Source organism: Lygodium microphyllum, chromosome 22 (assembly GCF_053477565.2).
Source record: "Lygodium microphyllum isolate KBCC chromosome 22, Lygodium_microphyllum_v1.1.10, whole genome shotgun sequence".
Classification (NCBI taxonomy): Eukaryota; Viridiplantae; Streptophyta; class Polypodiopsida; order Schizaeales; family Lygodiaceae; genus Lygodium; species Lygodium microphyllum.
Window position 1 is genome coordinate 27,429,553 of NC_141156.1, and position 72,089 is coordinate 27,501,641.

General features: G+C 42.3%; 1 protein-coding gene across 4 annotated transcripts; it reads right to left on the minus strand.

The window, feature by feature from the left end:
- Positions 1-24,181: 24,181 nt before the first annotated feature.
- LOC148016973 (splicing factor U2af large subunit A-like) lies at positions 24,182-36,354 on the minus strand. 4 transcript variants are annotated; one of them, XM_087663304.1, is made up of 18 exons: positions 35,938-36,354; positions 35,586-35,758; positions 34,495-34,635; positions 34,320-34,390; positions 33,738-33,805; positions 33,347-33,391; positions 33,178-33,237; positions 32,993-33,053; positions 32,798-32,910; positions 32,590-32,705; positions 32,391-32,492; positions 25,939-26,014; positions 25,713-25,801; positions 25,567-25,630; positions 25,311-25,475; positions 24,898-24,979; positions 24,715-24,782; positions 24,182-24,626 (listed from the first exon to the last, which is right to left on the minus strand). In XM_087663304.1, the coding sequence occupies exons 1-18, from the start codon at positions 35,977-35,979 to the stop codon at positions 24,489-24,491; spliced, it is 1,674 nt and encodes a 557-aa protein (XP_087519430.1). In that variant the 5' UTR covers positions 35,980-36,354; the 3' UTR covers positions 24,182-24,488. The 4 variants fall into 4 exon arrangements, with proteins under 4 accessions (XP_087519430.1, XP_087519432.1, XP_087519431.1 ...); XM_087663306.1 differs by having other exon boundaries at positions 34,495-34,632; positions 35,938-36,353; XM_087663305.1 differs by having other exon boundaries at positions 32,391-32,489; positions 35,938-36,353.
- Positions 36,355-72,089: the final 35,735 nt, after the last annotated feature.

Genomic DNA, 72,089 nt, shown 5'->3' on the forward strand with positions numbered 1-72,089 from the left:
TCATAGGACCTATTTGACTTAAACATATAGCTAAATGCTAGGATTTATACCTCTTTCAAATCCAAAAAATAAGCACAAATGTCACAATGAAGCTTGAATTCTCAAGCTCACAAAAAATCTTGACTCCGCATGCTTCCCTCTCCAACCACAAGCTCCCACACATGTAGCTCTAATACCACTTCGGATGTAGAAATGGTAGGATGCAAACTCGGTACAATGAGAGTGCAAGAGGAGCTCTGTTCGTGTGCGTATGTGAGAGAGAAAGCAAAGTACACAAGAACTTTTTGTTAGGTACTAGGATACCATATTTCTTCATTATCTTTTTTTATATATGATTGTGTAATATATACTTATACAAGGGGTGCCCACTCAGCCTTTTCCTGTTGGCCTTTACCTAATAGGAATAGCAAAATGTAGCAATGTTTGCTAAAGCTTACAAGTATAAAATAGACAAGATAGCCAACACCAATATGAAGCCCAAGGAGGCATAGAAGACACAACTAGAATGGTGCTATACTATCCTAGAGATAGACAAGCACATTTGGTTTGCTTTTTGTTACACTTCTCCATTAGAAAGAGCATATGTAACTTATTACCCCCATTCTAGGTAGTAACACCTTGATTATAATCCGAAGGAGCATCGAACATACAACTTTCCCAAGACCCCAAATGTGTAAGCTAAAGATCCTAAAAATGTATCGCTATTCCAAAATGGGGATTTAAAGAGTCCTTCTCTAGCTTCATCAAAAAGATTGGTAACTAACTTGATCTAGCTTTCATGACTACTCCTAAGGCTTTTAATCAAATTGCTAAACAAAAGCTAACCATGTAGGAAGACAAGCTACCACTATGGAAATAAAATAAAAATTGAGTAGCAATGGCATGGGTCCATCTCCAAGCATTGCTATTCCCATCATACTAGTGACCTGTCACTTTTTGAAGATATGGTCAACCATGTGTTTGCCAATAGTACACATCTTCTCATCTATTCCACTATGATAATTTCTCAAAAGTACATGTTAAGTGCAAGTTGCTTATCACAAACTTTGTAGAGCCACTCCTTGAGAAGTATCTTTCATTTTCTTTATATCAAAGAGTTGGGGGGAGAGAGAGAAAAATTAAAAACACAAATAGAAATTAAAAAAACAAAAAAAGAGAGAAAAAGCTCCAATATAGATAGATGCACCCACAAACATTATGCCCATGTGCCCTCAAGTGAGATGCCTAGCAGCTTGAGCTATTGCCTCCATCTCTAACCCTCTAGCTTGTTTTCCCCCATCGCACAAACTCTACACAAATCAAGAGCAGGACATCTTGGGCTTGCTCAAAAAACCTATCACCCTACATTGTATTGCAAGTCCCACTCTCTCACCCATTGGATCATCAAGAGTGGGACATACCCAAGGAACTTTGGTGTCTTAGTGTTAGACACGTCTTCCAATTGCAGTTGTATCCACTACTCCCACTATACAATTAGGTAGGCATACCCCCACACAGAGACACATTTTTATACAAGAAAGTGTGAAAAAGGAATATGATAGCCATCAACTTCAACAACCCATGTTCCTCATGAGTAGTTCCTCCACACCTTACCCACCATCCATCGAGTCCATTCACATCCAGGATCTAAATCTATAGAAGACTGCATAGCATAGTAATGGAGCAATAGTTCCTCTACACCTTACCCTTCCATCCATCAACTTCCACGCATATATAGGATCTGGATCTACAAAAGACCACCATACCACACTAGTGAAGCATGCCACAGGAATGGTGCTCGACTAGCAAGGGAGTTAAATGTTAACCCTTAGAGGAGATATGCTACCAAAGGCAAACTAGAAGTTGGGTTTGAAGTACGAAAAAGGATAATCAAAAATTTTTTAAGAATATCTTAAATATGTAAAGTTTGAATAGCTTAATGTATTATTTGAGGTGCCACTCATCTATGAGGTGTAGTTATAATATATCCTAATCCATCACTTACAAGTGAAAGGATATCTTATTTTTCTAAAAGCTTAAGTGAGGTCCACAACCATACCATACAAATTGCGATATTACTCGAGGTTACTTTAGAAGATCCATAGCAAAGATAAGGGTTGGGAATCACACAAGTGAAAAAGGGTAGAGGGTGCCCAAGAAATGGGAAACCATAAACCTAATGTATATAATGGGTAAAAGTGAATAGAGAGCTCAATATTAATTGGGAAACTATTGATTTTACACTTTTCCATCCCCTTGTTTACCTACTTGTTTCCTCCATTGCTTGAGGGTGAGGGAGAAAGTGAATGAGGAATAAGTGAGGGTGAAGCTTAATTTTCACTCCTCATTACACTGTTTCTTCCATAACTTAAAGGTTACAAGGCTGAGTAGGCGTGAGTGTGAGTGAGTGAGGAACTGATTGGGAGAAGCTCTTCACCATCCTCTTCTTCCCCTTCTTCTTCTCTTAATAATGTAGCAGTGGTGGTGTGGATTCGAAGAACGTGAGATGGTGATTCAAGGAGCTACACTTGAAGCATGAGACAATTCACAAGCCTCTCATGCAAAGAAAGTAAGTAGGTGAGTATACTACACCCTCCTAATCTCTCTACTTTCTTGTGTTCATGGGAAATGAGAGAGGAAGCTTAAAATTTTAGGAGCTACAATGCAAGCAAACTAGGCAATAGCTATAGGTAAGTCAATCTCTTAAAAGAATGAGTGTTTTTGTCCATGTCCCATTTTTTATCTCTTGTTGATCGTAACACTCACTTTTGGTAATAAATTGCTTCATTGCAAAGCTCATAAAGTGCACCATTGATAGTTGCACTCTACTTTCTTCTTCTTTTTTGCAAAGCTTCCATGTTATTTCGTTTATTTTCCCAAAAAAAAATCACACTTTGTATTACACTTGTTTGACTCTATGCATAAATCTAGCTTGCATTCCTAACAAAAATCAAATATGTGTGTGTGTGTGTGTGTGTGTGTGTGTGTGTGTGTGTGTGTGTGTGTGTGTGTGTGTGTGTGTGTGTGTGTGTGTGTGTGTGTGTGTGTGTGTGTGTGTGTGTGTGTGTGTGTGTGTGTGTGTGTGTGTGTGTGTGTGTGTGTGTGTGTGCGTGTGTGCGTGTGTGCGTGTGTGCGTGTGTGCGTGTGTGCGTGTGTGCGTGCGTGCGTACGTGCGTATCTTATAACTCTAGGTTCTGAATTCGCATGAATTCAAGCAATGAATTGGAAACACTTACACTAGCCATTCGACCAATACAGGGGTAAACAAAATGTGTTCCTTCTTCTTATCCATACCACCTTCTATCTTCTCTTTTATTTGGTTTTTGTGGAGATGGTTACACATTAGTGCATGTACGTATGCATGTGTGCACACACGCTCACACACACTCACACACACACACACACACACACACACACTCTCTCTCTCTCTCTCTCTCTCTCTCTCTCTCTCTCTCTCTCTCTCTCTCTCTCTCTCTCTCTCTCTCTCTCTCTCTCTCTCTCTCTCTCTCTCTCTCTCTCTCTCTCTCTCTCTCTCTCTCTCTCTCTCTCTCTCTCTCTCTCTCTCTCTCTCTCTCTCTCTCTCTCTCTCTCTCTCTCTCTCTCTCTCTCTCTCTGTGTGTGTAAGGCATCTTGGGCTTGTTCTTAGCATGTAAAAAGCTCTGGCCTTCAATGGAGGGGGGTGTGTGTGTGCCTAAAAGGACAATGTGGTGTATGAGACTAGACCAACACATTCAATGAAGTTCATATCTCATCTAAAAAAAAGACATGCCTATGAGACATGAAGTTAGGAAACATTCTATGTAAAATTATATCTATGGTAGAAATGTAAATGATACTACTAAAACCAAAAGGAAAAATGTAGAAATGCTCTTTTCCTCAATGAAGTATCTCACTCAATTGGTAATGTATCCTATGTGAACGAGGTGCATTGATATTTGTCTCTTATGGTGCTCGATGATAGCTTTAATCCATCTATGATAAGGGTGTTTGGGTCTTTCCCCATGTGGATGTGGGCATCTTGCTTGACTAAATGATAGCGCTCTATATCCAGAGAGATACCCCCTAAAGAGTAAAGCTTATATATGATGTAGCCCTATTCATTGTTTGTGAGCAGTGGTGGAAAATGTCATGCTTAATTGTGTGGTAAGTTAGTAAGAATCATTTGTCTGGGTGTACCTAGCTATAGGGGGCTCCTATCTAAAAGAATAGTAGCTCTACGCCTCTAAAGCTCCAAAAGAAAGAATGCCAAACACCTCTAATTTTCATATTAAATAAACTAGTAAAGAGAGCCAAAGCCCTCTTGAGACAAATAGTGGTATACAACTCAAATATCCCTTTGTCTCCATACCCTCCTATCTAACTATTTCAACCCTTAGATGATACGCTGAGGTACAGATCTACCCAATAGCTATATGTAATATATGTAGCATGTGAGTATTTTTATGACTTGATGAGGTGATGAAAACATCCTCAAGGAGATGTAGGAAATGGCAACAATCTATCTGGAGGGAGCTCGAACGATCTATATAAAAAAGTTACTACCTCAACTAGCACCTCAACCACCATAGGTGTGTAAGAGAGGGGGATTTAATAATGGGGAAATACTAGCTACACTGGTTGGTATATAAGGTGTTAGGGACTTGATTTTTGGCATCAGACTATAATACAAGTCTCTTTTCATCTTCATCTCTCTCTCTCTCTCCCAGCTTTCATGGCTTCTTTCTCTCTCATTTTGTCTTTCTCTCTCCTTTTCTCATCTTTCTCTCTCCTCCTCACAATCTTTCTCTCCCTTCTTACAGTCTTCCTCTCTCTTCTACACTCTCTCTCTCTCTTCTCTTCTTCTCCCTCTCATGTCCTCTTCATGACAAGTGGTATCAGAGCTCTAGTTCTGATCCATTTAGTTACCTTACATGCTCAATTACCATCCTTTTCAGTTTAAATATCCAAGAAGCTTCAAGTACACAGGGACAGGCACTAAAATGGAAGAGCACTGAAGGACCTAGGGGTCAAGGACTAGGAGGACAATAGTCAGGAGCATTAATGGAGTCCTTGGACCAAGTTTGGAGGTTGGAAGACTGTATTTGGCAACTCATGGGTCATTTTGGGCCAAATTTGAAGGTAAATTTTTAGAAACAGTGGTCACAAGAAGTAGGGAAGAGTTGATCTTGGTTACTTTTCACATGGAGTCTTTTCTCTCTTCATTCTCAAGCTCCTGCCAAGCTTCCATGGAGGAGAAACAACATAGATCTTCTTCCTTCCATCTCCAATGGTTAGATGCCTTCTACCATAGCTCATGCTTCATGTCAAGTACCCAATTGGGTGATTGAGCTGCCTTCTTCCCTCCTGTGTACAGCCTACAATTTGCGGCGCAAATTTCAGGCAAGAATCTGGGCACAAACAGCAGCACATCAAGCTTCTCCTTCATCTTGGCCTTCTTTCCCACCATCTAACAGTTGGTTCTTGCAAGTCTGAAGCCTCCTTCTCATCTTCTTGGACATCCTTTAACCTCTGAAACCCTAACAGGTGCAGGCCATGGACAACCATGGATTCTTCTTCAAAACTCACTGATTCTTGAGGGCTTTTGCCTTCCTTGGTCCCAAGAACTTGTGCCTACAGGAATCTTTGAAGAAGCAAGCATCAAGAAGCTCGTATTTGAAGATGGAGGCAAGAATGCAAGCTTGACATTTGGGGCAGCCATAGCCATAGACCACGACCTTCAATTTCTTCAAGTTCTCTTCAAGATTGGGTCACGGGCTTCAAGATTGGACTCATTGCCATCAATGGATCTTGTCTACCCATTTGGAAGAGCTTGGGAGCATGGGAAGGCATTATGGGGTGAGATTTTGGGGCATTCTTCTTCTATGACCTTCAAGGCATGTTGAGAACTACTGAAGTTCAACCCCTCATTATCCCATTGAAGAATCAAGCTTGAAGACTCAATTCTTGGCTGAAGTTGTTATCATGGAGCTAATGGGAGCATTGGAGAGCAATCATGGGACATTGGCCATTGATTCTTAGCCCGTCTTCACCAATCAAAGAGGTAATTGACTCTTGAACTCTCTTTTAATTCCATCCTCTTGCTGAGTCTAAAAGCCTATTGTTGGAAGAGATTCAAGTAGTCAATCATGTATTTTCTTCAAGATTTCAATGCTTACATGCTACCAATTTAATTTCAATCCTCTCATAGGCTTCCTTGCATTCAGAATGATCCATTCTATGCTAAAAATTCACACTATTGTTTACTGATTGCCTCACCCTAACCTCTTGACTTGTGATGATTGTTTGAGCACAAATTAATATCTGAAATCCATTGTAAATGAGGTGAGTTAGTAGTGAGTCACTGCTCGGTAAGCCCTCTCCTTATTCCCAACTCAATTCCATGAACTTCATGAAAAGAATTACTTCCAAGCCCCATGCATAGCATGTTGATTGCTTAATTAATGAATGTCTGCCATGTATACTCTGGGTGAGAAAAAAGCCGGACATCAAGCGAGGTGGCAAGTCAAAAGAGGGGTGATCCCCCCATCAAAGACCCTGAAGGGGTGCACAATAGCTATCCATGCATGTTCTTAGTGGTCCACTGAGAGACGAATCTAAGCGATGCATCTCAGGTTAGTCTTATCTCTATTTGCTTGCTCTTTCTCAGGGCAGTGCGAAGAAATATGTCCTAGGTGACCACAACTCCAACACATGATTGGTTCTTGGGTTTGCCCTCCTAGGCCTCTGCCTCTCCCTCTACCCAATGCCATCACCGTTAATGGTTGATAGTCCATGAGGATAGTGTTTCCTTCTTCATCGTATGACACGTATGGGTTTATATAAGGCTCATCGTTGCTAGGCTCGTCCACATAGTGGAATGGAGTATCAATCAGTGGATGGGTCACATAGGGTCCAAGCAAAGTCCAAAGATACCTGCAGGATTTTTTTCCATCCTAGGGATGGTCGGTTTAGCATCATTTGGAGTCAAAAGAGCCAATGGGCTCCCTTCCAAAGAAGTTCAAATGGCTTGTTCGCAAGGTGGGGTTGACCATAAGGCTGCAGGTATGGGAGTCTCAAAGGTAATCAACAATGCATGGTGTCATGGCTGAACCTACCACAATTAGCATAAGGTCGTGACACTCAGCTAGCAAGTGGTTTCCACCGCAATGCACACATTGGACATGTGGGCGTGTGCGTTGTCTCATCATCTCCTACATTTTGGCTATGTCCATCCTAATCTCTGCTAGCTCTTGTCCCGACTTACTGCCCTTCCCTTTGTCCTGAGTGCTTGGGTCTACTCTCTCACTCGGTGTTGAGGCTCTCTCGGAACTCCTAGAACTAGACTCTTCCTAATTCAAGCCTCTAAAGCCTCTTTCCTTAAGTTGGTCATCCACTCTTATAGCTTCTTCAAAGACCCTTGCTAGTGCATCTCGATGTGTTAAGTAGGATCAGTGAAGATGTTGGCCTCGCACACCTTCTCAAACTAGTCCATGAAGCTGTATGGGTCGTCTGTAGCTTGGTATTTTTCCAGTTGCTTCTCTACCACATGGATTTTTTATTGACTCTTAAAGCCTTGGTTGACTCCCAACCCTAATAGTAGCCATGTTGCCAATGCTGCAACGCTTTGTTCTGTGGCCATGTTATCTAGCAGTTGCTTTGTCAAGAGCTCGATCAACGTGAGATCTCCTTCTAGTGCTCTCTGATCATCGATTCATGCCCGCTAAGGCTAACACTCTCTCTAGATCTCTTGCATTTCTAAGCTCTGGCATAAGTTCCTGGTTTGTTAATCCTAGTTGTACGCAGCTAGGCCTTGCAGAGCCCTACAGGCTAGTTTTCTCACCTCCTCTAGGTCCGCTATGATGTCCTTGTCTACCGTGGTGTTCTAGCTAAGTTTGAGCATCGTATTTTTTCACTAAATTTTGGACAACCTCAAGAAAGTTTTGTAGGTTAAGCTTCTCATTGCTTCTATGGCTAGTCCGAGCTACCCTCTTCCATGTCTAGGACTTCATATTCTTCCAAGTTGTCAATCAAGTCGATAAGGCTGGGTAGATCCACTTCTGCGATATTGTCTATCCTTGTTGCATTTAGATATCTGGTCATGTTCTCTGCTTGGTCCTAATTTCAGGGATTTGATCTCCCTTCTATTTATTTGGGTCATCTCTTACTGGTGGGTTCCTTCAAGTTCTTAAGTCTGGGTGTGTTCCTTGTTAGTTACAAGCAGTCCTCAACTTACCCTTACACTATGCGTTGTGCATCTGTGTGCTCTTTTCTGTGCACTGTGCGAAATCAGGCTTTTAGCTTTTCTCAATTGTGCTTTAAGGGCTAGAATTCAAAGTGAGTGAAAAGACAAGTGCTTAGACGACTCTATCACTTTCATCGTGGGTTTAGCCTGATAGGCTTAGATGCCCGGTTTTGGCCATCCCCGCTAGTTTATAGGGTTCTCTGCTATTCCTTCCACTCTATCATGATTCGTTAGCACTCTAAGAATTTACTCGATGTTGCTGTCAAGCTGAATTGCTAGATGGTTGACTAGAGTCACCTCTATGCCGCCCGAGTCTCACTGATCCCCTTGTTCCTTATGCAAGATAAGCTTCTCAAGTGTTTGTATGGTCTTCGGATGTTTGAACAACCAGTGTCTAGGTGGTCTGGTCTAATTTTCAAAAAATTTGGGAAAATCAGACTCGGCCCAACAGGTCTGAATTGTAGGGGCCAAATGTCCAATTCGGCCTATCCAAATGGCCGAGGGATGAACGAGAAAGGGCAAAGTGCAACTGACCCAAATGTCAACTTCGGTTAGTCCTAATGTAGTTGTATGAGGGCCGAATGACCAAATGGTAGTGGGCAGAATTGACTGGGCCGAGGGCCAAATTTTTAAGTGTCCGAGTAAGATGGGTCAGATGCCAAGTTGATTCAAATGGTTGATTCGGACGGGCCAAGTGGTGGGCGTCCAAGTCAAGTGGGCTAATTTGCCGAATACAGGAGTGGGCCAAGGGCGGTCCAAGGTCCGATTATGGGACTTGGCTCAAAATCGTCGTCACTCAGATAGCAACGCGATGCATTTTTTTCGAGCTGACACAAAAGTCACCGCACCAAGTGATTGAGGCCTTCCCACTGGTCGAGCACCTCCAGATCCTAACTACATATGCAAGAGAAGCTGTGGAAATACCTGTAGTGGGCAATGAACTCGTCAATGATGGGATTGAAGCAAGTCTACGCAATGAAGCTCCCTCTCACTCTCTCTCTCTCTCTCCCAAGCAACCAAGGTTTCAAAAGAGCTCCCCCCAGTCTCTTGGCTATTAAACCCCTCCTTCACAATGTTCTTGCCACTCTTGACCCCCTCACTTGTCGGTCTCAACACCCTTTAGCTCTCCATCCTCCCGTTTTGCACAGATCTATGCCTTGTTTGGCCTGTTTTACAACAGTAAACCCTACACTTTTCCAACTAATTTTCTAACCTTAACCTACTCTAAATGCAACAAGAATCAAAAGCAAGGTACTAAATTAATTTCTCCTACTAAACTAACCATCAAAGATCAAAAATACTTACTTGTTGCATGTATTAAAGACCCAAAATCTCTTATCTACCTCAAGCTCCGATTTGGGGATGAAACCCTTACTTTAATGCCCGATTTGAAGCGCACAAGTGCTCAAGCTTGAATTCGTTGGTCCCGGTAATGGAACCAAAATGTAGAGGCAACAAGCTCAAGCTCACCGCCAAGACCCACGGACCTCTTATTATTTCAAGTGTTTCAAGCGAGCACTAATGGCTACCTCTCACATAGCCAATGTGCTATCCCTCCCTTCAAGTTTAGTGAGCTTACGTTGATGCGCGATTGAGTTGCTTCCTCTCTCAAGCACTCCGATAGCTCCATGATTTGTAATACAAGCTCAAGCATCCTCAAGCCTCTTCCTCCAAGCTCCATCCTCCATAGCCACGCCTGAGACGAGAGAAGAGAAGAGAAGAAGAAGAGAGAAGATGGAGGAGGGCTTCACCTCTAAGATCCCTCACCCTCACATACTCACTCACTCACACTCCCTCCCTCAAGCACTCACAAGCAAGCAAGAGAAGAGAAGAGAAGAAGAAAAGAAGAAGAGTCCACTTTGCCACACACAAAAGAATGAGCTCTCATTTATCTTTTGAACTTTATATACAAAGCCCTAAATCCCCTTTGGACGATCATCCCCTTTTTACATGGGTGACGGCCCGGGGGGGACTTTGCCCACCTCCCGGTGATCCGGAGCCCGAACTTGTTTGCAGGTGCAAGGATATTCTGGAGACAATGAGAATTTGCATGTCATGATGATGCCATTGATGTCTATGACATATCAATGTACTTGGGATTCTGCCACTGATGTATATGGCATATGGATGTACCACTAATATACTTGCAATGATGTATGACTGAGAATCAATGCCACATACAATCATGTATGCAGTTATGACAATGAATGCAACAAAAGTGCATGTATGATGCTCATATGTGAGTGACACAATCATGGGAATGCTCATTTTCATGCTCAACATTGATGTTATGGTGCAGACCATGTATATGTATGTTGAAGCAATGTATGGTGCCATGGGAGAAGCGGTTCCAGACATACAATAGACAAGGGGACCATATTTTAGCTCTCTTGAATTCCTACAAGGTGCTGTAGGCATTTTTCAGTCAGTTCAGAGATAAAGAGTGAGTATCAGCACTGAAGAGTAGGCCCCAAAGAGTGTTTGCAGACCTCAAAAACCCCCCCTATTGGTTTGACACTTTAGTTGGGCACTACCCATCCCTTACAGGCCAAAGCAATCCCCTACTGCTCTCTCTCAAATAGGGTGCCTGACTGCATAAAACAGCCACAGATTTTCTATTACAAAAATTTATGTATTAAACCCTACAGCAGTGTGCTTATGCTCAGTTTGAAGAAGGCATCCTTGGCTCCGACTTTAACAAAAAAGTAGGTCAATCAGAGCTTCTTAGCTCAAGTTACGGGCAAAACAGTGATAGGTGGTCTAACGGGACTACATCTAACCATGGTAGGGAATAAGGGGAAAACTAAGGCAAATGATGACCTCCAACAACAAATAAGGGATGCACGCACCTTGAGCGCTGAAAATAAACCTGAGGCGGAAGATGAAGATTGCTCTCATGACGTGGGGGTCCTCAGCGCCCTCACTAACACCCTCAATTCGCATGAGACAAGGCATGTTGAGAGGCATAGAGAATTGATGGAAGGCATTGGTCAAATGAAGACCACTATGGACACCCTTGCTTCCTAGCTCACTAAGTGGATGGAATTTCAAATGAAAGGGAAGGAACATGAGGATAGATCTGGTATGCATGTTGAACGAGTGACAGGCCAATCAATGAATGCAGCAGATATGAACTCCCAAGGCATTTTGGGGAGAGTGGGCATCCCTAACAGCACTTTTGAACAAGGAGAGCCTTCACATAGACAAGAGGAGCTATGAAAATTGCAATGAGGACAAATTTTCAGTCATCACAAGGGCCCATTCCATTCATGCGATTTCAGCCATCTTTTGGCAGAAATTTCTCTAACAATGGTTCATTTTTGGGCAGCCACATGGATCAGCCTCAATTTGGACATATGGGACAGCCACCTAATCATGAAAGAGAGCTAAGAGACAATATTATTTTCTCAAAATTCAATGGTCAGTTGTCATCTCCAACTGAACTCGAAGAGTGGCTCTCCAAGCTCGAGGATTATTTTGACATCTTGCCCCGTAATGATGACCAAAAGATCCATTTTGCAACAATCCACTTGGAAGGATTTGCACATACATGGTGGAGGTACATTAAAAGAGAAAATCAGCAAGTGAACTTGTGGAAAGCATTCAAAGCACTCATGGTGCAAGTATTTGTCTCGCCGGTGGAGAAAGAAAAGCTCGCCCGCCAATGGTATGGCCTTGAACAGTGTGGTCTTGTTGTTAGAGAATACACAAATCAGTTCCTCAACCTTACCATGTATGTTGAGTCGATTAGTGATGATGCCAAGCTACACATGTGTACGAGATGGATCCCCAACTCTCGGCTAATGTTTCAGCTCAAAACCCATCGGATTTGTTCAAAGCTATTGAATTGGCTGAGAGTTACTCTCGCAAGTATCGCTAAGATGCTTCATTTCAGCATGGACAGCAAAGGGGGGCATCTCAGCCAGTGTTTGGGCAGCAAAGAGGACATATGCAGTCATATTTTGGATAGCAAAGAGGTGATGTAAGGCCGGGGAATTTTGGGGAAAGTTATGGTGGTGGTAACATGCCATTTAGCACTCCAAACATCCCCACATACCCAATTTTAATGCCTCAAGACCACAAGGTAATTTAAGGACAGCAAACAGTCCAAGAATGGATAATAGGCAAGGGGACAACAAAAATAAAAATGCTTCAACCTTTGGCAGTCCAAAGTCCATTCCCATGGATTTGTATAAAGAAAGAAAGGAAATAGGGCTTTGTTTCAAGTGTGGCAATAAGTATACAGCTGATCATGCCTCAAAATGTGCTTTTAGAAATGCGAAGGCATGGGTTCACAGCATGTTGGTATTTGAGGACTCAGAGGAGGACCCTGAGGATACACATGCTTTTATGATGACTACCGAAATGGATGATGTTGATGAAGAGTTTGGTCAAGAAGAGTTCTTTGACCCTGCTGGCTCTTTTCCTTTTGACCCCAGTGGCCATGTATCACGAGGTATGGGTAGAAGGAATGAACCACATGCCGAAATACATGCTGCCACTGTTTATACCATATTTATGGATGCTTGAACAAGATCCAAAAGCCCTAATGCATTGTATATTAAGGGCCAAATTCATGGAAAGGATGTGTTTATACTCGTAGACAGTGGTAGCACTCATAGTTTCATTAACAAAGTAGTCATGGACAGGCTAAAGTGTTTTCCCACTGATTTACAGCAACCATTGAAGGTGCAAGTTTCCAATGGGGATGAAGAAATTAGCACACAAGTATGCCTTGCTGTTCATATTCAGCTTGCTAAAAATTTTGGACAGCAACTGGATTTAATTGCATTGGAAATGGGGCCTATAGATGTTGTCTTGGGTTGTGATTGGCTGAAAACTTTGAGCACTATAACTATGGAATTTTCCTTGTTGTTTATGGAGTTTGTCGGTGCTGGACAGCTCATTCACTTGCAAGGAATTCAAAATAACAGTGAATTTCAGCTCATTACCAGCAAACAACTCAAGAAAGAGTTCAAGAAACATTCCCAAATCTTTGTATTGCAATTACATAAAGAAAATTCAGATCAGTCCACTAAAACGGTAAAAAATTCAGCATTGAGAACTCTTTTAGAAGAGTACAAGGACCTCTTCCAAGAACCTACAACACTACCCCCTACTAGGGCGGTGGATCATCCCATAGATCTGGAGCCTCAGTCAAAGCCCATAAACAAGCCACCTTATAGATTGTCTAGGTGTGAAGGAGAAGAAGTTGCCAAACAAGTCAAAGAATTACTGGACATGGGATTTCTTTAGCCCAGTTCTTCACCATATATTTCCCCTGTGTTATTGGTCAAAAAGAAGGATGGATCTTTCAGGATGTGCATAGACTACAAGGATCTTAATAAGATCACCGTGAAGAACAAGTACCCCATTCCACGCATAGATGACTTGCTGGATGAACTCAAGGGGGCTAAGTACTTTACAAAGATAAATTTTAGGTCAAGCTATCACCAGATCCGCATGAGGGCAGGGGATGAGGTCAAAATAGCATTTTGGACTGATCAGGGGCTTTATCATTTCTTGGTTAGGCCTTTCGGGTTAACTAATGCACCGGCCACCTTTCAAAGCTTAATGAATAAAATACTTCAGCCCTTTCTTTTCAGATTTGTGTTAGTTTTCTTTGATGACATCCTCGTCTATAGCAAATCACTGAAGGATCACCTTTGGCACATGAGGCAGGTGTTTGATGTATTGAGGTAGCATAGACTCTTTGCCAAGGAGACAAAATGTTCCTTCATGTAGACGGAGGTGGAATACTTGGGGCACATTGTTAGTGAAGATGGAATAAGGGCTGATCCTAAGAAAGTGTAATGTATAAAAGACTGGCCCACGCCTACAAATACCACTTCACTTAGAGGATTTCTTGGTCTCTCATCATTCTATCACAGATTCATTAGGCATTATGCCTCTATTGCAGCTCCCTTGACGGATAGGCTTAAGAAAGAGGCATTTTTCTGGGATGCCATAGCTGATAAGAGCTTTAATCAGCTCAAAGAATTGCTTACCTCGGCGCCCATCTTGGTTTGCCCAGATTTTTTGAAAGAATACACCATTCAGTGTGATGCCAATGGCAGAGGCATAGGGGTTGTATTGTTACAGGAGCATGGGGCTATAGCATTTGAGAGCCACAAACTTGCTGAAAATGAGATGACCATGAATGTATATGACCAAGAAATGTTGGCCATCCTTTGTGCCATTAAGAAATGGCACCACTACTTGTATAGCAGCAGATTTAGGGTCAAGAATGACCATAGGGTCCTCAAATACTTCCTCTCTCAATCTAATCTTACCCTCAAACAACACATATGGGTAGCTACATTGTAGAACTATGACTTTGACATTACACAAACACGGGGAAAAGACAATGTAGTTGCTGATTCATTATCTAGAATGTGGGCTTGTAAAGTTTCAGCCATCATGGAACTTCATAATGATTGGATAGAAGAGCTTCAGGAGGCCTATTTGTTAGATGTTGATTTCAGCCACATTTTCCAAAAATTACAGCAAGGGCATGTAGAAGAAAACTCTCCATATTAGCTTAAGAGCGGTCTCTTATGGTTTCAAGGCAGGATTGCCATCCCATACATTTCTCCATTTAAGCAAAAGATCATGCAAGAGATGCATTCCTCACCTATACAGCTGATCACTTGGGCAAATTTAAAACTTATGACAAGATTGCTAAAAGCTTTCATTGGAAGGGCCTATGGAAGGATGTAAAAGATTTTGTCTTGAGCTACGTGCCATGTCAACAAAACAAGGAAAGCACCTTAAAACTAGCCAGTTTACTACAGCCATTGCCTATGCCCGAAGGCAAATGGACACACATTACTATGGACTTCATAACCGGCCTACCAGTGACCAAGAAAGGGTGGAATAGCATCTATATAGTTGTGGATAGACTCACCAAGGCATCCCATTTCATTCCTACAAAGACTCAATATAATGCTTCTCAAGTAGCCAGCCAATTCATGGAACATGTTTTCAGATTACATGGCTTACCACAGGTCATTGTGCATGACCGGGATGCTAAGTTCATGAGCAACTTTTGGCAAGCAGTTTTCAACTCTATGGGCATTCAGTTAGCCCCTTACATTGCTTACCATCCATAGACCGATGGCTAGACAAAGAGGGTTAACAAGTGGCTGGAAACTTACTTGAGGCATTTTTGTTATGATGTGTAGAATGCTTGGGACTCATGGTTGCATTTGGCTGAGTTTGCCTATAATAACTCTACACACTCTAGCATTGGAGTTTCACCCTTTGAGGCATTGTACGGCTATAAGGTGCCCCTTCCCACGGTTACCTTCAATGATAAAATAAACCCACAAAGCAAGGAGGAATTGGATAGAATGCAGGCCTTGCTTCAGCAGTGCAAAGTCAACTTGAAGAAAGCTCAGGATCAAATGAAGCTTTATGCTGATGACAAGAAGGAATGTTGAATTCCAAGAAGGGGATTTGGTGCTTTTGAAGGTGCCCAAGTCCAGATATGCCACCCTTAAGGATGGGTCCCGACAATAAGTTGGCTCACAGGTTCTATGGGCCATACCGAATTGTCAAAAGAGTGGGAGACTTGGCATATTGATTAGCATTACCCCATCCATGAAGATTCATAATGTCTTCCATGTGAGTCAATTGAAGCCCTTCATTGGATCATCAGCGGTTTATGTTGAGGAGTTACCACCACTGATAGATGAAGAAGGCATCATTCAATACATACTCGAGCAAATCATAGGACAAAGGGAAAAGAAGCTTCGCTCTCACTCCATCATGGAATACTTGATTAAGTGGCAAGGTTTACCACTTGAGGAAGCTTCTTGGAGGCCAGCTTCAGTTTTGGCAGAGTTTCCATACCTATTAGAAGCAGATTTGGCTGAAATCTAGCTAACTATGGCCATGTTTTCTCTCAATTTGACTGCAGACAGCTCTCTGTTTCAAAGCAGATTTTATTCTATACTATGGATAGCAATGGACATCATACATGGGCTGAAAGTACTCCTCGAGAACTCCGTTTTGATATATGGCACACCCCAATTGGAGTCTCCTACAGAAAGTTAAGACAGATTTACTACAGCAGGGCCCTGTAGTCCACTATATGCAGCTCACATTCACTTAGGATACCTAGGACAAAATTCATTTTTATAATTCCCCAATAAGGCCCATGTCTCGTGCATACCCCAATGACCTATCATACGCAATAATACCGCTTCATTCATTTGTATACCCCTGTAATAATGCAGCAACGTAGTACTCTGATCTGCTCCTGCCCTTTGCTCCTGCCCAGATCATAAGTGCCCAAATTGTTTTTGAGGGCAAAAACCTTCGGGTGGGGATGGAATGTAAGAGAGGGGGATTTAATAATGGGGAAAGACTAACTACACTGGCTGGTATATAAGGTGTTACGGACTTGATTTTTGGCATCAGATTATAATACAAGTCTCCTTTCATCTTCATCTCTCTCTCCCCCATCTTTCATGGCTTCTTTCTCTCTCTTTCTGTCTTTCTCTCTCCTTTTCTAGTCTTTCTCTCTTCTCGTCACAGTCTTTCTCTCCCTCCTTACAATCTTCCTCTCTCTTCTGCACTCTCTCTCTCTTCTTTTCTTATCCCTCTCCTGTCCTCTTCATGACAAGGTGTTGCCCCCATCTCTACTTTGATGATCTCATGTGGTGTTGAGTTATTTTCTCATCTCATATGTGATATCATCAAGAGCAAAGGTCACTCGATATGCTCTCATCCATCATAAAACTCCCTCTCTAGTCCATCATAATTGATTTTATTGGTTGTCTCCTCATAAGATAGAGGCTAGGTCCCCAAATGGCTTACCCATAGAAAAGTGTGGGTGTAACCAGTGTTACCAAAGAGCCACAATCTCATGTGTAGTTGATGGAACTATATCTATCCACGATGTATTTCCAATGCACCCATTGTTTTATATGCTCTTGCTACTCAAGCCTCTGATGTCTTTCTCTAGGGAAATTGTAGCCCCTTTGAAAGTAACTCCCAAGTATACATAAACTCAGGTCTAGTCAACCAAGTGGCTAAGGTGCTACTACAATCTTGGTTTTCTCAAGGTTTACCCTTAGGTATCTATCTCTATAAAAATTTGGTAGTGCATCCAAATGTCTTTATCCCCTCCGGTAAGTCATATATAAGCAAAATCTCATCTACATAAAGAAATATTGGCACCAATACCCCAACTAAACTAGCTTCAATCATTCCTCTCTATCAATATAATTTGAGACCTCATCTATATAGAGCCCAAATGAAGTGAATGAAAGTGCAATAGTGCTATCGATTGAATCCAAGTTACCCTTTGGGCCCATATGTTGCCTATGATTGTCTTATATAGAGCATAAATACTTCACTGTATCTTCTTGAGGACGCCAATGTCCTATAGCCTTCTCATGATTTTGGCACATCCCCACTATATGAAATGCCTTATGGAAATCCACAAAACAGTAATATATAGTTTTCATGTGAGCTCAACCTTCCTCAATAATAGCCCTCAGTGTGAAAACATGGTCAGCTATAGTGTATCCTTGTCTCTGACCCACCTTAACCAGTGGTCCCATCATGCCATGCATCTAAGCCCAATTTCTCAAGGCTTGTTCCACAATGGATCCATATATCTTAGCCAACATGTGGCCAATCATAATGGTCCTGTAATTATTAGGTACCATATGGTATGCACCCTTGAAGAGCAATACAATCATTTGGTCTAATGAGCTAGATGGGAATCCCTCATAAACTTCTCTATTGAAAATATAAGGCAACATTGGTGCTAGGATATGGCAAGCACGCACAAAGTTATCTACCACATAAAGCCATCATGATCATGATTTCTCCCATTTTTTAACCTCCATATGGCATATTTTGCTTTGTTTTATGTGAAAATGCTACAATATACTGGTGTGTAGACTAAGGAGAGGGGCACAAGATCCTAACTTGGAACATCAGAATGCATGTATGCATATCCATGCCAATCATCGGGACTAGTACACTATAATGGCGACTACTCTCATGGAGCCTCCTCCATGCTCTTTTTCTCTCTTATCCTAAGAATAGAGAATACATCTTTGCCTCCAATCTCGCTAATTATTCCTATTTCTTTTTCTATACTAGGCATCTAAAGAGTGTCAAGCATGCTAATGCATGCATATACCAAGTGCCACCTCGTTGGAGATGTGCATGTGTGTTTGTGCAAACATCATCATGCCAATCATTCTATGGGGTTGAGCATCATGGTGGCATAATGTGTGGGTAGGCATGGATTGTTGAAGTACGTAGTACTTCAACTAAATGTCTCATGAACTCATCCAATGGAATCTACAAATCTAGCTCCATCAATTATTTTTTAGACTATAAATCTAGCTCCATCAAGTAGTTTTTAGATTGTTGTATTATATACAGGTGAGGTTGCCTCCACAAATTCATGATGTTGGAACCTGGGTACATATGATTGTGCCTCATATACATGATCGCATGCCACTATGAATGTCAAAATAGTGTGGTCTACTACGAAATCAATCATTCTCCCTAAGATCTCAAAACTCCCTAGCATCTTGTATGAAGCTTGGTGAGCCAATCAAGTAATCCATAGTACTCACTCCCTTCTTACTATTCCAACATGTGAAACCACTTGGTCCTAGCCATTGTGATAGTCCCTTAATGATAGCTAGGTTATGTGAACTCCCTAATGCTACTAGGTGTGTTCCATATTCTATCAACTCTCTATCTCAAGTTGATCTAAGTAAGACTTGTCTCATAAGAAAATAGATTAACCATTCCTTGTGTGGGCATTGAAGCCTCTCCAGCTAATAAGACATCCCCAATGCTCACGAATCTCATGATGTACTCATAAAATGATACATATGGGAACCTCTCTCTAGTCATGAACCTAGACAAGGGAAATAAACATACTACAATGTAGATATCCTTAGGTCTATATGTGTGCACTCTAACCCACATCTATGTCACTTCCACATCTCTATACAACACATGGACCACATCTCAAAGCTCTTCTCTAAATAGAATAGCTACACCACATGTTCCCTTTGTCCCTCTAGGCCTCCTAGGCTGAGGTCCATATGTACATCTCCACTTATATCCATGTACCTCAGGTACATTGCTCACCAAACAATGGTGTCTCCTTGTGTACATAGCAATGTCCCAGTTCTTAAATGTATCTTCAAAGTACCTTACATTAAGTCTCAAAGCTCCGTTATAGTTCCAAATTGTCACACGTAATGTCTCGTTGGTTGTGCATCATCGTGCAAATGGACACTTCACAATGATCACTCATCCATCAAGAAATATAGCATAGTTTCTATGTTTCCTCACCCCAAGGATGTGTGGCATATGCTTTGTTCTCTGTGTGACTTGGGTAAAAATAAGATCCCCATCCAAGCATAATTAGTTTTCCTTTGAAGGCTTTCTTGTGTGTCAAGAAAGCTTTCTTTTTATCTATGTCTATAAATTTCAAGACTAGAATATTCCCTCAATCTCCCCATCTTTATCAACATGCCACGCATTCAGAATGGGCACATTTGTATGCCCCCATTTTATTTCTTAGTGACTTTGCATTCTCGTGTGGGGTACCTTTTTTAGCCTACCCCACAATCCACTCTCATAGTGCATGTATCTTCCTTTTTAGCACTTCCTCACGTGTATCATTTATCATTTTCCCTTTATTATGTGGCATTCCTTTGTGCTTGTTGACCACTTCTATCCATTTGGCATTTTTCTTGATATAATTTTCATCTTTTTCTTTTCCCCCTCTACCACATTTGCCCATGTATGCATGTCTTTTTTGTATCCATTTATCTCTATTTTTAGCTTTGACATGGCTAGCAATTCCCATTGTACCTTCACTTCTTGATCTTATGTGCATTTAGCTCTTCTTTTAATTACAAGATTTTTGTTCTATAAGCATCAATTGTATTTTTTACATTATAGCCCTCATCGTGTCCAATTCTGATTATGCATGTATTCGTATTCTCTTTTCCATAGGTGTGTTCATTTTTGCATGCATTGTTTTCATCCTTCTAGCAATTCAGTCCAAATCTTTTCACTTGTTTCTTTCTCCTATTATTGACTCATGATTTGCAACTCCGCGAGAATGAATATTTGCATCTCCATGCACATGGTTTTGTTTACACTATGAGATGTTTTTCTAAGCCTATTCAATCCCTGAGAAGATTGCGCATTTTCGGGCTTTCGGTCGTAGGTTTTATACCTTGTGCCTTTGGGTGAGGTATAGAATATTGCTTCCATTGTTGGACATCTTATCTCATCCTTGGAAGCGTATCCAACGTACACATTGGCCATAATTGGAGTGGTTGCATTCTCAAGGTCGTTTTGTGTTCTGATGCTTTTTAATCATTATTGACAAATTTTTGCAATAGAGAGAGAGGAGACAAGGGAGGAGAGAGGAGAGCAGAGAGTTTCTAGGCATCCTCCCCCCCCCCCACCGCGCCCCCTTTTTCCCTTCAATTCACCCTTCCCCACATTGGGCACCCCCTCAGCCCCAATACTCCCATACTCATAAATAACACCCTTATAGTCCATGTTTTCATATGATACACTCCCTTCCCCTCTATGTAACTTGGCAAATATCCCCCATGGCTTCTTCCATTGTCTTTATTCCTACCCTGTTATTATCTACATCATCAAAGACTCCACCCCCTTGTATCTAGCCATATTATGAAAATACCCCCCTCTTCTCATTTATTACATCATTAAATAGCCCCTTTCATCATGAAAAAGAGAGATGGACTTAGAGAGAGAGAGAGAGAGAGAGAGAGAGAGAGAGAGAGAGAGAGAGAAAGAAATAAGGAAAACGCACAAGAAGATACAAGGAGGTGAAAGCACCACAATGATAGCAAAAAGGCATTAATGGACAAGGACCATCCTCCAACATGGCTCTAACCGCCCAAATTCAACGAACCTAGTAGGTTTCCTCATCAATCATGAAGCTTAAGTTTATTGTTGTTAAGAAAAACGAAAATGATATACAACAATCCATTATGTTTAAAATTGAATTCAATAAGTAGAAAGGATTTTACTTTCTATTAACTATTTGATTGTTTCAGTATTGCTTGTTTCTCTTATTTGATTATGAACAACACAATTGGGAGATAATAATGAATAAGGGCTTGGTGGCTAACTAGATGAAGATCCTAAACTGTGACCAAAAATATATTGTGGATGATGGGATACTAAATCCTAGATCTTAAATCAAAAAAAAAAAATCTATTTAGGGTCAAATATTTGTATAAGGGATTGTTGCAAACAACCCATGTTAAGGACCTAACAAATTAAAGGATTTGTATGCTAAATAGTGTATTAGCATCAACTATTTGGAAAACTAAAAATAGATGGTTGCATCTGTGGAAAGTAGTGAGTGCAACTCCAATTATCACATTGCATGGATGGGTGGATTAGATAATGTAGGTAGCCTTCCAAGGGATACAATTCAAATATATGACCAAACTATGGATCTCCAACTTATAGTCGATCAATGATGTTTTAGGGGATGGATACATTTATGCATGTGTACGTCTATGCATCTCTACATATGCGTGTATAGCTATGTATAACTTCTACATATACTTATATGTGCATGTTTGTAAGTAGATATACAATCACGTGTGCATGTGCGCGCGCGCGTGTGCGTGTGCGTGCGCACGCGCACACATGCACACGTGTGTAGGGCAAGGCGTGTGCGTGCGTGTGCGCATGCGCACGCACGCACACATGCACACGTGTAGGGTCTTGCAAGATCTTGCCTTGCCTATTGGTGGTCTTGAAGATGGTTAAAGCACATAAACAAATTATGGTTTAAGTTGAAGCCTAGGTGTCCAAAGAAGATTACGCTGAATTAACGAAGAAAATGGTTAAAGCACATAATAAATTATTGGTTGAGTTGAAGCCCAACTTTTCAAAGAAGTATATGTGCTAGATTAGCAATGCTAAGGTGTGCTCAACAAAGTTTGATAGGTTCCTAGATATGAGGAGCATTAAAAAGGTGCACATATTCTATGTAAGGCAACTTCCTTTAGCAAGCTAAATCTATTACTCTAGAAAGTTATTTTTCTATAACAATAGGCTAATCTATTGGATACAAGTGTCCCCAATTTGCCTCCCCCCCTCTCTCTCTCTCTCAAAACCCCACTCCCTACACTTTCATGGTCCCTAGCCATCTTAGTCCTTGGCTAAATTGACAAATTGAGGTAGATTGAGCCTTATCTCATTGAGTTGATGTACAAGCTTCCTCACATTTCAAAGGTAGATGTTCAAACACATCTTGCATGTTGCATGAACATAGATTTGCATCATCATGCAAAAAGCCTAAATTATAACCACTTTAGATGCTCTCTCTTCTAAATCATAAAGCACATGCATATACCCTTCAGCATTGTTGGCTCTCAAGTAGATAATATGATTAGCAAATACTACAAACCGAGTCTAGTTGTGACTCTTTCCGTCCCAATGAGAATATAATAGCACCATGATATGTTCCTTTTTCAAGGGCTGCCACTTCGGTAGTTATGTGCCACTAGATAATGTCATTGAGTGGAGATTACACTCGTGAGTTTTAGATCCAACATGGGTTTAGGGTCACTTGTTCAATACTAGGGCCAAACAAAAGCTCAAGTCATTTGTTTGAATTGAATCCCACTTTCCAAACATATCCGGTAGAAGAGAGAGAATCACATGAACTTCAATCCACTCAACCATAGGAGTGAAATCGCAAATGTATGGTTTGTATTTATTACTCCATTAGTGCATCTTACTCTAAATATGATCAATTTCCCCCACAGATAGTTTCAAAAGCAAAAACTGCCTCTATACATTTTTGCTCCATCATTTTTAGACATAGTCACAGCAATCCTTTAGGTAGGACAGTAGATGCACTAGTACCAAGATACCCCCATAAAGATGATCACTCATGTTCTGAAGAGAAGACTTTTGTTGCGCAAGATTCTCATTCAATTTTCACAGCCATTGGCCAATCATAACACTGCTGGTTGCTGATTGGCCTATTCAAGTGCTCTTCCCCCACTCAAGTGATCTTCACCCAAATCACTCTCTTCCTTTGGTGCACATTGAATAATTGAATCAATGGCTTTCAAGAAATTTAAGTACGCAATTTCACAAGTACAAGAACAAAATTGTCCCTTGAATACTTCTGTATTCTTAAAACATTCTTGCTCCATTTCTGGACGTTGTCACACCAATCCTTTAGGTAGCATAATAAATGTACTAGTAACAGGGTTACCCCCAAAGATGATCACTGCTGCTCCCAAGAGAATACTGTTGTTGCACAAGTTCATTCAACTTTCATAACTATTGGCCAATCATAACACTGCTGAACGCTGATAGGTCTATTCAAGGTGATCCTCCCCCCAAATGACTCTCTTCCTCTAGTGCAAATTGAGTAATTCTACAAAAGGGATGTCAATTTTTGTTCTTAGGTACCCCATGGCAATTGCATTTTCTAAATAACCTTTTGGATGACTTTAGGCATCTAAGAGTTCATGACCTCAATCCCCAACCCAGCTTCCAATATGTCTATAGCCCCAGAGTGTAGCCATGTTTAAGTCATTTTTTATAGCAAATTCAAAAACTTTTCGCTTGAAATTATAGAGATGTTTGATTCAAATTACATGCATTGCTATTTTTATGACTAAAAATCAGCTGTATACTCTATTATCTTCACCAGCTCAAACTGTCGCGTCCAAACTTTGGAAATCCTTCCCAACTTGCCACCAAACAAATCCACACTTAGCATCCTAGTGTCGATGCAACCCTTACATACATGGGTTTGGACGGTGTTCTACCCCCCATTAAAGCACAACTAGACTGATAAGAAATACCATGGCCAGCCTACCTTTGTAATCAAGTACAAAAAACACCAAGCTGCCATGTCACACGTGTGCACGAATGCACGAGAGAAAGAGTGATACTTGATCAGTGATCTACTCATAAGAAAAGAACAGCGGTTGGAAGTAAGCAGGATTTTACATCGTACATTAGTAGAAATATGAGCAGCCTTCAGTCACAAGGCCTCATGTTAACAGATCACAAATAGACATTGTATCTCATGCAGAAGACACCATTGGGCACTGCCGATCCTGACTATACTGTCACACTCCCCAGAACTGTGGGAAAAAAGGGGAAAGGGGAAGGCAGCTCATAAGTTTTGACATCTACAGATCCTCCCAATTGATTTTTGATGTGCGCTAAAAATCCTTGTGCAGTTTTTTTATACAAAAAACAGCACGATTCAACTGTCGTAGTCTCCTCTAGAAAACCTATCTTCTGAATAAAATACAGCTGTAACAGTGTTCCCTCCAAATTTTCTGCCATTCAAAGTAGATTGTGCCTTTGCTGCTTCTTTTGGATCATTGTACTCCAGGAAGACCTGAAATTTAATCGCATTAACACACTCTTGATATAATCCTGCAGGGAATGCAACATGTCAGGTCAAGGAAAGATTCACTTCTGTTTACCTTCCCAACTCCAGGAACATTTCCTCCACCCACTTTAGGACGAGGAATCACGAGGCTCGTGAGCGTGCCTGTGTCAAAAGCTTCCATTTAGACTAAAGACAGACTAAAGCATCTCTAGGAAAGCTCTATTAAGACAGCTCTGCTATAAATATACCACCTCAAAGTTTGGATAGGTCTACTCACCATATTTTCCACACTCATCTTTCATGTCATCATAAATCTCCTCAAATTCATTATCATCCTTCAGCTCATCTGGCCTCACAACCTGAAGTTCAAAAACACTATCAAAACCTTACTGCTACTGCAGCACATTTACTTGAGATTTAATGCAAATTTCATATCCGTCTTCTTAAATCTGCATGCAGTGCAGCATATTAATATACTTCCAATACAGCATTCATATCCATCCTCTCTAAAAATCCGACTGCCTTTGCAACACTTGACTAATAGGCGCTTTAATTCTTCTAAAAAATCTTATCCTAAAAGCTACTGATACCAGTACTTTGAACACTCAGCATTGCCTAAAATGGTCATCATTACCTGAGACAAACCAACAGACAACTTTAGTTGGTACTACCTAAGATGATGATCATCACCTGAGATAAACAGACGACTTTAGTTGGCACTTCTGCAGCTGCAAATGATCCGCCTTGCATGCCAGGCATCATCCCTGGCATGAAGCCTGTCGATAAACCCGGCATCAAACCTGGGAACCCACCAAGACCTAAAGCTGCACTACCATTCACTTGAAGGGCTAGTCTCTGAAACCAGATGTTGCAAGGCAATTTTTAAAAGTTAGACAATGGCAAAAGTTTTGATACATGCTTTATAATCAACATGAGTGGTGTTCACCTGCATATTTATTTGCTGCTGCACTTGTGCTAGAACATTTGTCTGCTCTGGTTTAGGCTGCCCACTGCTTGATAAAGGACACGATGAATACTTAATGGGGGGAAATAATGTGCGACCGGACCAGAATCAAGTAAATGCATAACTACCTTGCTGTAGCTCTACGTACTGTCAGTGTTTTGTCTCCCATTTTCAGTCCATTTAGTGCTGCACAGGCGACATCAGTGACAGCAGGATCCTATCATAAGACCAGAGAGTCACATACATACACTAACACACTACTTTCTGACTCCGTGTTTTGGATCTTTCAAGAGAGAGATTTTAGTGCTAAATCTCAAGGCACAAAACATCAAGTTCCACAAGTCCTTCACTCACCTGATAAACACAAAATCCATAACCTTTGGAGTTCCCTGTTTCTGGATCTTTAACAAGGTCAAACCCTCGAAGTGACCTGCACAGCAGAGTTTACCCTAAATTTATGCCCTAATTATTGGCTAATTTCTTCAGCTTTCACACAGGCCTGAAACACATTTGAAAATTTAATTCAATAAGACCAGATCTAGAACTTTGGCAGCACAATGGACAAATGGTTCAAAAAGTCCTATAAACAGGGCACTGAGGGCATGGCCAATCAAACCCTGATCCTCGTGACCCAGATGCCCTTATTCTCCAGCCTCCAGCATCACCATTCCTCAGACTACAGCCTGCCACAGCGACCATTTATGATGCTGTCCAGACCTGACCTGCATCCACAGCAGTCTTTGCTAATCCATGACACCTCACTGCAGAGTTTCGGCTGTAAGAGACATCAAACTCACCCCATGCTCTAAAATATTTTTTGTTTTCTAGACAGGTGTCACTCTTCTTCATCGTGGGTCCATTGTTGAAGCCAAACATCATTCCATGAAGCCCATTACTACTCCTCCACATCTAGACACCCCATAGACATCCAACATAGAAACAAGGCATGGTACAAGCCATAGAAGCATAGAAAGAAGCATACAAAATAATTCTAAAGCATCACATTAAAGCAAAGGTATAACTAGGCAAAAAAACACAAAGCCAACAGGATGAAAAGGAAAGTCTAATATGGAGAAACTCGACATCGGGCAGCACATGACATCCAAAGATCAACCAGGGGCAGCATAAAGACAGGGCACAACATAGGTGAAAAAGCAAGGTGTGGAGCAGAGAAAACCAGTCGACAAGGTCAGGTAGGGGTCCCCCAGCCCAGCAGCATGAAAACAGAGGGTCAGGGCTATAAAAGGCAGTATACCAGGTCAAAAAAACAGGTTGCTCAGCAAGAAAATGAGATGCCCATCACTTGGATCAGTTTGCAGCAGTCAGCAAGAATGGGCAGCACCAGAAAGGGGAAAATACAGACCTGAAGCAGTAAAGAACAGCAATATACAGAACCAAGAACACCAACACAGACATCTGATATGATGTCAGACTAGTGAGCAGCAATGGAAGCAAAGAAATACTATTGCAATAGACTGCAAGAGCACAAAAGACAGAAAAGAACGTTGTAAATAACAAAAGACCTCAAAGCAAATATGCTTGGGAAATGGAATCCATATACCAAGGCACAAGAATAGCACAAGGGTTTGGGCATTGAGTCACCAAAAGTGGGGACAATCTCCCTCTCTCCACAAGGATGCAGTCGTGCTAAAGGATGAGTATCTAGATGATTGACTAAGAAGGAGCAAACCCACCTATAACTAGGCAAAAGTATGCCAAACAATGCTGACCAATCGGCCAGCTGAATGCTAGTGCCCAATCAGGGTGGCCAGACACAACACACTCTGGCATAAAATAAGAAATGCCCACACATACAATGACACCAGCCCATGAGATGTACAATCTACGAACAAGACTCATACGTAGCAATCCTAGCACAACAATCCATGGATGAGCTAGTCCATTGCTAATTGAGGATTTGTAATAGATGAAAGGCTCCACTTGCTTGTTGTTCAGCTTGTTAAGGTGACATTATAGGTACTCCGAACATAGCCATACAAAAAGGATTCATTAGACGGCCAAAGAAAAGTGCCAACTGTCCCAAGGCCAAAGTCTAGCAATGTATGGACATGACTTACATTTTGGAACTCTCATTGGCAGATCTAGGACATGCGTAAGCTAGGTAGTCAAGTATGATCCATCCAGTTTGTGGGCTTCATATGGTATAAAATGTGCACAAGAAAATGTTGGATAAAATCCGGTGTTTTGCACAAACATTAAAAAAATACATAGGAAATTAAGGGTTAGGCTAGTAAATATTATTTGTTTTAACACAAGTGGCTATCCATAAGATAGAGTGTCACAAGGCATTATCCATCCAATACTATTATAGTTTACAAACCACAAATGGCTTTGCTTCAATTTTCAACAATGAGTCATGAACATGACAAGAGGTTGAGACGATATATAAATCCAAGACTCTAGTCACAAGGAACTACCAAGATCCAATTTCATTTATAAGACTAAAAACATGTATAATGGATAGAAAAAAGGAGCTCGTTGCAATGATGGATCATGGTATGGCAAGCACAAAAGTAGTAGATACAAAGAGAACCTAAAGGCTAAGACTCAAGGTGAGTTGTGTGTAATGTGAAGGCTTCATAAAGAGGCTTAGGCATTGCGATAGGAATAAAGAATATAGACATATAGATAGAGGTAGGCAAAGGGGAGGTACACATAGGGAATGAGACATAGGAGGAAGAGGCGGATGTGGATAGAGAGAGGTGGATGGACTCATGGAGGAGAGAAGTCGAGAAGCTCGTAAGAGAAGAGAAAAGAGGAGGTAGTGAGGTATAGGTAGAGGTCAATGATGATAAAGAGGAAAGGTGCAAAAAACCACTTTTCTTTTAACACCCACACTAAAAAACAAAGAGCAAATTGAGTGAGCGTAAAATGCAGCTGTACAAAGTGAGAAACCCTAAACATTGACTGCAGCACAAAAATGCAGATGGCTGAAGCCTGGAAACAGGTAAAATATACTCAAAACCTGGTCACTCAAGCTGCAATAGACAGAGGAAGACATCTCTGCAGTAAAAAACTGTGAAGGCAGACAGTCCACAACAGAAAACAGCTACCCAGAGCAGAGACACAAACGATTGATACCATCTTAGAAGTGGCTGCAGCGATGGAAATGTGAGAATCTGCTGCAATAGGCTGCACAGCACAAGAAAGAAGAAAGACTACAAAAGATAGAAGAATAGAAGAACACTACAAAGGGAGAACTCGAGGATATGCTCAGGAAATTGAATCCATATACTAAGACATCAAACAGTCATATATAGATAGCACTGAATCACAGGCTATGTGGATGTTGCCGCCGGCTCCCTCTCTCCAAGAGGACCTGCTCTAGAGGTCTACAAGTGATGAATGAATGAGGGCGAGGGAGCCACTGAATAAATAGACAAAAATATACCAATACCAAGATCAGGTCAGCCAGTAAATAGTAATAAAAACTGGTCAACCATAAAATAATGCTGCTCAGCCATTAAAAAATGGCTATATCCTTAAAAACAGCAGGTGTTACAAAAATGTGCAAACTAACCTCCTACGCCCAGCCCACGAAGGCTCACCCAAACTCACTCATGAGTTAATAAACCTACTAGCAACATTGTCCCTATGAAACTAAGATAAACAAGATACCTCCCATGAATGAAATCCCTACAAGAGTAGAAGCCAAAGGGAAGCTCTTGAAATCATTGCTGATGAAGACCTCTCTCACCGCACCGCTACACTCCCTCGAGTGACCCAACATCAAGAAGTTGTAAACAAAGCTAAGTGTCAAAGTAGTTGAGGAAAATCTTTTTAAACTTCTTTGAAAACTCATGGTGAACAAACTAATGGTTGAGCACAAAGGTCACCATCTCACTAGATCTAGTAATAGTTGACTTGTCAATATCCTTAAGGAGATTATTCAAGCAATGCCATGCGAAAACAAACTATAATGTTGCAATAATGACCCTCAACCATAGCACCAACTCTTGCTAGCTCACCATCTACTACAAATGCCACCACATTCTCTAGCCCAACAATCTCAACATTGTCTATCCACTTATGGGCAAGTACATTGGCACTCTTACTTGTGCCCAAAGCACCATGAGATGAAACAAAATACACCCACTACAAGAGTGTACTATGTCCTATAAGCCCATGAATGGATTTCTTGTAGCTATTGCTTTATCCCTCAGCAATCAATGTCACCCAATGGCGTGCTAACTTCATGATCTCTATAGCCTACTTAAACTTGCATCTCTCCCTCTCTAGTAGAGTGGTATGCAAGGTCTTTAACAACGATGGGGTGTATCCAAGGCCATATTCCCCAACCTTCTTTAGCATTACCTGGAAAACCTTTAACCTAATTGTGCACATTCACACATGCATACACCAAGTTACAAGATTAACATGTAAATATTGCATATAAAGACCGAAGCATCATTGACATTTGATTCATTGATAGATACATGGCAATATGGAAGGCAATGTGATCATTTGAAAAGTAGCGTCCAGCAAGAACAATCTCCTCCTAAACATCCCATGAAGCATTAGGAGCACCTTGTAATCACATACAAAGTGCAATAGAAGTAGATGACAATGCACCCATCTCGAAACTCTAGGCATGGAAAGATAGGGTATAGTGTAGTTGTGGCCAATCTCAATGTAAATGCATGTGATGTCAATTGTGGAATACATATGGCAAGATCAATGGCCACACATCACTTCAATCAAGCCGAGGCATCTTTCATTCGCTGCTCACATCTTGAGCCCTTACCTCTTCTCAAGAGTCAATCGAGTGCAAAATTGCACATCTTTTCTTGCCTCCAACAAAAAATGAGCATGTACCTCATCAACTCGACTCTTCCATCCATAAGGACATAGCTTACGCCCTTGGACATGCTCATGAGTGTAGTGCTCGACATTCACTTCATCCAACCATGGCCAATCTCTAGGTAAATTTAGCATAGAACGGCCTCAAGAAGAGTGAATGGCAACCATTTATAATTTTGGACCTTGATTGGCTTTCTTTTTTTTTCCTTTTTAGGTTTGGGGGGGAGGCGGGGGATTCGTGTATTGCAAAAGAAAAAGAGGGACAATAATGATGGTGGGGAGGACATACTACAATAGACAAACAAAGAGGTGAAAGCATCGACAATCGGGTAAAGATAAAGATGACAACGAAGATAAACATCGAAGACAAGGCATGCAATGTGAACAATCTCCCACGAAAAGGTTGCCAAAGTGCCATGCCAAGAACGCCACATTCCAAAGGGCATTTCCTATCTAGGCGATTCCAATGTTAAAATATAGTCTAAGAACAGTAAGAAAAATGTTCTTCGTGCTAGATGCATTTCTCACCCTTGCCCATTGCGAAATGGCATTCCGATGTTGCTAGGGCCCATTTCGCATGTTCCATGTTGCTATGCACTAGGAAGATGCTAAGGAGGATCCTACTCAAAAGAACGGAAATTGAGCCAATAAGGCCCAAGCTCCTAATAACCTATACCAAGGATGCTTCCTAAAGGTAGCATCAGCTACAAAGATGGCCTACTTAGTGAAGACATCCAGGATATCAAGACAAGTAAGACCATAGACTCAAAGAAAATTGAAGTCCAAATCCAAAGTACAAGATTCTTCATCAAGTTCTCAACACCTTAGTTAACACTACTGCTGTTGCTATTAAACACAGGACAGCGGCCTGCCATGCCACCTTTTCTTCTCCAGACACACGTGTTTCACCCCTCAAAGGCCACATTGTTGCTACTACTAGCAAATGCCACTTCTTGATGTTCCTTGCTGTTGTACACTGGTTGGAACCCTAAAAATGTAAAGGCAAAGGCATTTTGGCACCAAGTGCTGGCTACTTGCTCCATCCAGTACCCACAGTATATGTTAACTCTTTCCACTGTATTTGTTCTCTCCCCAAAGTGATCCAAAAAAATCTTCTCTGTACTATTAAAAGAGCCTACTCTCTTTTTATTTGTGATGCTTATGTTAATCCGATTGTAAGCCATTGTGTTATCAACCCTCCAACTCAAGTTCCAATCTTGCTTCTTACTTGAACACTGTACAAATATAGGAATTAAACTCACAGCCTACTGCTCACCATGTGTTCAACTGATCAAACTGATTACACCCAACTGGTCAAAGCTCGCTCGCTCTCTCTCTCTCTCTCTCTCTCTCTCTCTCTCTCTCTCTCTCTCTCTCTCTCTCTCTCTCTCTCTCCAACACATGCACACATCAAGTGCTTGGTTGTAATATACCATACAGCCATTGAATATGCCCTAAAAACTAGTTGCAGCCATCTTCCACATCATGTTCCACCTCTCCATTACGGAATCCTGCAAATGATTTTTCTCCATATGCCCAACAAGTGGGGAGCCTCTCCTTCAAATATTAGCTAAGACAGCAACATAGGAGCCACATTAGGATTGTTCATATGCACAGGTAGGATGTCTCTCAAGCCAAACAAGCTGCAGAGTCCAGAGTATGATAACACAAAGATCCTCTTTGGCGACCCAAACAAGGAGAAGGAGACACCAATCATCATGCGAGCATGATCCCAACCTTACATGAACATGTCATGTAAACATATTGCTGCAAGGCAAAGGTTTATAATATTGGGATATGTGCTTATCAACATTTGGCATCTGGTTTAAGACACAAGTAAACATGCAACAAAGAGGCTATCAGTTCACTTAGTTCTTACAAAGGAACGAAAGCAATCATCAGCCAGTTCAAGAATATTTGAGAGACCTGTCTATACGCATCTGATCAAACTCTATTTAAATGCTAAGAATTGGATTAACTAATACCCAAAAGACTCGAGTAGTTCTTTGATCTGCAGTTCTGTGAGATAGTATGGAAGACCCCCCACAAATACTCGGTCGGGTCCATCTGCACCTCCAATCGCACTGCTAGAAATCCAATGGAAAGGACGAACAAAAATATCACTTGAAGCAGTAAACTTGATGAGCTAAGTGGCACAAACACTTACATGAGGCTGTTATTTACCCAGGAGTGAGCCCAACAGCAGTAAGATTGAGATGAGGGCTTGGTTGACTAGGACCCAAAGTGGCCGCTACAGATGGATTGTAATCAGTAGGACGTCTAACCCTGACTGAAACACCCTGCTCAAAAAAAGAAAGTTTTTAATTGCAAAGGAGCAGCTATTTTCAGAGCCCAATGAAAAACTGCAACACATGTCTTGCAAAAAGCTCACCTCAAAAAATATGCCATCCAGAGCCATGGCATTGCTTGCTTCTTCAACAGTGCGCATTTCCACAAAAGCAAACTTTTTCTCATGATTTATGTACACGTTCACAACAGCATCCCCTAAATACCAATAAGGAAGTCTGTAAACTGGGTAGATTAACAACAAAGCACGGATAAATCTAAGAATGCATAAGATGACCACCTGGCCCAGCACTGTTGCCACCAATTGCTGCCATGACTTGACTAAAAAAAGTTGCTATTGTCTGTACCATCATTAAAGATAGAAAAAGTTAAAGGTGCAACTCAGACAACCATACCACTTGATTGACAAGAATCCATTCAGTCAACCACTTGTGCAACCCAGTTAATAATTTAGAGGCTAATTACCTGCTCATTGGCCAATGGTGGCAAGCCCCCAACATAGACTCTACGTGCATGCCTTGTCGCCTGTAACAAGAAAAAGCAGTGCCAAGTGTTGGTGACTTTTTATATACAAGGTGAAAGAAAGCAGATATTAACAGCTATATTTCACTAGATAGGGACTGTCGAACAAAACCTGTTGAGTCATTGATTGCATAGTCACAGCTGGAATGCCTCCAAACTATAAATAATAGAAGGGAATAAACATAAAAACAAAGCAAGAAAGTAGTGCTTCAAAAGCAAATACTCAAACTACATGTGGCAATGATTAGCTGTCCTGGACGCATGTAGCACAATGTGCTAATAAGTAACAAATATGCCAATTAGTGACAACTGAGAACACAATATTTATGCACATTAACTAAGCCGACTTGAGTTTCTAACAGAGCTTTTAAAACTTTGCAAAGCCATCCCCAGCAACAGATAATGATATATTATAAAAAAGCCATGGCAAAATGCCAAGCTTTGAACATTGAATAAATGTATCTGTATCAAAGAGTTTCAAAAGCCCATGTCAAAATGAGTACCTGTGTGCCAGGAAATAACATGCCTGAAAAAACCCCCGGCACTGCCTGTGGCAACCCTGCTATCTGTCCTGCATTTGAGAGTTCAACACCTTAACTACAGTTTGAGACCCTCGAGTGTCCTTCAAAATTCAGTGTGTGCATTTATAAATACAGCTAGTGGTGACCCTTGTAAGTCACCCAGACTCCACTACTCCATACCAATATTAACTTTCATCAGACAACCCCAATGTGCACCCAACGATAGTCCTCTTCGAATGTATGATGATTTGGAAACCAAAAGAAGATGAAGAAGTTGAAGGGTGTATACGATAAAGAATAAACTGACATGAGTTGCTTAAAAGCCTCGTTGCACCTACGAGCCATGGTAGGAACACCAGTGTAGTGGCAGAAAAGGCCAGATGGCTCGCAATGCCTTCCGCACTTACAGAACAACAAACAACCAAAACAGACCAAAAACAACCACACAACCACAAGCACACAAAGAAATGGTCTTTCTTAGTCTCCATTCTGAGCCTCAAAATACACTGACAATAATTTCAGAATACGACAAACCAGAAAAATGCTACTTCCAATCTATAATACCTGGTAATGTGGCACCAGTCATTGCAGCAGTCGGAGGGGCCATATCAAAACCACTTGGCTTTTTTGAAGATCTAAATGGAAGATAGAGTCACAAAGGGCGCCATCATTTGTGATATCAAAGCCGTTCAGCAACCTATCATGCACATCAAAAGGTTAACTGGTTCCCTAATATTACCTTCTTTCCAAGCGTGATGGTGACTTAGACCGTTCCCTTGATCTTGCCCTTAACAATGGAGACCTGTTTCTGAGCCTTTTCTCTCGATCCCGATCTCGCTCTCGCTCTCGGCCTTGGCCTCGGTCCTCATATATGTGCCTGCTAAATTTGAGCTAAACTTTATCATTTCAGTCTTAGGCACATACAGAGTTGTATACATGCCATGGCCTTGCAACATAGACAAATAGGCTATACAAAGGTGCAAATAATTCTTTCATAAAGTTAATGATGCACCCAGAATATAAAATAGTTTTAGTACTAGTGACAAATGTGCAGAGCGCTTATTTTGCAAAAACTAAAGGCCCAACACCACAGGTGTGATGGCTAAGTTGGTAGTCAAGTCTATTTTTGGGCAGCTGCAAATAGTTTGTTGACACTGCTCGTATATGTGAATCTGCAAAATTTGTCAAAAGACCAGACTCTGGTTCCAGGTTAAAGTCTCCAATGACTTCAATGGACTCATGGAGTCATCTCTTTTATAGCAAAGAGCTAGAAGAACTAAAGAACAGGTATATGTAGAGGCCATGCTCGAAAACATATCAACCATGGAGATAATCCATACACAAGGCATTTAATCCTTGGTACAACTTCTGATTCATTATAACTTACGGGGTAACATTGTCCACAAGAAACATATGCACCATACCGATGTATCTGTAGGCAAATTTTGAGCGCAACACATTTTACTCACACACAGATTCAGACACACTTTTTGTGGAATAGTAATTTCATCCAAGCAACCATAACAACATCACACATACAAAGGTCAAACATCTACAGTCAAAACACACACACACACACACACACTCTCTCTCTCTCTCTCTCTCTCTCTCTCTCTCTCTCTCTCTCTCTCTCTCTCTCTCTCTCTCTCTCTCTCTCTCTCTCTCTCTGTGCAACTGCGCTTGTGTGTGTCTATCTCTATATGTGTGCACTTGTGCAAATTCCAAGCATTAATATGAGTTAGTCATAGCCAAGCTTGTCAATTGCTTAGGTATGGTTAAGTATGCATCCTTGAACAAGCAACTACAGGAGAGAAAAAGAAGCAACCCCACCTATCACCGTCATGGCCCCGTTCACGATCATGGCTTCTGTGGCCCCTACGATCACTTTCTCTGTCACTTCTATCACCCCTGCTTTTATCGTCTCCATGTCGATGTTTACTTTCTCTCTCACGATCACTCCTATGGTTTCGACTCCTTGATCCATGGGAATCGCGAAAATCATGCTGTGCATGTTATTACAGAGCAAATGAGTGCTTGACCAAACATAACGAAGTACACATATTCATTCTGCACAAAATAGAATCGGCGTATCACACATTAACAAAATCGAAAATCAGAACCACTTAGGCGAAAACAGCCTAACCCTAGGACATCAGCATGCTGTTAGCGAGGGCACACATACCCTGAGCAAGTCTGCATCGTCGCCTGCATTGAAGTAATCCATGTTCTAGGGCAACGAAGCAGGCAATGGCAACACAGTATCCGATCGAAATGCAACGCAGAGAGACGGGCGTGGTTCAAGAGCATGTGTGAGAGTTTACTCGCCTTCAAATTTGCAGACGCTTTGTGCTGCTGCTGAAACGCCCAGCCTCGCAAACGAGGCCGTGGCGGAAGGAGGAAGCATAGCTGCGATGTCTGCGTATCTCTGCGGATGCCTTCGTGCTGGCTGCTCGCTTGCAAGCAAATGCCTCCTTAGTTTCTTGGGTGCTTGAAGAAGATCGCAAGAGGGAGAGAGGGCCAAACAATAGAAAGAGGACAAGCGAAGCCGATTCAAGCAGGTGGAGCCGATGTAATCGTCATAATAAGGGCCAACATGTTATGGTGGGAGGTGTGTTAGTCCAAAATATATATACTACCGATCTAAATCTAAAAGAGACAAGCCAATTCAAGCGAGGGGAGTCGGATGTAATCATCATAACAAAGGCCAACATGTTGTTGTGGTGGGACGTGTGGTATACATGTGGTCTTCTTCCTTATACTAATAAAGGTTTGTGGCATGTCACCAAGCCATGAGAGGATGAGAGAGTGTAGTAAAAGATGGGTGTGATGACAAACCCATCCCAAAACAAACAATGCACTCATCGAAACTTTTAAGGAAGCCACATCGCTTCTTGAACTACCTTGTAGTGGACATGTGGTCTTGATTTAATATGCGTTCATTGTTAGCCATTCTAGGCAAGCTAGTTCTAGAAATGATGTACTCATCGAGCATAGGTGTTAACTTACAACATGGATCAATGGACACTTAGCTCGTGAAAAAAAGCAACAACTTTCATGGCCTCAAGAACAAATACTCTACCACTCCTTTCCCCTCAAACAAGTTGATTTGGGGCTATATATCTATACTCTAAACTGTGTCTATCGCTTGTATTCAAAAAGCTACCAAACTAACCAAGTCAACTCAATCATAGGATACTCCGATCGAGGGAGCATGCACCCACTTTCCATGCACACACCCAATACATTCTTTGGTTTTTTAAGCAAGTTATACTTGTTGGGGGTTAAAGGACACATGTACCTAGCTGCCTACATTTACTTGTACTTACTACCCACACAAATGTACACACCAGGTGACTATTGTCTATCATTGTCACTATTCTTTATTCTTACTATGACAATAGAATAAGGAAAGGTAGGTCACATATTGTGTCTATTGGAGTTCCCACATATTGCCTTGCTCTCTCTTACTTGAACCTCCATAGCTCTTACATCTTCTTGCTTCCACTTATGCTCTTATCCAACTCCACCTTTTAATTGGTATCAAAGAGGGTATTCAAGGAGCTTCATTGATGTTCACTTTAGCCTTGGCAACCACTCATTGAGATATGCATTAGTCTCATTGCTTCTCTTATCAACCCCACCCTTTTCAGCATTGATCAAGGCCTTTCTCTAGACCTTTTGAGCCTTGCCAAGTGGTCATTGAGCTCAGCCATTCACTATGTTGAGGATAGACCTAATGTTCATTGCACTCATGGCAGACATTTTGTTCACTGCTATTCAGTAATAAGCGTACAAGAAGAGTATATAGCTTATTTGAGAGTGAATACTTGTTTTGTGCACTCTAGTGCTTCTTACTTGTGGAGAGCAATGTATTGGCTTAGTCTTCCTCTTCTTGTATGCTTTTTGGCTCAATGTTGGGGTTGCTTTATTGTTATTATAGTAACCCATATTCTCTTTGGTTAGCAAATATAATGGCAAGTATTTTGATTGATAATGCTATCTTAAATATAGAGAAGTTGGATGGCAATAACTTCGAGTATTGGAAGACTCGGATTTGACAAGTACTGATGCAAAAAAAACAAGTCAAGACATTGAAAGCCAAGGGCATGAAGCCAAAGATTGGAATAGAGATGATTGGGATGAGTTTGATGAGCTATGCAAATCCACCATCATATTGTCTTTTTCTAAGTATGTGTACTTCAATGTTATTGTAACTAAAGTTAGTGCTTAAGATTTATGGCAAAAGACATGTGATCTTTATGATAAGCAAAGTCTTGCATCTTAGTTGTATTGGTTAAATAAGCTTACGGACCTTTGCATGAAGGAGGGCATTCCTACATCTACTAATTTGAATGAGTTTCACTCCATTATCAATCAACTTACCTCATAAGGTATTAAGTTTGAGGATAACATAAAGTCTCTATTTTTGCTTGTTATACTACCCAAGACTTGGGATACATTCCATAAGCTATGCGTGCCAATCCCCTTGAATATGGATTTAAATGCTCTAATATAGAGGGAGCTTTGCTTACAAAAGAAGTAAAGGAAGAACATTAATGTAGCCAAAAGGGATAGCCGAAGTGAAAGCATAAGCAAGTAGAAGTAAGAGAGATGCACGCTATGGAGGATGGAGCAAGAGAGAAGAGAGAGACATGAAAAATGTGGAAACTCCAACAACCACAATGTGTGACCGACCTTCCCTTATTCATTAGTCACTAAAATAATAAAGATTGAAGTGACAGTGATGGGTATCCACCATGGTGCGCAGGTGCTATAAATATAGTGAATACACGGGCAGTATATGCACATACATCTTTACCCTCAACCACCTCTCACTTAAAGGAAAAATGTGTCTCTAGTGAGAAAAGATCAAGAAAAAGTGACAATGTATAAATATACATAGAGTATAACAATATGCGAAAAGATGTCATCTCATCCTACACTCATTATCTTTCTAAGGAAAACAAAACATTCCATTGAGAGACTTTTGCTGAGTAGATCTACAAGATTTTGGTCAATTGAGATCTTGACAAGCTCAATGGACAGTGTGAACGCACCTTGATGTGCTTTGTCTTTGCATGGAATTTCAGATTCTTAGCCAAATGAATAGCACTCATACAATCTGAATGCAATGTAGGGACCACATTAGTAATATTAAGGTCAAATGGTCTAACTAAAGAGCCTCCTTGCAAGCCTTTGTGTCTGCAATATATTTTACCTCTATAGTAGATAGGACCATGTATTTCTGCACCTTGGACATTCAAGAAAAAACATCCCAACAAAGGTGAAGAAGACATAGCCAGAGGTGGAATTCCTATACTATTAGGACAAGGGACTTGAGTGGACATAACCCATAGGATAGCTGACCGTAGCACTAAAAGTAGGAAATGGACCATTGTGCTAAGGGGTTGATAGGATAAAGGGGTCAAGAGATAGACTACATTAGGATACAATGATATATGGACCAAAGGGTCAAAGGATAGGCAGTTAGTGTGAATAGACTCACTAAAAGTCGAGGTCTAAAAATACTCAATTGATATGCCTAAAGACACCAATGCGGTACTAAAAGAGACTATCATATTGAGTAGCTAGGAGGTTAACCTAGCTTTTCCTAACTTTTGTGCTCGTTGAAGGCAAGGCACCCATGAGTGCTTTACAGTGGTATCAGCGAGGTTGTAGCAAAAGATCAAGGAGTTTGTGACAACTACCTCCCAATGCTTCTTACCAGGCTTGCCATATACCTGCTAGCTACTTCCATTGCATAGGCAATGTTTAGACAAGTAGCAACCATGTCCTACATTAAGTTACCAATGGTGGATGTATAAGGAACCTTGGTTATATCATCCTTTTGCTCATTTGACTTAAGCTATTCTCTTAGCTAAGTTTCGATCATGGAGGCAATGGAACACTCATAGCGTTTCCCCTCTCCGTATTGAAATACTCTAACTTTTCCAATTGATTTTTTCTAAGACAAATAGAGTATCTTTTATGTCTTGATCATGCATAATATGCATACCAAGAATGTGACTAGCATTCCCCGCATCCTTCATATCAAAGGTTTCATATGCAACCTTTTCTTTAAAGCATCCATATCTTGAACATACTCCTAGTAATGAACATGTTATTCACACATAGAATCAAGATCATAAGGCTACCATCCCTAGCCTTCGTAGTGTATAGGTAATAATCATTCTCACTCCTAGTGTACCCCTTAGACCACATAAAGGCGTCAAGGTTATGGCACCATTTCCTAGGGGCTATTTCAAACCATATAAGCTCTTATGTAGCTTACACACCAACTATTGCTTGCCTTCTTTAATAAACCCCTCGAGCTACTATATGTAAATATCCTCATGGAAGTCTCCATGTAACAAAATGGTCTTTACATCCATTTAAACCAATTCCCTATCCTCTCTAGTAACCAAAGCAAGAACGGTACAAAGGGTGGTTATCTTGACTACTGGTAAGAATATCTCATCAAAGTCAAACTCTTCTTCTGCTTAAATCCTTTGGCCATCAATCTTGCCTAATACTTAGGCAAATGGAGATACCTTCACCTTGTAGACCCATTAGATGGCACTAAATGTTTTTGCCCTTAGGAAAACGAACTACTCCCACGTAGAATTTCTGACCAAAAAATCCATATTTGACTACATAGTTGTCTTCCACGTATGATTTTCAACCCTAATCATAGCATTAGCATAACAAAAAGGCTCACCACAATTCATGACCATGACATAGACTACATTTGAAGTAGATCTATTTGGCTATTTAAAAAACCTTGTAAACCTATGTAAAATTGGATCAATAGGAGCCTCTAGCTATCCCACCTATATATCCTATAAGATACAAGGCTATCCACCATCCTATAGCACTCCCATCTTAGCATTTGTTGGCTATCCAAGTCTTGCATCATGTGGAATAGGTCGTACAATCTACTCGCACATTGGTTTCCCATCCTTCTAAAATGCCACTTTGTGGATCTTAATCATTTTGATAAGCTACTTATGCATCTTATCTTCATTAAGTTGATATCATGGATGCATAGTACCCTCTTTGATTTAAGATCCCACAAGTGATAGCCCATTTCAACTTACTCTCCATAGCCAAGGAAAATGCATTTCTTAGACTTAAGATCAAGCTTACTTTGTTTACCCCCAGGTATATGTATAAATGTCTCATAGCCAAAAACATGCAAGCGATCATAATTAGGTCTCTTGCCAGACCATAACTCCTCTGGTATCTTTATATCCAATGGCTTGCTAGGAGACCTATTGATCAAGGACACTACTATCTTTATAGTTTTAGCCCAAAATCCATTAGAGAGCATATTATGGACCCTCTCCTAAATGGCCATGTTCATATTCTTAACTGCACCATTTTGAGCAAGATTCTCACGAGTTGTCAAGTCTCTCTTGATACCACGACTTGCACAAAAGTTTGTAAAGGCATGCGAGGTGTACTCTCAACCATTATCGGTCCTCGAGCACTTAAGCTTCTTATGCAACCAAATCTCTGCAAATGCTAGGAAATTTTAAAATGTATCCAACATATCTCTTTAGTTGTGAATAGGATAAGCTTAAACCTTCCTTGTGGCAATATTTATAAAAGTGATAAAGTGCATTGCTACTCTACCTAATGAAACCATAGGCATTGGCCCACACAAACCACAGTGAACTAAAGCAATACATTCTAATATTCTACTCCCACTACCTTTGTTATGCAATATTTTTATTTAATTTTCAAAGAAATAATGCATTTAAAAAACAAGCTTAAAAATTTCTAAATAAGGAAAATAGTTCAAATGACACGAATCTTTCATTCCAACAATTGACATATGCCCCAAATTGTAACACCATAAAGAAGAGATTGTTGTTCCATGATAGATACAACGTGATCTTTAATATTAGAAACATGCAAAGGATACAAAGTACTAGATTTTGGCCCTTTGACCACAACAAGAGATCCCTAGAAATCTACCACACATGATCGCCAAAGATCACTCTATAGCCATAATCATCAAGTTGTCTAGTAGCACTGATCAAACTTTTGGTCAAGTTTGGAACATGCCGTACATTCTACAAGACATAATAAGAACCATTTGGTAATGATAAATATATATCCCTGTGCCAACAATTCCAAGATGGATGCATTTCCTCTTTCCAACATCACAACTAGAGAGCCAGTCTCTATGTGAAGTAATGTGGAATGATGCTCTAGAATCTATAAGCTAGTTTTGAGATATGCCATTATCCATGGCAACCAAGAATGCATCACCAAAAGAGGATACAAAAAGTACTTCACCATCATCATTGCCACATGCATTACTTTCCTCAATCTTAGCTTTACTTTTCTCTTCGCCATCATCCTCATTTGCCTTCTTGTCTTTTTGCTTGTTCTTCCATTTGAAGTAATTCTTTTGTATGTGTTCTTCCTTGTTATAGAAATAGCATTCTACATTCTTTTTGCTATGTAACTTGCTTCTAGACTTGCCTCTCACAAGAGTTCCCCCTAGCATTTAACCTTCCCCTCAACGTAAGTGCACTAGAGCTTTTTGATCTTTTAGCAAATTGCTCTCAATTTTAGTATTTTAAGACCACTTGCAATTTCAAAGTTACAATGGCAATTCTAAAAATATCCCAACTCTCAAGCAAGGTGACTAACAAGAACATGGCCTATGCTAAATCATGAAAGATAATCTTTAGAGATGTCAGTTGGCTAAAATGGTATTGAACTCATTGCAGTGAGTAGATATCCAAGCCCCCTCCTACATGTAGAGATCAATGAGGTTTTTCAGCTAATCAACTTGCGATACTATATATATTTTTTCATACAGGTCATCAAGATTTTTCAATACACCATATGTAGCTATCTATTTTCCATATTAAAATACACAAACTCTAAGAGAGTCAACATAATAGTGTGGTGTGCCAAGTTATCCAATTCCTCCCGCATATATGCATCCATATCTTTAGGCTTAAACCCACTACTTTTGATCAACTTCACCTTCTTCTTCTAGACTAATACATTGTAGATTTGCTCTTTCCAATATGAAAAGTTCATAATCATCAAGCTTTTCAATGTTGAACAATATATAATTTGAACTTGATGAAGAAGCCATAATGAGAAGATTATGTCTGCACACTAAAACCACCTAGAAATATATAATTGCAAGCTCAAAATAGACAAATTTGCTTCAAATGGAGTGTTTCACAAAGCCAAGCAACAACCAGCCACATATCAAACCAGCATAAAACTAACGCAAAATTGATATTTCAACACTCCCAACAAAATCATATGAACTTTTTACAAGCTTTCCTAAGTATCTTGGCTATCTTTTAGGCACAAAACAGTGATTGGAGACGAAGTACATGTAAATTGCCTTCATAAATCAATTTTAGCCCACATAGTCTCTATGAAATGGGCATAAACTAGCATGAAAAATCATTTAAGATAACAAATCATTGAAATCTGTGTGTAATCCAAATCTCAGAGTAATCTAGGAACCTCTAAGTGTGAGCAACTATGCAAAAGTGATGTCCAAATCACAAAAATTATTCTGTTTTGTGTAAAATGGGGAATTGAAAACTACATAGAATTAACTCTGTGATTGCTCATATTTGTAGCTCTCATTGTACTCCTTGTTTTTTAGCTATTGTTGGGGGTAAAGGTGCCTATGCCTAGCCACCTATGTATTAGTCACATTGATAGTACTCACACCATGTATTGGTTATCCACACATGTGTACACTGATGGTGGCAAGTGCCCATCATTGTCACTTTATTCTTTATTCTTTTAGTGACATTTGAATAAAGGAAAGGCCGATCACACATTGTGGCTGTTGGAGTTTCCACATTGTGTGTGTCTCTCTCTTGTTATTGCTCCTTCCACCATAGCCCTTACGCTCTATGCTTCCACTTATAGGGCTCACTCCCTTCAACTAGTATCAAAGCCTTCTACTTTGTGAGCTTGAGCTGCCAACATTACTTCATCTTTAATTCAAGCTACCTACAATAGGGATTCACCACTGGTAGCCATTGCTTCATCTCTTGAGGTTCGTATCGATCGTCTATTGCTTTGGCATTCATCAGGGCTTGTTGGAGCTTGGTCAAGGGATCAATAAGCCTGTGTTGAGCTCATCTCAGAGCTCACTTCAGCTCAGTAGTTGCAACCATAGCCATAGCTTCATTTTGAAGTTTAGGTTGCCTTACCATTGATTGAGCCTATACCAAGGCTTCATTGGGTACTTCTTATGAGCCCTACCTCTCACATAGCACCATGTGGACCTTCAACTCACAAAAATAGCCTACGTAGAGTTTCAACATAGCATATGTTTCGTGTCTGTTTACCACAACATCTCCCCTTGTCTTTTAAGGTTCATTGGTAGCCTCCCTACTCACTTGGCTACTTATGCATTGATCTTTGGACTTGTTGACTTGGAGCATCTCATATTTTAGCTTCACTTGTTGACTTGGAGCTTCTCATATTTTAGCTTCATTGACTGTGTATATAGTTTACACGCTGTAATACAAGGCAGTCCCATGTCATTGATGCCTCTTGCTTAGTGGTGATACATACATGATGCCCATTCATGCTTGCTTGATGTCGTACATTTGGGGATGCTTATCCATTGATTGGAGATCATTTTGGAGTTGATTTGAGCACTTCTCTTGCTCAGTTTGATAGAGATTTGGCTACTATAATAAATAAGGCTGAAGGTTATTTTGTTAGCGAACTACATGCCTATTGCTTCTTGGGTACTTATTGACTAGTTGGGTTGATTTACCGATACTTATGGTTCATATTGCATGTTTTGACTCCGGAATGCTTTTGAGTAGTGATTGAAGCTCACATTGATTGACATTGTTTATCATTTGCTATAGTAGGCATTCACTTGAGACACTTCATGCCACTTATCATTTAGTGATACTTAGGGTATTTGCTTGGATGTTAGATACTACAAGGCTTGACTATGCTTGATGGAAACTAGGCTTTGCCTTTGACTTGCCTTTGAGTAATTCTGGAGCTTTGGACATTGATATTGGTCATTAATTACCTACTTGGATGCTACACTCGATGCTTTGCCAACTACTTTAACTTGGATGCTTTGGATGTCTACACTTGGATATTGCATGTCAGATGCTATATACATGATGTATCTGATCTTTGCTTGCTCATTTTCGCATATGAATTTGTTCCAATGGGAGCTGCTTCATTGACTTTGATGTTACATAGAGCTTGTGGTTATGCAGTTGAGCTTGATTATTGACACAGTGGGATACTCACTTTATGTACATGCTACATGTATGTTGTTTATGCATTGATGAGACTGATCTGAGCTAACATTTGTGTTGGACTAGTGATACCTCTTGGTTTTGTCGACTTCAAGAATAGCTTGGACTTTCTTCTCTTTGATCTTATGTATTCTATATTTCTTGGGCCGCTTCTATGGGCCATAACTGTGCATAATGCCTTGCATATTTGCATAGCTATCAAACATTTGGAAAACTAGAAAAGTGTATCACACACACAATTGAAAAACCTTGATTATTAGAGATTTCCAATACTTTAAGCAATTCCACATGCCTATCCTATAGGACCTTGGTACCCCACCAAGGATGATAGAATCCAACTTTGTAGGAGGTTCTCGCTCAACCGCCAAGAGCCACGGATAGCTTATTATTTTAAGCATTTCAAGCCAAGTGCAATGGCTACCTCTCATATAGTTGTACGTGCTCTCACACCTACAAGCTTACCTCCATGATCAATCAAGTTGCCTCCTTCCTCAAGCACTCCAGTAGCTCCATGATCTAAGGTGCAAACTCGATTCTCAAGCTCCAAGCTCCATGCTCCATTGCCGCATGCAAGAGAAGAGAAGAGGAAGGAGAAGAGAGGAGAAGATGGAGAGCTTCTCCACCATGGTTTTCCACCCTCACACACTCACTCCCTCACTCCCTCACACTCCATCTCTCAAGCACAAGCTCAAGCAAATGAGAAGAAGAAGAAGAAGAAGAGAGCTAGTATTGGACACACATAAGAATGAGCTTCTTCATTCAACTTTTCTCTTTTTATACATAACCCTAATCCCCTTTGGGCACCCATCCCTTTTTTACATGCCTGGCCATTTTACCCTAAGTCATCTTTTTCTATTCTCTCCCTATTTGCATTATGCCTTCACCCATGCCCATCTACATTTACAAATTGCACAAGAGGGAGCCTGGTGCTCTCTTACAAAAATTTAGGGTGTGCCTTTGCATTTAAAATATGCCTTTTCTCTTTTGGGCTCGCCCTAAACTTTTAAGGTTTTCCTTGTTCTTTTGGCCTATTTTCCTCCTATTTCTTCAGCTGGGATGCCTTTTTCTGCTTTACCTTACATATTTTTTATTTTCTTTTTGCTTTCTTGCACATGGGTTAACATTACCCCCTCCTACCATAGTGCTAGTCCCATAGCACTTGCAGGTACTTGTTGATGAGGGCTTGGATGGTTGCAGGGTTGCCATGTGGGTCGGTCAAGGGGCTTCATGGAGATTGGACAGGGAGAAGAAGCATCACAAAATGGATATGAGATTGTGGAGGCCGAGAGTAGATTGAGTGGGTGGCATGTGCCTCCAAAGTTAGTGGCCGTGGTCACAGATTATTGAGTGTACCTACAAAGGAAAAGAAAGTGCACAACTTGGGGGATGTGTCTGCCTCACCGTGTAGTGTGGAATGTCTGTGCTAGTGAAGCTGGGAGTTGGGTCAAATCTCGAGCACAAGCCCATGATATTGTCCCACACTTGAGGACCCAATTTGTGCACAAGGGGAGGTGCTATGGGTGTGACTTAGGGAGATAGGTCTGACCATAGGTGACGAGCACAAACTTCCTAGGTGTGTCCTGCCCTTTCTTGATGTGCCTTAGGTGTGAAGTGGGGGACATGGAGGAGGGGCTAGGGGGTTAGGCATGGAGCTGGATACCTAAGGCCATTGAACATATCTAACTTGACAACCTTTAGGTGTAGTGGTTGTGGCACTTTGATATTACATGAGAAGCTCTTTGTTCCTTTCTTTTTGCTTCGTGTGAATCTTTTCTTTTTCTTATTTTTATTCTTTTCTTTTCTTTTTCCTTTTCTCATTTTTTTGTGAGATACATTGGGAGGGAGCACACTAGACATCATCTTGATGCCCTTCAGTAGTAGCTATGTTTTGAGGGGACCTAAGAGACTTGGTAAGGAAGGGTCTACTCTGCAAGTAGCCCTCTATGTTAACGCATACATTCAGAGGTGTTGTTGATAGGAAAGGGTGGCTACACTTGGTGAAGTGGTTGTTGTTCATATCTTCGAGGATGGCCATACATACTATGTTGGGCTCAGCTCTCATGGTGGCTACTCTTCTTCATCTTGGCCCTAAGACTTCTCTTCGCTTGGCAATTCTATTGGAGCTACAATGGATGGTTAAGCTTGTTGGTCTGGTTCTCCAAATCCTAAATCTTCTAGCTCCTTGGTCAAGATTCCAACCTCTCTCAAGTATTGTCATTGTTACTCCGTGCTTATGTTGGTACTCTTTCACGGAGGCCATATCTCAGGGCTAGTCTTGTAAGTTCTAGCTTCCTTTGTAGCCCTTCCATGGTATCTTCACCCTCAACTTGGGTTACATGCAAGGCTGTGTTCAGAAAGGCCTACTATTGGACCTCAAGTCCTGTCTCCACTACTTCTACCCTTGTCAGTGCCATGATTCATTCACTTTGTGCCAAGATGAGGCATTCGACAGGGTCTCTTAGTCTTCCAACAATTTGTTCCTCCCATGCCTTGGCCTTTTCACTCATCCTCTCTATGCCCTGATTTTGGCATTGAGTTAGCATCATTACCATCTGTTCTTACTCTTTCTAGATTCTGAGCATTTTCTCTTTTTGCTGTTTGAGGTGGTTCAGTTGCTAGTTGTTCTCACTCTAAAAGGGCCACCTGAAGTTGGCTTTTCATATTTGTCAACTTTTTGGCTGATAGTTTGTCTCTTTGTGTCTTAGTCTCACACAGTTCCTTGAGTATCTCTTCCTTTTGAAGTTTCTCCTTGTTGCACTCTACGTCTCTTGTATTTGTTCGTTTTACTGCAAGAGGACCAAGAAGTCCCCATCTAGCATCACTTGTTCTCCTTCTTCCTTGCCATGGGGCCCTTGTGCAACCTTCTCCTCCATTTTCCTTTCTATTGCTTGTTTCGCTTCTAGCTCTTTCCTCGAGTCGCTTATTTGTAGGTGGCTATTTGGTGTGTGTTTTTTCAAGTTGGTAAGCGGAGAATGTTTCTTTTTTAGTTTCCAACCTCACCAACGTTGCCTTCCTTGTTCATTAGCTCTCCCAAGTTGCTAACATTGCGGTACTTTAGCTGGTTGTAGACTTGCATTTTAGTGGCCAATTGGTACTTGTTGTGCCCTTTTCCTGAGAACGTGAGTTGGCTTGCCATCTCGAGTTCATGTTATGGCACAATAGCTTACAATTAGCTCCTTTGAGAGTATTTTTCGCAAAAGGAAAAAGTTTAAGATTGAACATTATAGAATGATATGATGTTCCAGTAAAGAATGGAAACTTTTTATACTTCAAGCAATCCACACATTCCAAGTACAAATTCCATTAAAGATTTTCTTCAAGTACAAGATTCCTTTATTTATCTTTTTTCGCTTTTGAAATTCAATTTGAAGTTCTAAAGTTCAAGTCATATTTTCTTTTCCACCTTACCCCCTCCCCTTGGGAATAATGAAAATCCTTCATAGGATTAGAGGTTGAAGGGTTAAGGGCATGAAGCACTTGCTTGTGGTGCTTTATTTCTTCATGAACCAAGCATAGAACTATGGGTTATACTCTAAGTGAGCATGGTTGTCCATGTTTTGAGGCCTAATGCCTATTTGCATAATGTAGGTTAGGACATAGATTAGAAAGTCTCCAGAGTTCATTATGCCGGCAACATGTAATTCTTCCTTGGTCATGAGTCAATCCAAATAGGGATGGGCCATGACATCTGCCTCTAAAGGTTGTTTGTGCATGATGGCAAAGACTCTAAACAAGGTAGGAGCCACATAGGTAGGGCCATACTCAATGGTTTTGATTATGCGTCTCTGCTCAGCATTGGTCATAATTTGACAGTCCTCTTGTTCCCATTGGAGACATGTAGCATACCATTTTCATAGAAAGGAAGAGTCAAAGTCAGCCAATCGCTCCAGCTCTTCTGGCTCTTGGCTTGTTGTAGAGACTCTACTCCTACTATAGGATGTGAGCAACCTCTGTTTGAGAGCTTGCTCTTGAGAAATCTCATTGTCAATCAAGACTTTGGCCACCTTGAGAATCTTGATGAACACGAACTCATATTCCTCCCAAGTGCATGGCAAGGAATGCACTTTCGTTGTTGCTAATGTCTCATTCGAGATCCAACTATTCATAGCTCCTAGCTAGCACGGTGAAGGCGGCTTCCAAGCATTTAATGTAGGTGACTACGTTGTCCCCTCTATTTATGGTGAGGTTTGAGACCAAGGCAAGGATAGATCTATGCTCATAGGAGGGTTTGAGGCCTGCAGGAGGTTGGGGGTTTAGCTAGACTGGATAACTTAGGAACTAATGCGTGCATCATGAATTGATCAGTAGGGTGTTTAGCGACCACTTGTGCAATTGGTTGGTCTTGGGGCTCAAATGATGCGATGCCTTCTCGTGGAGCAATTGGGACACTAGGAGCATCAGGTTGATTGATAGACTCGTTGAGGTTCTATGGATTTTGTGCTTTTTGAGTAAATTGGTTTCTCATTCATGGCTAGCTTACCATTTTGTGGAGATGGGTTGAAGGGTCTGGGTGGAGGGACATGCATGCGGCTCATAGTCTTGGGCAACCAGATCTAGTTGTTGCCTTCATAGTAGCATTGGACACACAACAAGTCTTTGGGCACCCACCATGGGGCTTCACCGTTCGTCTGTTTGTGTAGTGCCAAGTTTGTCTCCTAAGCCTAGGGCGTGATGTTCTGTGGTTACAAGTTCATGTGGTTTGGCTTCTAGGTGGTTGTGGTTGGTGTTTGAATACCCATTTGAGTTGTTGCTCAGTGATCTTGGGTGTGGCTCCCTTGGGTTGCGGCCAATTCATTTTGGCAGGTGAAATACCCCCTCCTTAGACCTTGCACTTGGTCTCTCTACCAGTGGTGGTAATGTAGCGTGTGATGGAGCTGCACTGCCCTTGTTAAAAGCTGTCACTATTTGAACATTGCCCATGGCGAGGTGAATGCGCTACGAGTCATAGTTGACATTGCAGTGTGCTTGTTTTTTGAATGTGCATCCTAGCAACAATTCCTTAATTTTACCGGTGGCCTTGGTGTTAAGTATCACATAGAATACCATAGGTAGGCTTTCAGACTCAATAGAGACTGCTATTTTACATTTCCCTTGTAGTGGGTAGGATTGTCTCCCAAATGGGTTGACTTTGACATTAGTAGGTTGCAGTTTGGGGTTGACCAATGAGGATCCAATGATTTTTGCATAAGGATATTATAGTCAACTCCCTTGTTAATGTGACTGCATCAAAGGCATGTGTCTTATGACCAGTGATCGATATGTGCAGGTATGCAGGTGCCACTTCTTCCTCATCCTCTTCCTCAATCTCAGAGTGATGGTGGCTACTCTTATATTTATAGGTAGGTTCAGCATTGGAGGCTCGTGTGGTGGGTGCACTAGTGTTGGTCAATTGCTAGAGCTCCTAGCAATCATGCAGAGTGGCACTAATGGTGGGATCCTACTCTTCGGTGTGGCAGTTGAGATGATGTGACTTTTTGGGACTCACTAGCTACCCTGAGAATGGTAGATTGATGATAGTTAGCACATGCATCCAATTTTGCTCGTCCTCGAGTCAAGGGATATACTTCATTAGCGGCCTGTAAGAATGCTTAACCTGTGAGTCTCCTTTCAAGATAGCGAATATGGCATCTAGGTCGACCGGCGTGGTCTTCCACGTATTTATATTGACTCTTACAGCTTGCGATATGTTGCCTAAGAATATGAGACCGTTGCCCCAATCTTCTATCACTTGTGTGTTTCGCATCCAAGGTCGGCCTAGCAGGATGTCGTAGTCCACTCCCTTCATGACTATGAGTTCACTGAGAATTGGACTCTCGCTATCTTTAAGGGCCAGTCTTTTATCACTCCAAATGGTATGACCTTCATTCTATTAGCTAGTGTGACATTAAACCTTGCGGCCTCCACATATGGGTTATCCTAAGACTACAAGACTACACGGCTAAGCACATTGACTCCAGCTTTCATATCTATAACTCCCTCTCCTAATGCATTGTTAGGTCAGATTGCGTGCATCTTTGTGCCTTTCCAAAATGCATATTTACATGCAAAGACGGAGGCACTGAGTTCAAGGTTAAGCTTGATATGTGTTATTGCACCATGATCAAGAAAGTCAATCACTCCAAGCTCATCATGTCGTTCTATCCACTACTTCAACCCTTGCCATAGCATCGGGTTCTGCCTAAGCAGCTCCCTCGAAGGTAGGGTCGCAGGGGCTGATATCAACATCATGAGCAAGTTGCCAACTGCTTGCTCTTCATTAGGCTCTATAATCTTTTGCCAATGATATTGGGCACTTTGCCCACTTGTGGTATCTAGGCTCTGTCTATGCGGTGCTACGTGGGGTACGGATGCATCTCTTGATTTGAACTTAGTAGGCGAGATTGGCATGCTCACACTAGAGAGCTCGTTGATCTTGTCTTTGATAATGGGTGTTCTACATCCTTTAGGTGCGCTTGGGCTTCCCTCTTCTTGACCTTATCCACTATTTCCAATTGGTGCCTCGGATCGGGATATTCTCCAAACTTGGCACTTTCCTTTTCTACTGTCTTAGAAGCAGATGTCCTTGCTTCTGCATCTATGGCTTGCTTCCCCTTTGGTAACATGGTGGCTACATTTGTCTTAAGCATAATCTTTGTCTCAGCCCTCTTTTTCCTTCTTTTATGGTATTTCTTTCCTATTGAAGCCACGTTGAGGTTGCTAGGTTCGGGTAATGAACTACTAACTTGCTTTGCCTGTGCTTGGGTCATGACATTCAACAGAATTGGCATGGCTTTGCCATCAAGTGTTTCAACTCCAAGCAATCCCAATGGTACGAATGGCACGATAGTTGAACTAGTGGAAGTATTTTCCTAAGGCACTCAATGTACAAGTATGTGATCCCACACTCAGAGCATCTCAGGTCTTGGCCTTCTCTTGGTTGGCTTACTCCCTTTCGGGGCATCGTGGTGACGAGATGTGTCCTAAGTGACCACATCGAGTTCGTGGTTCTGTCCTCCCCTAGACCTCTACCTCTTCCTTTGCCCAAAACCATCATTGGCGCACTGGTTTGAAATCCATTAAGATAGGATTGCCTCTTTGTTCATAGGAGACGCAAGGGTTTATGTATGCTTCATCCTCATTCAACTCCTCTATGTAATGTATCTGAGCATTGCTTGATGGATGAGTCCAAGTGGTCTAGGTATCCCTGTGGGATTGATGTCCATCCTAGTGACAACTGGCTTTGAATCATTGGGTGTTGGGAGAGCTAGTGGAGCTCCCCTTTCAAAATATGGAAGTCTATTCCCTAGGTAGTAGGACTAGTTGTGTGAATGTGAGTATGGCAATCGCCTCGATAGTCGCATGGCAATGTAGTGTATCATGGCCAAACCTACCACAATTGGCATAGGGTCTCGATCTATGATCCATGCACTCAGTCGCAAAAGGTGGTTTCCTCCGCAATGCACACACTGCACGTGAGGTCGTGTGGGCCTTCTCATCATCTCTTGAAGCCTAGCCAACTCTAGCTTCACGTCCGCCAACTCATGGCACTTTTTGAAGGCCCTGGTCGACACTCTTTCCCTTGTCTTGGGTACTCTGGCTAGATCTTTCACTAACAGTTGTAGCTCTTTTTGAAATTCTAGAGGCAGTGCTCTCTCGGGTTGTGGGTCTTGAGCTCCTCTCCTTGAGTAGGTCATCCACTCACATGGCTTCTTCGAAGACCCTAGCTAGCACATCCCTTTGTTGAGTTGCTCACCAAGGCCTTGTAAATCTCTTCACTTTGGATTCTGCTTTTGAACACAATGGAGACCACTCATTCGCTAGGTTGCTCTACGATTGAAATTCTCTTAAAGAGACTCCACACATGGGTGACATAGTCTCGGATATCCTCATCCATTTGACTGACATTCATCAATCTAAAGATGACGTTGTCAGAGTATCCCGCCTCAAGGAATCTCTTGATAAAGAGACTCTTGAGGTTATTGAAGTCATTGCGTTTGGAATTTTCTAGAGTAGTGTACCATGTCTGTCTCCTAGGACAAGTCCAAAAGCATGTGTGCGTTGAGCAAGGTTTATGAGGCCGTTAGCCTCACATACTTACTTGAGTTGCTCCACAAAGCTATATGGGTCATTGTTGGGCTGATACTTGTTGAGTTGCTTGGCAACCACTAGTATCATGGTTTGCCTCCTAGAATTCTAGGTGATTCCTAGTCATGCTAGCAATGAAGTTGCCAAGGCTACTTTGTTCTACTCTGTAGTCGTATTGTCTAAGAGTCATTTCATAATAAGAAGCTTGCTAAGTGTAAGGTTAGCTTCTAGTGCTCTCTTCCTCTCAGTGTTTGGTCCCGTCCTATTTCAGTTGGCAAGCGCTAAGATGTGTTGATGGACCTCATACATGTCTATACCTTGCCTTATCTTTTGAGCTCACTCTTGATTGTAGGCAGTTATGCCTTGTAGTGCTCTCCTTGCCAACTTCTGCTCTTCCTCAAGATCGGCTACGATGTCTTTAGCTGGTCTATCGCGATGCTCCATTTTAGTTTGTAGGTCATACTACTATGTTATCATTTTCCAGATATCCACTGGAAATTCTCCTAAGTCAAGCTCCTCATTTTCAGGGTTGGTGTTGGTCCCCAACATGTTGCCGATTTCTTAAGTAACTAGAGTGTCAATCAGATTGATCAAGTTGGTTAGACTTGTGTCCCTAATCGTGCTTACTTCCAAAGTGGCTTGGAAATTCAAGCTTCTTAGTAATTCGATGATTGGTGTTCTTGGCCACTATTCGATGTATGGGGTCTCCTCTTACTAGTGTGTTTGTTTAGCTCATCTTACAGGTGTGAATTCCTTATTATTCAAAACAATCCTAAATGCTACATGCACTCAAATGCTAGTGGGGTGTTCCTCAATGTGCATTGTGAGCAATCAAGCTTTTAGCTTTTTTGGTGCATGTCAAATGTTCAATTGATGCATTGTCTAGATCCAATGAAAACAACACAGTGCAACATATGATTTTCCTCATCCTTTTGTGCATTTAACGACCACTCGCTAGTTCATTCCGGTCTCTACAGTGTCCTAGATGTGTGGTTTGAGGGGTACATGTTTGGTCAATTAGTATGGGTCTCTAGGGGAATGAGTGATTGATGGTCAATGTGACCCCAATCGTTTCCCTATATCATTAGGCTCATGCGATTCTTGAGTTAGTTAGCTTTATGAGTCATTCTATGTGTTTACAGGTCTACTGGGGTTTTGGATAGCTTGGACTTAGGCTCTACTTGCTTTAGGGTGGGTCCAATTTGCCAAAATCTGTCTCCTTTGTAGTCTATCCGAGTGCCTGACACTCGAACCGTCCGAGTTCGAGTGGTCTTGTCTGAGTCTTAACTATTCGAGTCTCAGTGGCCTGGTGCTTGGCCATTTCATGACTGGCCATTGTGAGACAAGGTCCTTTTTCTATTTTCTTCTATGTACCTTCTCTTTTATCTATGCACATCTACCTTTTACAATTTGCACAGGAGGGAGCTTGGCGTGCTTTTACAACAGTTTTAGGGACACCTTGGTTTTAAAAAATGCGCTTTTGCCTTTGACTTGATTTTTGAGGCCGCCCTTGCGCTTTTAGTCGTTCTCCATCATGCCTCTTCTGTTGTGTCTGATTTCCTCCTATGCCATCTCTTTTAGGTCCCGCCAACTTGAGCTTTTCCACTTTTTTTGCTTTCTTCTTGTGCTAAGGTCAACATTACCCCCCTCCTAATTTAGTGCCAGTCCCATGGCACAGATGTGTAGAAGTTGGAAGGTGGGATGGGTGTAGTCAGATGGTTTTTTTGAGTTTGTATATAAGCCCTTATGGGGGATAGTGTTGTATGGATCGGCCCTTGAAATTGAAGATGTTTTGAAATTGAGTATCGTGTTGGACGGATCCTTTCCCTCGCCCTTCTAGGTGTAGCTTTTTCAAACTCCCTTCAAGCTGCTTGATCCTTTTGCTTATGCCCGTTTAGACTTTACCACTCACACAGGAGGAAACCTGGCACTCTTATAAAATGAATTACATTGTGCCTCACGCTTTCCTTGCACGAGAGCCCTCGAAAGTTCTCCCTCATCCTTGAGAGAGCCTTGCTAGAATATCTAGTGCTTTCCCACATTCTTTTTGAGCAGCTTGCTAGACTATCTAGTGCTGTCTGTCGTTTCTTCGGAGCTTGCCTTCTTTTCCACTTTCCTGCTACTTGAGCAGAATGAGCTTCTTCTTTAACTTTTTGACGAGGGCTTCCTTGGTTTTCCTTTGTGTCATGTGGGCTACATGGTGATATCTCGTGGAACATTACCCTCCTCCTAGACAATTGTAAGTTTCGTGACACTGGTGGTTCTGAGTTGATGAAGATTCGGTGATTGAAAAGGGCGGTCATGCAAGTCGATGATGATGGGGTCTTGTGGGGATTGGTTTTTGGGAGGGAGGTTGATTAACTAGTTGAGATAGCGAGGGTCAGTAATGGATTGCATAGATGATGGAGCCTTGTGTGGATTGTTGTTGGTTGAGAGACTTGGCAATGATTGAGTTGTTGGAGGCCGAGGATATGTTGAGTGGATGGTGGGGCCTTCGATGTTGGTGGTTTGCAACATTCAGCATTGCCTAAAAAGAGAAGTGTGCTACCTAGTAGAAGTTTCAACCTTACTATGTGGTGCATTGTGCTCATGCTAGTGGAACTGGAGGCTAGGTTTGGCAAGCTTGAGTGTTGTCCCGCACTTGAGGACCTAGTTTGTGCATAAGGGAGGTGTGGGGCATGTAGCTTAGGGTGACAGGTCTAGAGTGTTACCTCCCTAGATATGTCATGCCCTTGATGTGCCCTAAGAGTGAAGTGGAGAATCACAATGAGGCTAGGGGTTTAGGGCGAGCCAACTGACCAAAGCCACCAGAGCATCTAACTTGAGAACCCCTAGGTGCAATGACTATGGCCTATGTGGGGTGAATTGCTGTTCGTTGTGATTTCTTTTCTTTTCATCTTTGTTTTCTTCTTTATTTCTTTCTCTCATTTCATTTCATTTCATTTCTTTTCTCTCATTTTTTTTGCATTTTCTTTTTCTTTTTCTTTTTGATTACATAGGCAGGACGAGAGCTAAGCTTTTTCATCCAAGTGGGGTGGAGAACGGGGCCTAAGAGTTTTGTTCAAGAATTGCCAACTGTACAAGTACCCTTTGAGGTTCAGGCAGACTTGCAGAGTGGTATTAGAGAGAAATGGATGATTGCAACACGTAAAGTAGCTATCATTCATATATTTTAGAAGGGATAAACAAAATGTAGGGAGAAAAACAGTGTGCATCATTAGTTGAGCCATGGCGCAAGTGCCTATGGCATTTGGGATCAAAATAGAGGGGTGGAAGGCCACGTTCTTTGAAGTGGGATTTTGCCTAAGTAGTATTCTAAGTAGTCTAAGGTAATTACAGGTAGTATAATGAATGCAAGGTTAGGGCACGAGGAGAATTCATTTACAAAATGGACTATAGAGTCATACAGATTTTCTGGGGTGAAGATAAGGGCCTCTTCATGCTTAGTACAATTCGCATTGTAGATTATAGGGAAGGTGTATTAGCCATGGACATTGGGGTCAAAATCCCCTCCTATCCTTCGGGGGTATAGCATGAATATCGGGTTGTTCCATTCGAATGGGAGGGTGTTGCAGAAAGCCACTCAAATGTCCATATGAACATCGCATATGTGCCTTCTCCATGTAAGCTAGAACTCATAGCTCGGCACTGATCCCGAGAGCTCAAAAACCTTGTTTTGCTAGAATTTTGCATCCTTTATGCCCCAGAGGGTGGGGTTTTGTTCCCTCTTAGCCAGCCATTTCTCCCCGAGCCTGCTTCCAATGTTGATCACTTCTTCCACCACCTTGATCGGAAAAACCCTGTACAAATTGATGGGGAATTGAAAGTTCAGATCAAAGGGGTTTTTGGAAGTTTCCTATTGTTCCCAGATCGCCAAATCAACATGGAAGCTTGTTGGGAAATTATCCTGGCTCGGTGGAATAGGCGTGGGTGGCACTCGGTACCGGTCTAGCATTCAATCTTCTCCTTGCTTTCTCCACCATTTGTTTTCTCTTTTCCTTAAGTGGGGCCTGATGTGTTTGCTTGTTGTTGGTATTTCAACCATGGCCAACACACTCCATGGTAGAGCTTGTTGAGCAAGTTGTGGAGGATGGACACCGATGGATGAAGTCAGGGTAGAAGTGTTGGGCCTTACACATGGCACGTGTTGTTCATTGGCGAGACGCCTTTGTGTGTCATTGGAGGTAGATAGGTGAGAGTTTTAAAGTCATGATATGCTCATGCTTGATGGCTCCATTTAGTGAATATAATTACTAAAAGTAGTATTTCAAAATTTAAATGTAAGTACATGTGCTATATATTCTAGCGTACATGCATTCAGATATCGCTTACAACGGAATCATCCCTCTGGAGTTCGCAAAAGATGGCATTATTGCGAATGAGTGGGTGCGAGATACATGAAGATCCCCAATCCAATGAGAGGTCAATATGAGATCAAATGTTGTTAAACTATTGTAGATATGTTTTGTAAACATTTAGTAGATTCCTAATCCGTCATATGACTACCAAATATTGTAGGTGGCATGCAACATGGTAGGAGGTTGTGGGGCTAGCTCTTCTTCATGGAGCCCCATCTCAAAGCTTGGGCCAGCCTCATCTCCTTGCTAGGTCTCCTATTGTACCCCTTTAGTGAACCCTACTACATCTATTTCCTGTGGGATCAAGCCTACCAATAGTAGATATCTTTGTTTCTCTTCAACGGTCAAGTTGACTCCCATAGGTTTCGATGGCATCTGCAGGCTTGCTCTCGAGGGCCTGCGTGCAATCTGTAGCTTCTTCTTGATGGTTTCAATGGCCTCCCTTTCCTTTGTCTTGGTGACATCAAGCAATGTATTGAGGAAGGCACGTTGCTAGGTTTCAAAGCCCACTTGGGCAGCCTCTGCTCGGCTTTCAACTAGTACCTTATCTTTTTCAACCCGAGCTAGATGGTGGGCCAAGGTTTTGATTCTTCTTTCATTATGAAATGCCCATTCGTCAGCTCTTTTCGTCATCTCCTCAAGGGTTTCCCCCTGCCTCTGAAGCTAGTACCATTAGCTTCTATTCTTGATGTTCCATTTCTCTTTTTAGTCTTCGAGGCTCTTCTCCTATTCTGAGGTTGCCTCTCTTTTCAATTCCTCAACTTCTCTTTCGTACTTGCGTGCTCTTTCCTCCCTCAGTGCCTCTAGTTCCTCCAGGCTTTAGTGATCTTCTCCATCTCCACTTACAAGTCTTTATAAAGCTCAATGATCTCTTTGTTGTGTCTTCGCATGCACATTATGGCTTCAGCCTCTTCGTTCAATCTTGCCTTCCATTCGACTTCTACTTCTTCTTTAGCCTATAACTGTTCTTTGAGCTCACTGATCTCCCTTTGGGCCATGGCTATTTGGTGGGTTTTCTCCAATTGAAATGCAGCCATGGCCTGTTTTTCTGCTTCTAGCTTTGCCATTGCTATCTTTTTCTCTTCCTTGGCTTTCTCTAGTGGAGAGAGAAGCTCCTTGACATATTCATCGTACTCGATAGGTGGCATCTCTGTTGCGGGGATGGAGGTTATAGAGGTTGCCACCTTTTGTTTCTTCTAGTCTTGCCTAGACTTGGCATCTGCTTTGCTGCCAGTCTTTTGGTTCCTGCCACAGGGATCCCTTCTCCTAGTCCTTGGCTCATTTCCTTATTCACAAAGTATTGGACCCATGCCATTAGGTTGTTGGCATCCACCTAGGTTATAGAGCTAGGTGTGGATATGGTGGTGGTAGTGGCAGGCACTAGGAGATTAGAAATGGGGGTGATTGAGGCCTTGCCCTTGCCTTCTTATACTACAGGTGGTATGAGTTCCAGCACATGGGCACTCAAGCCCAGCCCTTCATTTCTAAGTGGGCTCATGGACTCCAACGTCTTGCCTCGACTACTGCTCAATGGATTTGTGCATTGCAAGGGCTATATCTTCCTCCTCCTTTCTTTTCAACTCATTCTCTTCGTCCACCTTTCTCTTTCTTTCCTCCTTGCCCTTCTTAGAATCCATGCAAGCCTTTTGTAAGTCCGCTTTTTCATTTTTTCTTCTCTCCTCTTCTTGTTTTTCCTGTGCAATTTTCTTATTTGTCTTCTTAGCCTCTAGACTGCTCTTCCCGTTCTCTTTCCTCTTCATCCTCACTCATCGTTCTTTCACTGGATTTTGCGCCTCTTGTTCATGGTGAGGTGGCAACATGCTCGGTGTTTCGTTAACTCCTTCTCTTTCTCCCTACCCTTGCCCCAAGGCTTCTTTGATGATGACGGTAAGGACCCCAATGAATCCAAAGGTTAAGGCCTTTGAAGACGAAGCTTTTCTTTTAGCCTTGGTGGCAGGAGACTCTCCTCCTACAGGCTGTCCTCTTGTTACTAGAGCCTTTGTCGAGGTATTGATGGTCTTTCTCACAAAGCCATTGAGGTTCACCTCATCCAATGATCATCCTGCAATGCTCTCTAGCAAGAGGACATTAATGCGGCTCATGATTGTGTTATACCTCTGACTAGAGAATAATGTGTGCACCATCTTGGCTTGGAGTTGGATTTTGGGATCCGAAATATCCACAAAGCTAATGCCATCATTGATGTGGACCTTCACCTTGTCCATCCCAAGCATGGCATATACATCTCTCTTTAGCTTTCTCTCCACTTTGTTTGCCAGGCTCAATGCTCTTTCTACCAACTCTAGGGTCAATTTAATCTGCACTTGACGAGTTTCTTCTCCCTCTCGCACAGTCATGGTGCCACGGTTCCTATGAAAAGTTGGTAAGAATTCCACACAATGGATGTAATCTACCCTTTGGTCCACTGCTTCCATGTATTTTGGTAGATTGCACTGCTCAATCATCTGCCTTACTGCTTGTTCTTCGATGACTACATCTTCTAGGTTGAAGACATACCAAAATTTAAACTGGTTGAAGGCACTCATCTCCATCGAGAGGCCGTATTTTGTCTCTGTTCTTCTTTTGAGAAAGGCAACTTGCTAGTCTTTTCTTGGCCTGCCATGATGGGTGCTTGTCAATGAAGCCATTTTCACCATTAGTGCTTTTCAAAAGAATTACTCATAGAAGGGAAGACTGCATACTTGCAGAGCACAGTAGTAGACTTTTTCTTCAAGCAGTCCATTCATTCCAAAATTTTATGACATTTTCCTCAATTCACAATTTAAACTTTCATCTATTTTGGACATTGATCGAGGCTTTGTAGTTTTCATTGCATGTTTTATTCACATTAATTACATGTGTGATTTCACCTTACCCCCCTCCCCCCTTGAGAATGAGAAGGATCCTTCCTAGGATTAGAGGTTGAAGGGTGAAGGGCATTCAGCGGCTTGTGCATGGTGCATCACGTCTGCATGAGCCACGCATAGAAGTTTGGATTGTATTCCAATTTAGCATAGTGGTTCATTGTCGATGGGTCGAATGCCCACATAAGTGATATAGGTAAGGACATCCATTAGGAAGTCACTGGAATTGATTTGGCTAGCAATGTATAACTCCTATTCAATTAGAATGCGATCTAAAGATGGATGGGTTAGGAGGTGCTCTTTTAGGGGTCTGTTATGAATTGTTGTCAAAAACCTAGAGGAGGTTGGAGCTACATAAGTAGGATCATACTCTAAGATTTTGATGACACCTCTTTGTTTTGCATTAGTCATGATTTGACAGCCCTCAAATTCCCATTGAAGTCGGAGAGTGTACCATTTCCTCAAGAGGAGTCATTGTCAACAAGTTGCTTCAACTCTTCGATTTCTTGGTTAGTGGCATAGGCAATGCGCTTGTCATGTGACGTGATGAGGCGTGGTTTTTGTGCTTGCTCTCATAAAATCTCGGTGGTGATTACGTCCTCAGCTACTTCAATAGCCTTAATCAATATAAATTTGGATTCTTCCCATGAGCAAGGTAGCGTATGCACCTCCATTGCTAAAGGCTCTTCCAAAAGGTCTAAGGCCAAGCGGTCATAGCTTTTAACAAGCGACACAAAGGTGGTATCTAAGCATATAAGGCAAGCAACCAAGTCATCCCTTGTGTTCTCAATGAAGTCTGCGGCGGCCAAGGTTAGAATTGATCTATGTTGATAAAAGGATCTAAGGCCCACAAGTGGTTGGGGTTTGACTTAATTAGAGAGTTCAGCAGCACAACTAATCGTTGTGACTTGGGTACCTTCTGAGGTTGTGGATTGGCCTCTTGTTCAATAGGTTAGGCTGTGGCTGCTAATGGTGCATCTGAGGCTTGAGGGGTGCTAATAGGCCCAGGTTGAGAGAGTTTGTTAGCAATGGGTTACAGTTTTGGCCTATAGATTGTTGTAGATTCTGTGAGCCTAGACTTTAGAGGTTCTATGGATTTAGCAGTTTGAGTCCCTTGTGGCCTGAGTGCCTGATTTGTCTTGATGTTTCGTGTGGTCAAAGCTTGAGGGCGGTGCTTGAGTAGGGCCTTTGGCCTCTTGGATTTAGGTACCCAGATCTAGGTGTTACCTGCATAGTAGCCTTGCACTTGAATTAAGGTCTGGGAGACCCATCGCAGCTTGACTGTACGTTGATGTCTATAGTTTTGTTTTGGCCTCCTAGGTTTCAAGTGTGGGTCCTTAGTCTTGCGGGGCCATGGATATCTGCTCCTAAGTGGCGGGCCCTGATGTTTAGGTATCCAATGAAGCCTTGGTTCAGGGGTCTTAGTTTTGGCTTCAGTGGTTTGTAGGTCTTTAGGTTTGGCGGGTGGTGGAGAGTCACAACCCCCCTCTGTAGACTCGGTGGTGGGTTTCTCTTACAGTGGCTTTGTGGACTTTGAAGGGGTCGCGTAGCCCTTGTTGAAAGCGGTAACTATACGTATGTTGCCTATGGAGAGGTGAATACGCTATGACTAGTAGTCGACATTGCAATGAGCTTGCTTTTTAAATGTGCATCCTAATAGCAATTCCGTACATGCATCTTTGGTGTTTGGCAATACATAGAAGATCATTGGTATCCTTTCAGACTTGATAGAGACTACAGCCTAACACTTTCCCAAGAGTGTATATGATCGGTCCCCCATATGGGCTAAGTTTGGCATTGGTGGGCTGCAATTGTGGTTTGCCAATGTGAGTCCAATGATCAGGAGTTAAGACATTAAAGTCAGCTCCCTCATCGATCAATGCATTGAAGGTGTGTGTTTGCTTGGCAGTGACCATTATGCTTAGGTAGGTTGGTTCTACTACTTCCTCATCCTCATTGTCAATCTCTGTGATAGTGGCCACTTGCACATTGATAGGGGATTCTAGCATTGGTGTCTCATACATTGGGTGTGTAGGAGGATAGTACTTCTTTATGCAGTTGCCATTGAAGAAGCCTATGCCATCACCCTCTAGCATTTCAAGTTCTACATTGCTAGTTTAACTGGTGGTGAGAACTTGGAAAGGTTGTAGTCCTCTAAACTTCATTTTTTGCTTATGTCCCTTGACTAAGTACAGCAGTTCCAAGTCTTCATGTTCAAAATTGTGCTCCTTGACGTGCTTGTCAAACTAGCTTTTGCATCTTGCCTTCTCACATATTAGCACGTGGGTGGCTAGAAGTTAAGTTTTCAATAGGTATTCTAGCTCAACTAGGCACTCTATCCATGCCTTCTTTCCATCCCATCTCTCTCGATGAGCGATTCTCAGGCTAGGAATGAAGAACTCTACAAGTAGAATTGCTTCAGTCCTATAGGTCAACCTGAAGGGAGTGTGCCCCATAGCCCTTTTATAAGCTGTGTAGTAGGCCTATAAGGTTGCCATGAGTTTATTATCCCAGTCGTTGCACAAAGTAGAGACTACCTTGGTTAGGACATTTACTAGAATTTTATTCGTAGGCTCAACTTGGCCATTAGCCTGAGGATCGTACGGTGAGGATTTTAGATGGATGATTAGAAAGGTGAATAGGAGATGAGTGATCACTTCATTAATGAAGTGTGTGCTACCTTGGTTGCTAATGAGTTCATTGGGATAGCCAAATCTTGAGATTACCTGCTCCCAAAGGAACTTGGCAGTGGTCCTAGCATCATTCTTTCTTGTAGCTTGTGCTTCCGCCCACTTCGTAAGATAGTCTATGGTGTGAGAGCTTTTGCTCAATAGCCAAGACCCATGGACTGCTTATTGTTTCAAGCATTCCAAGCGAGCTCTAATGGCTATCTCTCACCTAGTTGACGCGTAGTCGATCCTATGAGTGTAATGAGCTTACCTTGATGCCGACATGAGTTGCCTTCTCTCTCGCACACACCAGTAGCTTCACGATCCTAGATGCTAGCTCAAGCATCCTCAAGCCTCCTCCATCTCCAAGCTCCATCCACCATAGCTGCGCGCGCAAGAGAAGAGAAGAGAAGAGAAGAGAAGAAGAGAAGAGGAGATGGTGAAGAGCTTCACCCTCTTGATCCCTCACTCTCACACTCTCACTCTCTCACACTCTCACACTCCCTCTCTCAAGAGCACACCCAAGCAAGGGGAGGAGAAGAAGAGAAAAAGAGAAGAGCTCTTGTTAGCCACACACCAAAGAATGAGCTTCCATTCACTTTTTGATCTTTATATATAAAACCCTAAATTTCCATGGGCACCCATCCCTTTCTTTTACATGACTGCCCATTGTGACAAGGTCCTTTGTCCATTTTCCCCTTTTAGCCTTATGCCTCTAGCCTACATCCGTTTAATACTTTACAACTGGCATAGGAGGGAGTTTGGCGCTCTTTTACATGAACTTTTGGAGTTTTTTTGAGGTGCCTTTCATTTGAAATTATGCTTTTGGCCCCAGCTTAGCTTTAGAGGCTGTCTGTGTGTCTTTGCTCTTTTTCCATCTTCTTCTCACTTTTTCATTCATTCTTCCGCCTTCTTATCTTGGGGTTAACATTACCCCCCTCCGAGACGGGTGCCAGTCCCATGGCACTCTTGGTTGCTGTTGGGGTTTAAGAGGCAGTTGGCGAAGTAGTCGTGTAAGGGTAGGGCCACGTGTAAACTCGGGTGCTCGTGGAAGCTTGGTAACAAGGTTGGTTGGAGAAGCCAAATGGATAGCAAGTGGTTGATGGGGTCCTCCGAAGTTGGTGGTTTGTCGCCTTTGTGATGCTTGGAAGGAAAAGGTGCGGTGCTCTACTTAAGGGGGAGGGGTGTCGATCTTATTGTGTAGTGTATTGTGCTCGTGCTGGTGGAATGGGAAGTTGGGTCTAACCACAGGCTAGCCTGGGTGATTTTCCACACTTGAGGACCCCATTCGTGCAAGGGAGGTGTGGTGCAAGTAGCTTAGGGTGATAGGTTTAACCATATGGGAGTGGTACCCCCTAGGTATGTCCTATCCTTGATGTGCCCTAAGCATGAAGTGGGGGAGCAAAAAGGACGAGGGGGTTAGGAGCGGGGCCAGTCGATCGAAGCTACTGGGAATGCCTAACGTGAGGACCCCTAGGTGCAGTGATTGTGCTTCATGTGGGGCTAAGTACTTTTGTAAGTGAGTTGTTTTGTCCATTCCATGCGTAATGTTCCTCTTGCTCTTCCTTGGATGCTTATTCGTTTAAATAAATAAATAAATAAATATATAGTATTACACTAGTAGAACGACAACCTGTGCCTAAATTTCCTTGTCTGATTTAGGCGGACAAGGGGATCGGATGGATTTGCTAAAAAATTGATGGCTTTGCATGTATCCTTTGAGATTCATGCGGACGTGGAGGGAGGTGGTGGAGAGGAAAGGATGGTTGCATCTAGTGAACTGGATGTTGTTCATATCCTCTAAGAGAGCTAGGCAAAAAGAGGGGAGAAGGTTAACCCTCATCATTAAACACACCATGGCACAACTGTCGATGGCGTTAGGGTCAAAAAGAGGGGAGGTAGGCCATGTTCTTGTGGGGTCGGGTCCTGCTTGAGGAGTAACTTAAGTAACCTAAGATAATTACATGTAGTTACAAAGGCTGGATCAAGGCATGAAGAGAAGTCCACGAGGAAACGCATCATGGAATCATTTAGGCTTCCCGAGTCGAAGAGGAGGGCATGTTCGAAGGAGGCAGCATTGGAGTTGTAGATGATAGGAAAATCATGATGCCCATGGAGGGTGGCAACAAAATCCACACCTACCCTACGAGGGTATGCCACGACCCCCGATCGTTCCTCTTATAGGGCAGGGTGTCACAAAAAGCCATCTAGGCGAGCATGCTAATGTCACACACTCGCCTCCTCCATAGGGGTTGGCAGTTGTATCCTTGTACAATATGTGGTATTTCAAACACCTTGTTCTGCTTATTCCTTTCCCCATAGGGTAGGGGTTCTCTCTCTTTCTTCTAGCCACTTCTGTCCCAGTTGGCTGCCAGTCTCGTGATCACCTCCTCCATCACCTTGAGCAGTACGACCCTCCGCAGGCTATTGGGCATGAGAAAGCTGAAGGTGAATGGATCTTTTTCCCTTTCCTGCCACTCCCAAATCACCAGCTCTGCGTGGAATCTAGCGGGGAGGTCATCGGGGCACGGTAGGAGGGGTGCGGACGACTATATGACCGGTTTGGCTCTTAGTTGCTTTCTAGTTTCTCCACGGCTTGTCTCTCCGTGAGGACACGCGGCGAGGGGGGTTGTGGGATCACCTCTTCTCTGAATCTCCCCATAACGAATTCAAGCTCAGCGTCCTCCCCCTGTCGGTCTTCTTGTTGTGCTCCTTCTTCAAAGCCCATTGCATCCATTTCCTAGGGGGTTAGGCTGACTAGTAGAGCAGGTATTTCCGTTGCTCTTTTAGGCTCAGCCTAACCTCTGGAAGTTGGGGTGGCATCTGCACCCCTGCATGCAGGGCTCTGTGTGCGATGCTCAGTTTTTTCTGTACCACCTCTAATGACTCCTTTCCCTCTGGAGGGTTGTGTCCAGTAGTGTGTTAATCAAGGCCTTTTGTTGGGCATTGAAGGGCTATCTGTGCGGCGTCTACTTTACTTTCTGCGAGGATTTTTTCTTTCTCCACCAAAGCGAGGCACCGTGCTAGTGTCTTTACCCTTTTTTCGTTCTGCACTGCTCATTCCTCTGCTCTCTTGTTCATTTCTTCCATGCTTTCTCCCTGCTTCTGTACTAGGGTTACGAGCTTTTGCTCTTGGGCTTTCAGTTCCCTGCTCATGTTCTCTTGCTCTTTCCCCAAGTGTAGTTGATTGGTCATAGACTCGATCTCCTTTTGTTGCTGCTCCCTCTCCTGCTTTCTCTCCTATTCTTTGGCATTCAATTCCTCCATCATTTGCTCGATGTTGGCAGTTTTCACCTCCAATTTTCCATGTTGCAACAGGAGGAGCTTATACTCTCTCTGCATCTGCACCAATTCCTAATTCTCATCCTCGAGCTACTGCTTGTAGCTTTCCTCCATGTCCTCCTTGGCTTTTAATTCCTGTTTGAGGTCAAAGCAGCTACTGACTCCTTTTCCGCCACCAACTCATCCATAGCCATCTTCTTTTCCTCCTTAGCCTTCTCCAATTGGGAGAGCAACTCAACAACGTACTCGTCGTAATTAGATGGTGGCGTCACTGTTGTGCGGATTGGGCTGGTCAAGGCTTCCACTCTCAGACGCTTTTGGTCCTGTCTCAACTTAGCATCTGCAGCTGGTCTCTTTTGCCCCGTGGCCATGGTCTCCGTACTCTTTCCTTGGGCCATTTCATTATTGATAAAATATTGCATCCATGCCACGAAGTTGGAGACCTCTACGTTGGTGGGGATGTTAGGGGTGAGGGTGGTTGGTTCGATGGGGGGCACCATGAGGGTGGGGATAGGATGGAGAAGGGCCTTGCCTTTGCCTTCAAGGATAGTGGGCGGCGTGACTTCTGGTACCTGCGTGCTTAAACTAGGCCCTTCTTCCTTCAGTGGGCTCCAGGATCCCAGATCATCGGTCCTGCTCTACTGCTCAATGGACCATCGTGTGGCTTAGTCCTCCTCCTCCTTCCTTCTTAGTTCCTCTTCTTCCTCAGCAACTCTTCTTTGCCTTTCTTCTTCATTTTTCCTGTACTCTTCCTCCAGTTTCTCTTTTTCTTCCTGTTCTTTCCTTTTCCTCTTCTCGGCCTCCTATTTTGACACCTTTTTAGCCTTGTTGACTTATTCCTTTACTTTTTTTTCTTCATGTTTCTTCTTCTTCTCTCTCTTCTCGACCTCGTTGTTGAGGGATTCTCTTTTTGCCTTTTCCAAATCCTCTTTCTCATTCTTACGGCCTTCATCCGTCTTCTTCTTGGGTTTCTTGACCTGCTTTTTGCCCGATTGTTCTTCTTGTTACTACCTTTCCTTATTAGTCTCGATCCTGTCGCTGGACCTCTCTTGGTCCTGGTGAGGGGGTGACCTGTCAGGCGTTTCTCCTTCCCTTTCTTCTGCATCTTGTGTCTCCTTCAATGCCTCCTGGATAAGCGCAGTCAAAATGCTTCCATAGGCAAGAAATGAGGCCTTGGACAAGACCTTATTTCTTTCCATGGCCTTGGAAGTTGGGGACTCCCCTCCAGTTGGTGTACTTCCTAATGCTAGTGCTTTAGTCGCCTGGTCAATGGTTTTGGGTACATAACCGTTTCAGTCGACTTCATGCAAGGTGTGAGCCGCTACATTCTCTAGCACAGGCATGCTGATTCGATGCATTAAGGCGTTGTGGCGCTGGTTGGAGAAGAGCGCATGTAGTAGCTTCGCTTGCAGTCTGGCTTCCGCATCAGGAATGTCTTGGATGATGATGATGTCATTAGTTAGCACATCCTTCTTTTTCTTTTTTAGCATGGCATACACATCCCTCTTCTGCTTCTTCTCTATCTTTGGCTCTAGTCCCAACTCCTTCTCCACCAAGGCAGGGTTTAAGTGAACCTGTACTTGTTTAGCATTTTCTCCCCTTCCTATCGAGATGGTACTGCACTCATTGTCAAGGTCGTATGTCATGAGAAACTCCACACACTTCATGTGGTCAAGTTCTTGCGCAAATTTCTCAAGATACTTGGTGAGATTGCATTGCTTGATGACTCTCTTGGCCGCTTTCTTCTTGGCCACCACACCCTCTACATTGTGAATGGTTCGCAACTTGAGCTGGTTGTAGGTGCGGCTTTCAAGAGTGATGCAGTATTGCGCTCTTTCCTCCTCCATGAATGGAATTTGGTGGGCACGGTCTTGCTGTGACATCTTTTGTTCTTGTCATAATCCCAAGTTTCCATTAGTGCTTCCAAATTAACAATTTGCAAGAAAAGTCATAATTAAAGAGAAAGACTCTATATGTTTATTGAATGAAAGCATTAAAATCCCATCCAATATAGAATCTTCCTTTCCGACTTTAACTTTTTGCCCTTTATTTCAAAGTTCTCTTGCCATTTTCCTACCTCACTCATTGTTTACGTGTTTATGTGTTTTGCTTGATTTCCTTGGTTTTAATTTGATTTACCTTATCTCCCTCCCTTCCTAGCTCGTGAAGAATCCTTCCTAGGATTGAAGGTTTTGGAGGTCGAGGACAGCCTGCAATTGGTCTAGGAGTTATGGGTGTAGAAACCAAGTGAAGAAATTGGGGTTGTACTCCAACTTAGCTTGGCGGTCTAGATCAAAAGGCCGAGTGCCCACGTGTGTGATGTAAGTGAGAACATCTATTAGAAAGTCACCGAAGGCGACGCGGCTAGCAATATGTAGCTCTTCCTCAGTCAGGGCAATCAAGGTAAGGGTGTCCCTTGATGTGCTCTTCCAAGGGTCGGCCATGAAGAGTGGTTAACACTCTATACAAGGTTAGCGCGACATAAGTGGGGTCGTACTTCGTTGTTTTGATTGCGCAGTGCTACTCAGTGTTTGTCATGACTTGGTACCCTTCTACTTCCCATTGCAACCTAAGAGTATACCGGTGCCTCAAGAACGGGGATTCAATCTCAACAAGTTTGGATAATTCTGTTATTTCTTGGTCGGCGATGGTAGAACTGGTTCGCTGATGATCATATGACATGATGAGGTGCTGTTTGATGGCTTGCTCTTTAAAGATCTCGTTGTTGAGCAATTAAGCAGTGGAGTTAGCTACTTTTGCAAAGGCAAGTTCACACGTCTCCCAAGAACAAGGCATCATACGAGCTTTGGTTGCAAAAGACTCGGGCAACAAGCCTAAGTTCAAGTGGTCGTAGCTCAAAGCTAGCTCTCTAAAAGTGGAATCTAGCCGTCTAATGCAATCAACCACGATATCCCCCCGTATCTTCGGCTAGATGTGAGGCTAGTGTTAAGAATGATTTCCGCTCGTAGGAGGGTTTAAGGCATGCTGGTGCATTGGGGTTTGATAGCACTAGAGCCTCTGACAATGAATAGTTATGATTGCGGGTATTCTTGAGGTTACGGTTGGACTTCTTGGCTTAGGGTTGGGGAAGTAGCAGCTACTTCTGATGGACTGTTGCCTTCAGAATGGATCATTGTAGTCGGATGGGCTCTAGCGGGTGATGGCTCATGTGAAGATGTTTGTCGTTTGGGCCGATAGGCTTGTTAGACTCTCTTGGACATGTGCGTGGATGAACTTGATGGATGTGGGTCTAGGGAGCATTGTGGTTTATGGTTTTGAGGTTCTATGATGGGGCTTGGGGTGATCAAGCTTGGGGGCGGCATACGAGTGGTGCACTTGGCCGTGTGGGCTTTAGGGATCCATATCCAGGCATTCCCCTCATAGTAGCCTTGCGCATGCAAGAGGGCTTTAGGGACCTATGTTTACTTGATCATGTGCCGATTTCTATAACTGCGCTTTGGTTTCCTAGGTTTAGAGCTTCGGGTTCGATGAGGTCGTGTGTGTTGACCCCTAGGCAGTGGTTGCGGCTGTCTAGGCCTCCATTGAAACCTAGGCTATTGGGCCTTAGGTTTTATTGCCATGAGCAGCGGTTCTTGAGAGGTGGTGGGTGGTGGGCGAGCACTACCCTTCTCCTTAGATTTGGCTGCTAGTATTTCTACCAGTGGCCGTGCGGACTGGGGTGAGGTCACGAAGCCCTTGCTGAAAGCTGTAACAATGCGGATGTTGCCTATGGCGAGGTGAATGCACTGCAACTCATAATCAACATTGCAACGAGTTTGCTTTTTGAAGGTTTGCCCTAGTAGCATTTCCGTGCTAGTGTCCTTGGCGTCTAGCAGCATGTAGAAGATCATTGGTACAATCTCAGACTTGATAGAAATAGCGGCCTTGCACTTGCCAAGAAGTGCATATGAGGGGCCCCCATATGAGCTTAATTTGACATTAGTGGGTTGTAGTGGTGGTTTGCCAAGTTGGGTCCAATGATCGTGAGTCAAGATATTGAAGTCCGCTCCCTTGTCGATCAAGGCATTGAAGACGCATGTTTTCTTGGTAGTGATTGTGATGTGCAAGTATGCAGGCTCTATGATTTCCTCATTCTCATCATCGATTTCGGTGATGGTGGCTACTCGTACTTTGACAGGCAGTTCCAACATTGGTGGCTCATGCAAAGGATGCATGGGAGAATAGTACTTCTTGACACGACTGCCATTAAAGAAGCCTAGTCCCTCACCGTGTAGAGTCTCGAACTCGATGTTGCCTGTTCGGTTGATTGCATGGACTTTGAAAGGTCCAAGACCCCTAAACTTCATTTTTTGCTTACGTCCCTTAATTGAGTATAGGAGTACTAAGTCGCCCTGTTCGAAGTTGCATTGCTTGATGTGCTTATCAAACCAGCTCTTGCGTCGTGCCTTCTCATATATGAGTGCATGAGTGGCTAGAAGGCGAGTCTCTGAGAGGCGTTCGAGTTCAATTAGGCGTTGTGTCCATGCCTCCCTTCCTTCCCATCGCTCCTGAAGTGTAATTCGCAGGCTAGGCACGAAGAATTCTATAGGGAGAATTGCTTCGGTTCCGTAGGTCAACCTAAAGGGGGTCTGGCCGACAACCATTTTATAAGCTGTGCGGTAAGCCCACAAGGTTGCCATCAGCTTGTTATCCCAGTCATTGCACAAGGCAGAGACCACCTTGGTTAGGATGTTGACAAGAATCTTATTTGTGGATTCTGCCTGGCCATTTGCTTGAGGATAGTATGGAGAGGATTTCCGATGGATAATTAGGAAGGTGGATAGGAGATGCGCTATCACTTCATTGATGAAGTGTGTCCTCTGGTCACTGACTAGTTTGACGGGATAGCCGAATCGTGAAATCACCTGTTCCCACAAGAACTTGGCAGTCGTTCGAGCATCGTTCTTTCGTGTTGCTCTTGCCACTGCCCACTTCGTTAGGTAGTCTGTGGCCACAATAATGTATTTGGCCTGTGAATACTGTGCAGCGGGACTGATGGGTCCTATGAAGTCGATTTCCCATTTTTCAACGGGTTGTCGTGCAATGATTGGGGTCAACTCCATTTGATCCTTGTGAATCAAGACCTTCGTCACTGACACTCGTCACAATGCTTAACAAATCGTGCGGCGTCACAGAATAGTGTTGGCCACCATAGTTGAGACTACAGCACCTTGCGAGACGTCGTGTCTCTGCTAAAGTGTCCACCCGCAATTCTGATGTGTGCCTCTAAAGATTATTGTCATTATGAGTCCATCACGTACCCTAAAGAAGTGCATATCTTTATGTCATCTTAGTGGGATACTATCAGAGATTTATTAATGCATTGGTGGAGAGGGCGTTGCCATTGACGAATCTATTGTCCTTTAACTGTTTGTTTGTTTGGAGTGACCCATGTCAAGTATCCTTTGAGAATTTAAATCAGAAACTAGCAAAAGCGGTAGTCCTAAAAGCACCCACAAGGGGTGAGGTCTTCTATATATTTTCAACAGCCACAATGCATAGTATTAGTTGCTATTTAGCCAGATTTGGGAGGAAAAGTGGTATTATCCAATTGCATTTGCTAGCCATGAATTGGGGATATCCGAGATTAATTATGCCTACATGGAGGAGCTATGTCTGGGGATGGTATTTGTGACAAAGAAATTCAGGCATTACATCCTCTATGAAAAGATTGTATTTTACACAAAGGTGGAGGGGTTGAGGCTATTGATGAATAAGCTACAACTATCTGATCGTCTAGCAAAATGGAATGATTACCTTGCAAGAGTTTGACTATGAAATTAGGAGGAAGCCCCTGAAGTTT

Excerpts from the sequence above, each read along its gene's own strand:
- LOC148016973 (XM_087663304.1), bottom strand. The coding sequence starts at position 35,979 with ATGGATTACTTCAATGCAGGCGACGATGCAGACTTGCTCAGG. Across the intron at positions 35,759-35,937 it reads ACGATGCAGACTTGCTCAGG|CATGATTTTCGCGATTCCCA; the intron begins GTATGTGTGCCC and ends TAACATGCACAG. Across the intron at positions 33,392-33,737 it reads TGTTATTTCCTGGCACACAG|TTTGGAGGCATTCCAGCTGT; the intron begins GTACTCATTTTG and ends TATTATTTATAG.